The sequence below is a fragment of the Lynx canadensis genome, chromosome B4 (genome assembly GCF_007474595.2).
Source record: "Lynx canadensis isolate LIC74 chromosome B4, mLynCan4.pri.v2, whole genome shotgun sequence".
Classification (NCBI taxonomy): Eukaryota; Metazoa; Chordata; class Mammalia; order Carnivora; family Felidae; genus Lynx; species Lynx canadensis.
This window is the reverse complement of record NC_044309.1, coordinates 81,327,913-81,400,001: the sequence shown is the minus strand read 5'-3', so window position 1 is coordinate 81,400,001 and position 72,089 is coordinate 81,327,913. Positions and strand designations below refer to the sequence as shown.

The following is a 72,089-nucleotide window of genomic DNA, read 5'->3' as shown; positions in this document are numbered from 1 at the left end:
ATACTGTGGGTAAAGTGCTATCAAACAGCATCACATGCCACAGAGAATTGTTTGTGAAAAGAATTAACTGATGTGGCAAACTTCATTTCTTATTGTAAGGAATTGCAATAGTCACCCCAACCATCAGCAACCACCACCCCATCAGTTAACAGTTATCAATATCAAGGTGAGGCCCTCCAGCAGCAAAAAGATTATGACTCGCTGAAAGCTTAGATGATGGTTAGCTTTTCTTAAAAGCAATAATGTAATTTTATTAAATTCTTTATGAAAATATTTTATGTAAATATAGTTGATATACAATATTATGTCAGTTTCATGTGTACAACATAGTGATTCAATTATTTGAAATTCTTTGTTTGGGTCAATAAGTATTACATATTTGGTCCTCTCTCTGATCTGATTACTTACATAGCAGCTAGCTCAAATATTTCCTATCTTCAATCACTGCATACTTTGTCATTTTCCAACATTGTTGAATTAAAAGGTTTTTGCTGTAGAGGTCCCAATTAGATGGTTACATGAAGTTTCACTTTGTTACTTTAAAAAGTTTCTTTCTTCATAATTAGGAAAAGCAGGTATCAGTTCCCACTTTGTATCTAGTCCTGTAGCTTAGTTTAAAGAATATAGAAAAGCAAAATGAGGGAAAGAACAGGTCACAGTTTGTCTAAAAGTTAACCTTGGCACTTCAATACCAGGTTAGGGGACGTAGGCACAACACGGCATTTCCGGTGGTGGTATAGAAAGGGATTGTGTCTGCAGCCTAGTCATATTGCCTCAGTTCCTGTCACTACAATTCCAAATAAATAACTCCTTCCAAGTCACCTCATTCAGCCGGCATGTACTGAGGATGGTATCTTTTCTTCAAGAAATACCACCATTTTCTCCCAGCTGTTAATATTTCACACTATTAAGAACACTTTCATGATATTGACATTGATATTATGATATAGAGATTAAAAATTGAATTTACATGAAAATGTGAGTTAGAGGGCAGGGTCACCCAATGATAAAACATCAGCAAATAAGTCTTTCAATGGAGATAAAATTTACATGTTTTAGGCATAGTTTTTGTTTAAAATGAGGGTGAGATTGTGGTAGAGGATGCTTAGGAGGGTTGCCCCAAATTCTATGATGTGTAGACAATGTTCATTGTCTTAATACACAAAAATAGGTTGTCAGTGACTGTCATATATTTGTCACTCATGTTGAAAGGCACACTTCATAAATGGTTGTTGAAACCTTTCATAAAATTCACCTTCTGTGAATAGACTCACACATAGAGCTCACCAGTGTTTCACCACCCACAGAAGATGAACATTTTTTCAGCAGAAAGCCTGCCTCCTCATGAGCCCAGGAAATATTTCTCTACCCTCATAACCACAAAACTTATAATAGTTTAGATGGGTAGGTAAAGATCTCTGTTTTGGAAAAATTGATATTCTGATATTTCTAGCAGAGATAAATTTTTCTAAATTGACAAAATTGACCTAATTTTCAGTTAAGTGAAAGAAACAAACATGTCCTTGGTAGTTCTGTCCTAAACATTACTAATAAATCTTTTATGTAAGACCGGGAATCTAGAGGGGGAAGAAACAGAACTGGGGAAAATGTCCTGAGAGACACATATACAAATAACGTTAACATCAGAGGTAGGCCATGTCTATACTAATAAGTAACAGATTGCAAGGCAAAAGTCAACTTTCTTTTATTTTATTTCAATATCATGTTAAATATTTTTAAGATGATAAGGATAGTTTTTCTGATTTATTAATCCTGCAAAATGTGCAATGCTTAGTGTAACATATTCAGATAATAAAAAAGAAAAATCTTCTAATAAAAGAAAAGGCAAAGTGATAACTATGTTGATAGTTTTAAGAAATACCTCTCAGATTTTTATGATTCTTTTGTTTTTATATCTCATGGGCCTATTTCTATTTTTATAATTAATTGATGAATTATTTTTTTGTATACATGTTTGTTTTTTTCCTGATATGTTAGGAATAATTGGCAATAAAATAAAGTGCTTAACTTGATAATTTTTTTTCTTTTAAGAATTTTTTTTTATTTTATATATGAAATTTATTGTCAAATTGGTTTCCATACAACACCCAGTGCTCATCCCAAAAGGTGCCCTCTTCAATACCCATCACCCACCCTCTCCTCCCTCCCACCCCCCATCAACCCTCAGTTTGTTCTCAGTTTTTAACAGTCTCTTATGCTTTGGCTCTCTCCCACTCTAATCTCTTTTTTTTTTTTTTCCTTCCCCTCCCCCATGGGTTCCTGTTAAGTTTCTCAGGATCCACATAAGAGTGAAACCATATGGTATCTGTCTTTCTCTGTATGGCTTATTTCACTTAGCATCACACTCTCCAGTTCCATCCACGTTGCTACAAAAGGCCATATTTCATTTTTTCTCATTGCCACGCAGTATTCCATTGTGTATATAAACCACAATTTCTTTATCCATTCATCAGTTGATGGACATTTAGGCTCTTTCCATAATTTGGCTATTGTTGAGAGTGCTGCTATGAACATTGGAGTACAAGTGCCCCTATGCATCAGTACTCCTGTATCCCTTGGATAAATTCCTAGCAGTGCTATTGCTGGGTCATAGGGTAGGTCTATTTTTAATTTTCTGAGGAACCTCCATACTGCTTTCCAGAGCGGCTTAACCTGATAATTTGATACATATGTATGTTGTAGATGGTTACCAAAATCAAGTTAATTAACACATCCATCACCTTATATAGTTAATCTTTGCGGTGAGAATGCTTAAGATCTACTCTCAGCCAATTTTAAGTGTATAATACAGTATTATTAAATATTATCTATACTATACATTAGATCCTCACAACTTATTTATCCTTTTTAAAATAATTGTTTTGAATTCTGTTTAACAGAATTCGTAGATTTTCATTTCTTTGGTCTCAGTTACTGGAAAATTACTGCGCTCCCTTGATGGTATCCTGTTTCGTTGCCTTTTCATGTTTCTACTGGCTTTGCACTGATGTCTACAAATCTGAGGGAGCAGCTGCCACTTGGAACCTTTTAAACTGGCTTTGGTGGGAAAAGACTTGCTCCTCCAAATGGCCATGAGGGTGCCAGCTAGGTGTGTGCAGTGTTTCCACATCCAGGGAGGGTGCAGCAGTGCCTCAGAGGGCTGGACACAGAGCAGTGACAATCTAGTCATAGCTGCATCTGAGGCCCCAGGGTGTGGGGTGCAGAGCAGTGACAATCTGACCTTGGTGGTGTTGGTTCAAACTGTGACCTAGGACTCCGGGGGCAGAGTATGTGGTAGCAGAAAGGAAGACATGACCTGGTGAAGTCCTTTAAAAGGGATTAATTAAAGACAGACTTTCAGAGAAACATACTTTTGAAGACTAAGATGAAAAAGAGATCAATTATAGGATGTCCCTAAAGAATTAAGAGTGAAATATCAGTTGTAATGTGTGAGAAAGCTACTTTAACTCCACATGCACATCTTAAAATACTCATTCAGATTTATTCAACTTATCCAAGCTTGTAAGCGTTTCAAATGTAGTGAGGGTTGTGACTTAGAATGGTAAATTTTTGTACAGGGGGCTAAATTTACTCCTTCAGTTAAGCTTATGGTCTCTGCAAGTGATTGAAGGACCAACATCTACTTGCACAATCCCTTGTAGGGTATCTTGAATATATTTCTTCTGATACAGTTACATTACTTCTACCAATGTACATAAAAAGTCAAGAAAAAGAAAATATTACCTAGACATATTATATTCCATAATGCCCTCAATGCAATGGACTCCTTGAAAATGGGAGACGGCAATTTAAACACCAGTCATTCAAAAAAAGTGCTTGACAAACATTAAAAGGCTGGAATTTTATTTAAATGATTGCCCCCTCACAGTAGGTATGAGAGGAAGTAACACAGGCACTTTGCTGGAAAGGTTTATAGGACCAGAAGATGTGAAAGAGGGGTGGGTAGTATTAAAACTTCACAACTTTGTGTATATTATTTTTAATACTGTTTCCCTCATATGGTTGTTTTGGGCTATATTTGAGTTTATGAGTGTCTGAGGAGGAAGATGCCAATAGTCAAGATAGAATCTATACCATTAAATTTAAGAGTACATACTTCTAATGGTACTTTAAGGTGGGTCATCATTTCACTCATTTAACCAGAATAGACCTAAGCTGTGAATATGGCCCCCTTGCTAAGTACCAGGGATATTTCTGTGATACTTCACCTGTCAAATCTAGTGACAACTGAGTGGAAGTGGGGGCAGAGGAAAAGATTTATCAGGCTTGCTGTGACTGTCTGTGCTTTGGATGGAGACTTATAGCTGAGATGGAGAATCAACCTCATTCATTACCAATGCAAAGCTTACAAAAGTCATTTAAACATGGGCATCTGACTGATAGGTGGGGAAAAGGCATGAATGGTGAATCACATATTGTATGTTTTACAGGCCAGGTCTAGAAATGGTGCTCATCACTTCCACAGCCATTCTGTTAACTATAACTTGGGTACTTAGACACACCTAACAGTGTAGAACTATGGCAGAAAAATGTGGTCTGCTGTGTTGCTAGGGATAACAACCAGCATGTTTGGCAAACATCAATTTACATCAGATAGTAAGAGTAAATATCTTCAGAGTTTAGTTTTTTTTTTTAATTTTTTAATGTTTATTAATTTTTGAGGGAGAGACAGGCAGAGTGTGATCAGGGGAGGGGCAGAGAGAGAGGGAGACACATGATCTGAAGCAGGCTCCAGGCTCTGAGCTGTCAGCACAGAGCCCGAAATGGGGCTTGAACTCACAAGCCGAGAGATCATGACCTGAGCTGAAGTCAGACGCTTAACTGACTGAGCCACCCAGGTGCCCCCAGAGTTTAGTTTTAGTGGAGAGTGAAAAATGGAATAGGGTTCACAGTTAGCAAGCTTAAAAGGAAAGTGAGAGTGTCAGTATGACTGGAGAATAAGTGATACAGAAACAAATAGTATATATATAAAGCTTCAGGTTTTGTGTGTATTCACCTTCCCTTTTGGATTCATGGACTCATTTCTCCTTTACATCTTTGAGAGGAATGCAATTTTTTTAATTGAGTCATGAAAAGCTTGCTTCACTTGCTTGTTTCTCAGTGTGTAAATAAAGGGATTCAGCATTGGTGAGATAGAAGTAATAAGGAGTGAAATCCCTTTATTAATAGCCACCTCATCCTTGGCTGAAGGTTTGACATAAATGAAGATGCAGCTACCATAAGTAATGGAAATAACAATCATGTGGGAAGAACAAGTGGAAAAGGCCTTTTTTCTTTGCTGGGCAGAGGAAAACTTTAGAATGCTCCTGATGATATGTATGTAGGAAAGAACTACACACATGAGGGTGATGATGAATGTCAACACAGCACATACTATAACCATCTGCTCTATCAACCATGTATCTGAGCAAGAGATCTTCAGGAGAGGAGATGGATCACAGCAAAAATGATCAATGATGTTTGAATCACAGAATTCCAGGTCCAAACCTAGACTGAGTGGTGGGAGAATGATGATCAGTGCTGCTACCCAACAGAAGAGGATGAAGTTCTTGCAGACTTTGCTGTTCATAATGGTCATGTAATGCAGTGGTTTGCAGATGGCCACATAGCGATCATAGGACATGGTGGCCAGGAGAAAAAACTCTGTTACTGCAAAGAGGTCTGTAAACAACAGTTGGCTGACACAAGCATTATAGGTAATGGACTTGTCACCAGATGATATACTATATAAGAACCTGGGGATACAAGCAGTTGTGAATGAAATTTCTAAGAAGGAGAAATTTTGGAGGAAAAGATACATTGGTGTTTTAAGGTGAGAATCAATCAGAGTGAGGGTGATGATGGTTAGGTTTCCAGATGCACTCAATATGTAGGAAAGAAATAGAAAGATAAAAAGCAAAATTTTCAGTCGAGTGTCATCTGTCAGTCCCAGCAAGATGAAAGTCGTAAGCGTGGTTTGGTTTCTCATCTTTGATTATTTCTTGTCTCTTGCCCAATCTGCTTGAAACAATAAAGAGGACTATATGAAGAGCTCCAAAGTCCTGGCCAACTTCTAACCTCAAGAGAAGTACATCTAAGAGTGGTTCCTATATACTGGCTAATGGAGAAGTGAGCACATAACACATGGTGATGTTTGAGTGCCTCTTTGTGTCACACAACTATTCATATTTAAATCACATATTTCCTACTGCTGCTTCTAATAAATATACAACTTAGCTAGACCTGGTGTCAGTTGAACATATCATCTTATAAACATCATTAAAAAAAATTTCTCTCTTTATAAGTTGCTTTTGGATCAACAATTCTGCCCTCCCCATATTTTCCATCTGCAGACATGCTTCTAGCAGAGAAGACTTGAAAACTAACAATGATCATTGGTCAAATAATCCCAGTACTAAAATTTACATATGTATTAGTTATTAAACTGGCAATGAATATTTATCACATAGTTTATCCTGTGTCAGCTTATTTAGTTCATCTTGGAAGTGTGTTTTTGTTGGATATATTTTCTTAAAGATTCATTTAAGTGTGTTAACAGTCCAATTTTTTTGAGGTTTTCCCCATAGAAATTTTACTTTAAATGTACATATTTAATATTTTTAATATTTACCTTTGGCTGTATTTTCTTTCTACTTTTAGAATATATTATCTACTTAATATATATTGTAGGATATCCTTGTTCTCCAAAGAATTTCTCCTCCAGTTACAAGCTGAAGTCTGGATTTGTATCATCTCATTCATTACTTCAAGGTTTCTTCAACAGTGATGGCCCTAAGCACTCAAGCTGCTACAGTTTCATATTCTCTAGATCTTGAGAGCTTTTATTCCTCTTTCCCCATCAATGGTTTCTCATTTAGAGCAGATTCTTGATATTAAAATTTCAAACTGAATTTCCATTGTTTCTTTCTAAACACATTTGACAGTGACAAATCACTCCTTGCATGTATTGAACAGTAATGTGTTTGATTCAAAATTATTACAGAGAAGTAAGGGAACATTAGGAATATGTTTATGGAGCTGAAGAGCCATAGCCCCAATTTTTTTGTTTTTGCCTACCTTGTTTCAGCTAGAAATAACTTATGGTAAATCACATGTACCAATATCACATGTACAAAGAAGTTTTAGCTTTTTAATTATACTTCCACGTTGTCATTTAAATTTCACCTATGTGATATCTCCTCTGTCTTATCAACCATTTATACATCAACTCATCTGATTTTTGCACCATTTAAACTACTCTAGTCAAGGTCAACACTAGCTTCCCTCTTGTTTCACTCATTAAACAATTTAGCCTTCATTTAGCTCAAACTCTTTGCTGCATATGAGACTATAAACTGCTACCTTATGAAAGTCATTACAGCTTAATTCCTGCCAACTCATATTTCCTTGAATTTCTTCCTACTACTTTGTCTATTCTTTTTCATTCTCTCTCGTGGCTTCCTTTCCTTCTCCAATCCGTTTGGTTATTGATCCATCTGAAATCTCTTTTCTAGAAAATCCTTTCTCTCACTCTGTCTCTTATGAATAAGTTGAATCTTATAAAAAAGTGACTTCAAATAGACTGATGATTCCCAACTTTGTATCTGCAGGGAAAATATATCTTAGGTGTTCTGACTTCAACATTCAGTTTATTCTTGGACATCTAGATCAGATTTGGAGGGTTTGAATTTAGACTTTTTCTTTTTCCTTTTTGAGTATCCTTGAGTGATTTGCTTAACGTCTTTATCTTGTGCTTTTTTTTTTCATGTGCAAAATTCAGGTAAAAATAATATTTACATTTTAGGGTTATACTGATAAATTTAGATACTATAGATAAAATATCTATAACTGCATTTGGAATATGGCAAACAGTCATTACTATTAACTATATTAGCATTCTTATTTTGTTATTTTATTGTGTCTTATTGAGAGTCCTGTGGATGTGCACATTTCAAGATTTTAAATGTGCCTCTCACTATTGCATTTCCTTCCCTGTCAATCCTAAGTCTCATCCAAGGACAATCTTTATTGTTCCTTTTTTCTTTACTCCCATTTTCAGTTTATCACTAGGTCTTGCCATTTTGGCTATCTTCGGAATTTGTTTCTTTTATTCTTTCACTCACAATACTAATTTTACTCTGGGTGTTTTTATCTCATTGAAACATTGCAAAAGCATATTAATATATACTTAACATATCTTTGCATTCAAAATTTAAAATCAGTATAATCAGAATCATTTTTTTAAAAATCCCAAATATGATTAATTCTCCCTTATGTGTTGTAGAAAAATGTTTCTGAAAGATTATTAACTGACATTAACCCTATACTAGATATTTCCTTAAAACTTTTGATCTGTCTCTCAATTATATGAAAGTTAATTTATTTTGGCTTTAGGTAAGAATTATGAAGAGTAGAAGAAGGAACATATTTAGGGATTTTGAGTTTCAAATGCATCAAGCATTTAGATTAATGGAATCTTTTCATGCAATAAAGATTTTATTCCATGCGTAATGAGTAAGGACAAGGCTTCTCATACTTAGAGAATTTAGGAAATTTGTTTAGCAGGGGATAAAAGAGGGGATAGGTTAGAGAATTTGATGGTTCTGAATGAGATCTCTATGTTTGGGGCTCTCTGCTATCTTCCACTGATATGAAGCCAGAATAACAGAAGGAAAGAAAATGAGATAGACTTCTGCAGGGTTTTTTCCTTGAAGAGTTCTCAGGAAGAAAATAATAGGAAATAATTAGTTGCTCCTTGAACACAGGCTATAAGGGCATTAGAAAGTCACATAGTATTCCCAGTCTCAAGATGGTGTAGAATTAGAAGAAGGGTGTTCCTATGCTTAATAGTGGCAGGAAGCTAAAAAAGAACGTTCAGTCCTTCATAAATTTTCCTGTATTGCAATTTGCTGTAGAGATATAAAAGTGTCTTAAGGCTTATACAGAGAACCACTGAACCATAAGAGTTCTATGGGAAGAGGGACAAGAGATCCCACAGCAGAAAAGCACAGAATAGGTATTTGAGGATATGAAGAGATGATGGATATTTTGATAATGTCAACTCTGATGGATACTGACATTTCTTTACCTCTTAATACACTCAAAGTGCACAGATGTACCAGAATTAGGATGAAGCTGGGTTGAGGGCGACAGCACAGATATATGTTAATGATTCACTAGAATGAGGTGGTGGAGTTAGGTAGGGAGGGAAGACACTGATATTAAGTTGAATTAAAAAAATGAATTTTTATTTTTTTCAGAGTTTGCAAGTAGAATTTTTGCTATCTCAAATAATTAAAATTACTCAAGCCATAATTTTAATCCTATCACTCCCTTTTACCTTCATCATAAAATTTAAGCTTCTCAGTGAGCATATGGAGATCTTTCTAATATTTCCAGTATTAATACAATTTATCTAATTTCTTCTATTCTTCTAGTGTACTTTTACTGGATGCTATCTTACTCCCCATAGTATGTATATACCTCTATGATATACAATGGAATATTACTTGGGCATAAAAATGAAATCTTGACATTTGCAGCAACATGGATGTACCTACAGGGTATAATGTTAAGTGAAATAAGTCAGTCACAGGAAATCAAATTACCATATGATTTCACTCATATGTGGAATTTAAGAAACAATAAGTGAATAAACAAAGAAAAAAGAAACAAAAAAAGTCTTAAATACAGAGACCAAACTGGTGATTGCCAGAGGGAAGGTGGGTGAGGCCTGGGTGAAGTAGGTAAAAGGGATTAAGAGTAGAGTTACCTTGATGGGCACTGAGAAATGTATAGAATTGTGGAATCATTATATTGTAAAACTGAAGCCAACATAGCACTGCTAATTATACTTTAATGAAAAAAAAAAGGATAGTATATCATAGTGATAAAGAGTAACAGTCTATAGAGTCAGGCTGTTGGTTTCACATTTCCTGATTCAATTTGCTTCACTTATTTACTAGCAGTTCCCATAAAAGGCCATGCTTAAAATTATCTGTGGAAATTTCCATATGCTGATCCTTTTCTCTTTAGTGATCTCTATACTTGCAGTCTCTAACCTTCCTATCCCTCTTTCAATTTTTGGTTTAGGTATAAATTTCACTAGGAATCTATCTATAACCCTTTAAGTAGAAGTAGCTTTTCCTTGTAGTCTATGACTATTCTTATGATAAGTCTTATGACTAACTTGTCAAATAGGGTAGACAAATTTTATTTTGGACATTATTGTGTCTCCAGCAGCAAACTTATCTCCAGGGGCATAGTAAGTGTTCTTTAAAAGTTTGTAGAAATAAAGAATGACTGTCATATTTGCCTTAAACAACAAAAACAAGGTATTTTCTTTAAACTGAGCAGGTTTTAAAATGATTTTATAGGGGCGCCTGGGTGGCGCAGTCGGTTAAGCGTCCGACTTCAGCCAGGTCACGATCTCGCGGTCCGTGAGTTCGAGCCCCGCATCAGGCTCTGGGCTGATGGCTCAGAGCCTGGAGCCTGTTTCCGATTCTGTGTCTCCCTCTCTCTCTGCCCCTCCCCCGTTCATGCTCTGTCTCTCTCTGTCCCAAAAATAAATAAACGTTGAAAAAAAATTTTTTTAAAAAAATGATTTTATATATAAGATCATTAACCTATAAGCTGATTGGGGTAAAAATTAACTGATTTTTTTGAGACTGCCTTTAACATTATGCAGGTGTGACTGATTCTATTGTCTTCCTGTGGGCTAATGTCTAGTAAGAGGAAGTTTGCTTCCTGTGCTTTATACACTGTCTTTGAAATAAGAGTATGCTGTTCCCCCTTCTCCTTTCCTTTATAGCTTTAGTTTCCTCCATAATACCTACTTTCATGGAATTATTGTGCGTACTGATTGAGATAATTCATGCAGAGTGCCTGGCAGATAATAAGTTAAAGCTACTACCTCTTTTCTCTCCTTCATTTTCTTCCTCCTCCTCTTTTTTTTGTTCCATAACTTCCTCTAATACTTATGCGAATGTGTGAGGGCACTAATCAATGGCATTACAACTATTGTGTTTTCTTTTCTGAATTCTTTATAAAGCTTGTGAATTTTGGTGCCTCTGATAACCTGTTCAATGTTCTGTAAAGAAATACTAAGAGCAGAGTTCAGAGAGGCTGCAATTTTGGACATGAGGTAACAGGTATTTCACATTTCTTTCTCAACTATCATTAGGTAATTAATTAAATGAGCAGTTATTTTGTAAATAGAGTCTATATCTTTTGTTTTCCCTCTATTCCAAGGACGAAAAGGATTTCCTAGGTAAAAATTTGTTGATGAATGTTTTTACTTATTCTAGCAATCTGTACCCAATGAGAAACCTAGAGGTGTGCTTTTCTAAGGTCTGGTGAATTGAAGCATGGTATTTCTATTAAGACAGTAACAAATAACAGCATCAGACTCCTACAGTTAGGAAATTACCTTGAATTATATGCATCTCTACAGAAAAGAAGCACTAATCATGCTCAGGGGGAGAAATAACTGATAATCAAGTACCCTTTTAGACAGAATCATATAGGAATTGACCCTTTTGAACCAAACTGAGAACATTCTTAAAGCTCTCAGTGCTTCACTGTGGCATGCTAACTCAGAGCATTGTCCCAGATTCCCAAACTCTCCTTTCATTCTAATCACCAATTAATTTTCTGTGATCTTGGAATGTTAAGTGAGTGTTCTGGTAAACCACTTTAATTTAGGTGTATTTTCAATTTAGTGTAGTTCAAAGAATATTTGTATTTATAAATTTTTTTTTTCTTTCAATGTTTGTTTATTTTTGAGAGACAGAGCATGAGTGGGGGAGGAGCAGAGAGAGAGGGAGACAGAGAATCCGAAACAGGCTCCAGGCTCTGAGCTGCCAGCACAGAGCCCAATGCGGGGCTCAAACCCATGAACTGTGAGATCATGATCTGAGCAAAGTTGGATGCTTAACCTACTGAGCCACCCAGGCACCCTGGAATATTTATATTTATAACTAGCTCATTGATCACTATAGACAACATTGCTAATAATTTGGCACTGTGATGAAGGCACCATTACAACTTGGTATAATATATATTTGGGGGCGCCTGGGTGGCGCAGTCGGTTAAGCGTCCGACTTCAGCCAGGTCACGATCTCGTGGTCCGTGAGTTCGAGCCCCGCGTCAGGCTCTGGGCTGATGGCTCGGAGCCTGGAGCCTGTTTCTGATTCTGTGTCTCCCTCTCTCTCTGCCCCTCCCCCGTTCATGCTCTGTCTCTCTCTGTCCCAAAAATAAAAATAAACGTTGAAAAAAAAATATTTAAAAAAAAATATATATTTGTTGGTAAGTGTGATGTTGTGGGTCAGGTCACTTCTGTTCCTACTGTTTTTATGAGTACTCATGAATTAATTAAAAACATGTACTGAGAACCTATGGTATGATTGATACTGTTATAAGCACTAAGGCCAAAATGAGTGAAAAAGTACTGACTCATCTCTACTGATGTGTGTATTAAATATTTCCAGTGAGTTCAATCCCTTAAAATTTAATTTTTCTAAAATAAAATAATATTACAAATAACTACTTATAACATTATAAATATTTGTTTTTTTTCAGAGATATCCAAATTAATTTATTTCCATCTCATATTTCAATAGACAAGTCTGATATTTTTGCAGAGACCAAGGAGCTAGAATGTTAACTGAAGAAAAACTGAAATTCCCAAATAAGAATATACTTACTCTTGTGGAAGGTAATTATGACTTTAGATGACTCTATGATCCTGATGGTTCCAAAGATGAAACTGAAAGCATAAGTGGAGTCGAATGTGTGCACAAAGGCCCCTCTCATGGAGACATACACATTCACAGACAGTGTTCTACTGCAGGTAGTGTTCTCTGAGTTGGCCAGAAACTCTTGTTAAAAATTCTATTCCACTTTAGTGACACCTGGGTGACTCAGTCGGTTGAGCATCCTACTTTGGCTCAGGTCATGATCTCAAGGTTGGTGAGTTCAAGCCCCACATGGGGCTTGCTATTGTCAGCAGAGCCCACTTCAGATTCTCTGTCCACTTCTTTTTGCCTGTCCCCCACGTATTCTCTCTTAAAAATAAATAAAAACATTAAAGAAAAAGACCAAAAGAAAATATTCTATTCCATGTTAAACCTAGGAAAAAATTTCTTATATAGCAAACCTGAAAAAAAAGTCATTTATTTTATTTATTTATTTATTTTTTTTAAATTTTTTTTTTCAATGTTTATTTATTTTTGGGACAGAAAGAGACAGAGCATGAACGGGGGAGGGGCAGAGAGAGAGGGAGACACAGAATCGGAAGCAGGCCCCAGGCTCTGAGCCATCAGCCCAGAGCCTGACGCGGGGCTCGAACTCACGGACCGCGAGATCGTGACCTGGCTGAAGTCGGACGCTTAACCGACTGTGCCACCCAGGCGCCCCTAAAAGTCATTTATTTTATTTTTTTATTTATTTTATTTTTTTATTTATTTTTTTTATGAAATTTATTGACAAATTGGTTTCCATACAACACCCAGTGCTCATCCCAAAAGGTGCCCTCCTCAATACCCATCACCCACCCTCCCCTCCCTCCCACCCCCCATCAACCCTCAGTTTGTTCTCAGTTTTTAACAGTCTCTTATGCTTTGGCTCTCTCCCACTCTAACCTCTTTTTTTTTTTTTTTTCCTTCCCCTCCCCCATGGGTTCCTGTTAAGTTTCTCAGGATCCACATAAGAGTGAAACCATATGGTATCTGTCTTTCTCTGTATGGCTTATTTCACTTAGCATTACACTCTCCAGTTCCATCCACGTTGCTACAAAGGGCCATATTTCATTTTTTCTCATTGCCACATAGTACTCCATTGTGTATATATACCACAATTTCTTTATCCATTCATCAGTTGATGGACATTTAGGCTCTTTCCATAATTTGGCTATTGTTGAGAGTGCTGCTATGAACATTGGGGTACAAGTGCCCCTATGCATCAGCACTCCAGTATCCCTTGGGTAAATTCCTAGCAGTGCTATTGCTGGGTCATAGGGTAGGTCTATTTTTAATTTTCTAAGGAACCTCCACACTGCTTTCCAGAGCGGCTGCACCAATTTGCATTCCCACCAACAGTGCAAGAGGGTTCCCGTTTCTCCACATCCTCTCCAGCATCTATAGTCTCCTGATTTGTTCATTTTGGCCACTCTGACTGGCGTGAGGTGATACCTGAGTGTGGTTTTGATTTGTATTTCCCTGATAAGGAGCGACGCTGAACATCTTTTCATGTGCCTGTTGGCCATCTGGATGTCTTCTTTAGAGAAGTGTCTATTCATGTTTTCTGCCCATTTCTTCACTGGGTTATTTGTTTTTCGGGTGTGGAGTTTGGTGAGCTCTTTATAGATTTTAGATACTAGCCCTTTGTCCGATATGTCATTTGCAAATATCTTTTCCCATTCCGTTGGTTGCCTTTTAGTTTTGTTGGTTGTTTCCTTTGCTGTGCAGAAGCTTTTTATCTTCATAAGGTCCCAGTAATTCACTTTTGCTTTTAATTCCCTTGCCTTTGGGGATGTGTCGAATAAGAGATTGCTACGGCTGAGGTCAGAGAGATCTTTTCCTGCTTTCTCCTCTAAGGTTTTGATGGTTTCCTGTCTCACATTTAGGTCCTTTATCCATTTTGAGTTTATTTTTGTAAATGGTGTGAGAAAGTGGTCTAGTTTCAACCTTCTGCATGTTGCTGTCCAGTTCTCCCAGCACCATTTGTTAAAGAGGCTGTCTTTTTTCCATTGGATGTTCTTTCCTGCTTTGTCAAAGATGAGTTGGCCATACGTTTGTGGGTCTAGTTCTGGGGTTTCTATTCTATTCCATTGGTCTGTGTGTCTGTTTTTGTGCCAATACCATGCTGTCTTGATGATGACAGCTTTGTAGTAGAGGCTAAAGTCTGGGATTGTGATGCCTCCTGCTTTGGTCTTCTTCTTCAAAATTCCTTTGGCTATTCGGGGCCTTTTGTGGTTCCATATGAATTTTAGGATTGCTTGTTCTAATTTCGAGAAGAATGCTGGTGCAATTTTGATTGGGATTGCATTGAATGTGTAGATAGCTTTGGGTAGTATTGACATTTTGACAATATTTATTTTTCCAATCCATGAGCAGGGAATGTCTTTCCATTTCTTTAAGTCTTCTTCAATTACCTTCATAAGCTTTCTATAGTTTTCAGCATACAGATCCTTTACATCTTTGGTTAGATTTATTCCTAGGTATTTTATGCTTCTTGGTGCAATTGTGAATGGGATCATTTTCTTTATTTGTCTTTCTGTTGCTTCATTGTTAGTGTATAAGAATGCAACTGATTTCTGGACATTGATTTTGTATCCTGCAACTTTGCTGAATTCATGTATCAGTTCTAGCAGACTTTTGGTGGAGTCTATCGGATTTTCCATGTATAATATCATGTCATCTGCAAAAAGCGAAAGCTTGACTTCATCTTTGCCAATTTTGATGCCTTTGATTTCCTTTTGTTGTCTGATTGCTGATGCTAGAACTTCCAGCACTATGTTAAACAACAGCGGTGAGAGTGGGCATCCCTGTCGTGTTCCTGATCTCAGGGAAAAAGCTCTCAGTTTTTCCCCGTTGAGGATGATGTTAGCTGTGGGCTTTTCATAAATGGCTTTTATGATCTTTAAGTATGTTCCTTCTATCCCGACTTTCTCAAGGGTTTTTATTAAGAAAGGGTGCTGGATTTTGTCAAAGGCCTTTTCTGCATCGATTGACAGGATCATATGGTTCTTCTCTTTTTTGTTGTTAATGTGATGTATCACGTTGATTGATTTGCGAATGTTGAACCAGCCCTGCATCCCAGGAATGAATCCCACTTGATCATGGTGAATAATTCTTTTTATATGCTGTTGAATTCGATTTGCTAGTATCTTATTGAGAATTTTTGCATCCATATTCATCAGGGATATTGGCCTGTAGTTCTCTTTTTTTACTGGGTCTCTGTCTGGTTTAGGAATCAAAGTAATACTGGCTTCATAGAATGAGTCTGGAAGTTTTCCTTCCCTTTCTATTTCTTGGAATAGCTTGAGAAGGATAGGTATTATCTCTGCTTTAAATGTCTGGTAGAACTCCCCTGGGAAGCCATCTGGTCCTGGACTCTTATTTGTTGGGAGATTTTTGATAACCGATTCAATTTCTTCGCTGGTTATGGGTCTGTTCAAGCTTTCTCTTTCCTCCTGATTGAGTTTTGGAAGAGTGTGGGTGTTCAGGAATGTGTCCATTTCTTCCAGGTTGTCCAATTTGTTGGCATATAATTTTTCATAGTATTCCCTGATAATTGTTTGTATCTCTGAGGGATTGGTTGTAATCATTCCATTTTCATTCATGATTTTATCTATTTGGGTCATCTCCCTTTTCTTTTTGAGAAGCCTGGCTAGAGGTTTGTCAATTTTGTTTATTTTTTCAAAAAACCAACTCTTGGTTTCGTTGATCTGCTCTACAGTTTTTTTAGATTCTATATTGTTTATTTCTGCTCTGATCTTTATTATTTCTCTTCTTCTGCTGGGTTTAGGCTGCCTTTGCTGTTCTGCTTCTATTTCCTTTAGGTGTGCTGTTAGATTTTGTATTTGGGATTTTTCTTGTTTCTTGAGATAGGCCTGGATTGCAATGTATTTTCCTCTCAGGACTGCCTTCGCTGCGTCCCAAAGCGTTTGGATTGTTGTATTTTCATTTTTGTTTGTTTCCATATATTTTTTGATTTCTTCTCTAATTGCCTGGTTGACCCACTCATTCGTTAGTAGGGTGTTCTTTAACCTCCACGCTTTTGGAGGTTTTCCAGACTTTTTCCTGTGGTTGATTTCAAGCTTCATAGCATTGTGGTCTGAAAGTATGCATGGTATCATTTCAATTCTTGTAAACTTATGAAGGGCTGTTTTGTGACCCAGTATATGATCTATCTTGGAGAATGTTCCATGTGCACTCGAGAAGAAAGTATATTCTGTTGCTTTGGGATGCAGAGTTCTAAATATATCTGTCAAGTCCATCTGATCCAATGTCTCATTCAGGGCCCTTGTTTCTTTATTGACCGTGTGTCTAGATGATCTATCCATTTCTGTAAGTGGGGTGTTAAAGTCCCCTGCAATTACCACATTCTTATCAATAAGGTTGCTTCTGTTTATGAGTAATTGTTTTATATATTTGGGGGCTCCGGTATTCGGCGCATAGACATTTATAATTGTTAGCTCTTCCTGATGGATAGACCCTGTAACTATTATATAATGTCCTTCTTCATCTCTTGTTACAGCCTTTAATTTAAAGTCTAGTTTGTCTGATATAAGTATGGCTACTCCAGCTTTCTTTTGGCTTCCAGTAGCATGATAAATAGTTCTCCATCCCCTCACTCTGAATCTAAAGGTGTCCTCAGGTCTAAAATGAGTCTCTTGTAGACAGCAAATAGATGGGTCTTGTTTTTTTATCCATTCTGATACCCTATGTCTTTTGGTTGGCGCATTTAATCCGTTTACATTCAGTGTTATTATAGAAAGATACGGGTTTAGAGTCATTGTGATGTCTGTATGTTTTATGCTTGTAGTGATGTCTCTGGTACTTTGTCTCACAGGGTCCCCCTTAGGATCTCTTGTAGGGCTGGTTTAGTGGTGACAAATTCCTTCAGTTTTTGTTTGTTTGGGAAGACCTTTATCTCTCCTTCTATTCTAAATGACAGACTTGCTGGATAAAGGATTCTCGGCTGCATATTTTTTCTGTCTAGCACCCTGAAAATCTCGTGCCAATTCTTTCTGGCCTGCCAAGTTTCAAAAGAGAGATCAGTCACGAGTCTTATAGGTCTCCCTTTATATGTGAGGGCACGTTTACCCCTTGCTGCTTTCAGAATTTTCTCTTTATCCTTGTATTTTGCCAGTTTCACTATGATATGTCGTGCAGAAGATCGATTCAAGTTACGTCTGAAGGGAGTTCTCTGTGCCTCTTGGATTTCAATGCCTTTTTCCTTCCCCAGTTCAGGGAAGTTCTCAGCTATAATTTCTTCAAGTACCCCTTCAGCACCTTTCCCTCTCTCTTCCTCCTCTGGGATACCAATTATGCGTATATTATTGCTTTTTAGTGTATCACTTAGTTCTCTAATTTTCCCCTCATACTCCTGGATTTTTTTATCTCTCTTTTTCTCAGCTTCCTCTTTTTCCATAACTTTATCTTCTAGTTCACCTATTCTCTCCTCTGCCTCTTTCATCCGAGCTGTGGTGGTTTGCATTTTGTTTTGCATTTCCTTTAAAGCGTTTTTCAGCTCCTCGTGACTGTTCCTTAGTCCCTTGATCTCTGTAGCAAGAGATTCTCTGCTGTCCTGTATACTGTTTTCCAGCCCAGCGATTAATTTTATGACTATTATTCTAAATTCACTTTCTGTTATATTATTTAAATCCTTTTTGATCAGCTCATTAGCTGTTGTTATTTCCTGGAGATTCTTCTGAGGGGAATTCTTCCGCTTGGTCATTTTGGATAGTCCCTGGTGTGGTGAGGACCTGCAGGGCACTTCCCCTGTGCTGTGGTGTATAACTGGAGTTGGTGGGCGGGGCCGCAGTCAGTCCTGATGTCTGCCCCCAGCCCACCGCTGGGGCCACAGTCAGACTGGTGTGTGCCTTCTCTTCCCCTCTCCTAGGGGTGGGATTCACTGTGGGGTGGCGTGGCCCGTCTGGGCTACTTGCACACTGCCAGGCTTGTGATGCTGGGGATCTGGCGTATTAGCTGGGGTGGGAAGGCAAGGTGCACGGCGGGAGGGGGGGCAGGCTTAGCTCGCTTCTCCTTAGGTGATCCACTTCAGGAGGGGCCCTGTGGCAGCCGGAGGGAGTCAGATCCGCTGCCGGAGGTTTGGCTCCGCAGAAGCACAGAGTTGGGTGTTTGCGCGGAGCGAGCAATTTCCCTGGCCGGAACCGGTTCCCTTTGGGATTTTGGCTGGGGGATGGGCGGGGGAGATGGCGCTGGCGAGCGCCTTTGTTCCCCGCCAAACTGAGCTCTGTTGTCCGGGGGCTCCGCAGCTCACCCTCCCTTTGTCCTCCAGCCTTCCCGCTTTCCGAGCAGAGCTGTTAACTTATGACCTCCCAGACGCTAAGTCGCGCTTGCTGTCAGAACACAGTCCGTCAGGCCCCTCCGCTTTTGCAGGCCGGACTCGAGGGCTCTGCTTGGCTGGCGAGCCGCCCCTCCGCCCCGGCTCCCTCCCGCCAGTCCGTGGAGCGCGCACCGCCTCGCCGCCCTTCCTACCCTCTTCCGTGGGCCTCTCGTCTGCACTTGGGTCCGGTGACTCCGTTCTGCTAATCCTCCTGCGGTTTTCTGGGTTATTTAGGCAGGTGTAGGTGGAATCTAAGTGATCAGCAGGACGCGCGGTGAGCCCAGCGTCCTCCTACGCCGCCATCTTCCTGCGCCTCCTCCAAAAGTCATTTATTTTAAATGATGAGAAATCTAAGGTGATTTTTAGAAGATTTTGATGGATGATTTCTGATTTCTCTGGGCAAAAATAGACTTTTACACAGTGAAGTAACATAGATGTTTTATTATCTCAGACTCATATGGATGTGCGGGAGCTCTCTATGTGGGTAAATAAAGGGTCCTAGGTAACCAAGGTTCAAATATGACTAATGATTATAATATATGCTGAATTTTGGCAAAACACCTAATAGAGGCAGCAGTGGGAATCATGTCCTTGGAGACAATAAGGTGAAACAATTTTATTAGGTACATTCTGAGTGCAAAACAATACTTTTCTGATGAAACGGTATTTCTGGCTACTCTTCAACTCATAGATAACAAAATGTTAACAAAAGACAACAAAATCTTTAGGTCTGTACTTTAAGTGGAAAAATGTATAAATATACTTGAAAGTAGTATATATATAATCAATTTCTGAATTTATCGTAAATGCTTTTGCATGGTAAAAATATAGATTTGCATCACAATATACTCTTTATGGACAAACCTTTATTTGAAAAAGCTTCCCATATTTAACTATTATAAAGTTATATGTTAAAAATCTTATTTAAAAAAATAAAAATCTTATTGAATATAAATATCATCTATTTCTTTAATTACCAGCATTATTATCAGAAGAGGAATTTCTGAGGCAAAGGCCACTTATATTTTAGAATTTTGAGAGGCACCTGGGTGGCTCAGTTGGTTAAGTGTCCAGCTTTGGCTCAGGTCATGATCTCACGGTTTGTGGGTTTGAGCCTTGCATCGAGCTCTGTGCTGATAGCTCAGAGCCTGGAGCCTGCTTCAGATTCTGTGTCTCCCTCTCTCTCTGCCCCGCCCTGACTCACTCGCTGTCTCTCAAAAATGAATAAACATGAAACAAAATTAGAATTTTGAAGTGTATTGTCACACTTTGCTTCCAATGTGTAATGCCACATAATATTCACAAAAGTGTATGGGTCCCTTGCCACTGTTGGGATCGTAAGGGAATCCCATCCTTATTTTGGTTGATTTCTGAGTCAATTAGAGAAAGTAGGCAATTAAATGGTTATTAAAGTATCGGTTTTGTTACAGATAGAGATGTTAAAAATATGACTTTGGACATTCCAATAAGAAATCACTGTTTAGTCATATCTATCAGGTATTGCTAGATCCAAGTCTGTCCCATCAACCAGAGTGGGTAACTTATTGAATGACTTCAAGCAGTCTGAAATCTAGTTGTAGAAAAGACAACTTAAAAGAGGAAAGGGAATAGGATAGATCTAGCATATCCAGATCCTTGTTCAAGATCTACTTGTCAGATAAGTCTTGTCAACAACAGGCAAGGATAGGTACGAGATAGGCCAAGAGAATTGCACACATGAATTATTGAAAAAAATCTTCAAACTTTAGAAATAAAGCAGGCAAATGCCTGTCTTTTCAATGTCATTTTATAGACTCATCTAAAAATTATTTAATTATTCAGGAAAATATACTTTGTTATTTACTCTTTTTTAAAGTCCACATACCTTGAAATGACACATTGACTATAGATTTCTGTTCAGTGGAAAAGATATTCCAAAGATTGCAGTTTTATGGCACTATAGGATATTAATCTGTTCAGTATCTAGTAGATACTGAACAGTAGTCTTGATTATAGTGTTTATTCCTTTAAAAAAATTTTTAATGTTTATTTATTTTGAGGGAGAGAGAGAGTACAAGCAGGGGAGGGGCAGAGAGGGAGACACAGAATCTGAAGCAGGCTCCAGGTTCTGAGCTGTCAGCACAGAGCCTGATGTGGGGTGACAACTCACAAACTGTGAGATCATGACCTGAGCTGAAGTCGGACGCTTAACTGACTGAGCCACCCAGGCGCTCTTTAAATTCTCCTTTTAAACAAAATTACTATCTTACTGGTTTAACTAGTTGAATAAAATATTTTGCAAGTGTTTGTTGAATAATTGTATGAATCATGTATTTTTTAAGTTTTTGAGATTTATTCTTAATGCATCTCCACATGAAGATAATTATGAAGAGTAGGGAGTATATATTTCTTCCTAATATTCACCATATTCACTATATTTCTAAAATTTTCTCTTAACCAATTGACTTAACATTAAGCCTCTGGTTAACAAAGCATATGCTTATACCCCTTAAGAGAGAAATGAGCTCTCTTTAAGGCAGAACAGTCCACCTTCCCAGTTATACTTTCCCATTGCCAGTTCCTTTGAATATCTTTCTGGGCCTATCTCGAACATTTTGGAATTGACTTCAAGTCAAAGTACCAAATAAATGTATTAGTAAGGCCACTCTAAACCTATAATTGAAAACTTACCTTCTAACATTTTCCCTGTATCAAGTATTTAGATATGTTATCTTTTTTCTTTTTAATTAATTAAATGTAAGACAGGAAATCATCAAATCATTTTAGTCAATTAATTAATTTAGATTCAAGTTAGTTAACATATAGTGTAGTATTGGTTTCCGGAGTAGAATTTAGTGATTCATCACTTACATATAACACGCAGTGCTCATCACAAGTGCCCTCTTTAATGCCCATTACCCATTTAGCCCATATCCCCACCTACCTTCCTTCCAGCAACTTTCAGTTTGTTCTCTATAATTAAGAGGCTCTTATGGTTTGCCTTTCTCTCTATGTTTTTGTCTTATTTTCGCATCTGTGTTCATCAAGGATATTGGCCTGTAGTTCTCTTTTTGTGTGGACTCTATTTGGTTTTAGGATCAGGGTAATGCTGGCCTCATAGAATGCATTTTAGGAAGTTTTCCTTCTATTTCTATTTTTGGAAGAGTTTGAGAAGAATAGTCATTAATTCTTCTTTAAATGTTTGGTAGAATTTGCCTGTGAAGACATGCGGCCCTGGACTTTTATTGGTTGGGAGTTTTTTGATTACTGATTCAATTTCTTTGTTGGTTACCAGTGTGCTCAAGTTTTCTGTTTCTTCTTGTTTCAGTTTTGGTAGTTTATATGTTTTGAAGAATTTGTACATTTCTTCCAGGTTTTCCAATTTGTTGACATGTGATTTTTACATTATATTCTGTTATAATTGTTTGCATTTCTGTGGTGTTGGTTGTTATTTCTCCTCTCTCACATGTGGCTTTATTTGGATCCTTTCTCTTTTCTTTTTGATGAATCTGGCTAGAGGTTTATCAATTTTATTAATTTTTTCAAAGAACCAGCTCCTGGTTGCATTGATCTGTTCTGTTGGTGTGTGTGTGTGTGTGTGTGTGTGTGTGTGTGTGTTTTGTTTTTGAGATCATTTATTTCTGCTCTAATTTTTATTATTTCCTTTCTTCTGCTGGATTTCAACTTTGTTGTTGTTCTTCTAGCTCCTTTAGGTATAAAGTTAGGTTGTTAATTGAGATTTTCTTCCTTCCTGAGGTAGGCATGTATTGCTATAGGCTTCCCTCTTAGGACCGTGTTTGGTGTTCCCAAAACTGTTGTGGACTGTTGTGTTTTTTTGTTTCCTTGTATTTTTAAGTTATTTCTTTGTTTTCCTGGTTGACCAATTCATTGTTTAGTAGCAGTTCTTTACCCTCCAGTGTATTTGTGGTTTTTCCAAATCTTTTCTTGTGGTTAACTTCCAGATTCATAGCATTATGGTCAGAAAAGTTATGTGGTATGATTTCAATATATTTGTATTTGTTGAGGCCTGTTTTGTGACCTAATGTGTGAATTCTTCTGGAGAATGTTCCATGTGCACTTAAAAGAAAGTATTTTGCTGTTTTAGAATAGAATGGAATGGAATTTTAGAATGGAATGGAATGTTTTAGAATTTAGAATGGAATGTTCTGAATGTAATACACACATCAGTAGAAATGGGTCAGTACCTGTTTATTCTTTTTGATCTTAGTACTCATAGCAATATCGATCATATCATAGGTTCTCAATACATATGTTTTGAATTAATTCATGAGTAGTCATAGAAACCGGAACAAACAGAAGTGACCTGCCCCACACATTACGCTTACCAACAAATATATATTTATACCAAGTTGTAACTGTGCCTTCATTAGAGTGCCAAATTTTTAGCATTTTATAAGTCCATCTGGTCCAGTGTGTCATTCAAAGCCATTGTTTCCTTGTTGATTTCCTGCTTAGATGAAATGTCCACTGATGTAAGTGGAATATTAAAGTCCTTTACTATTACTGTGTTTTATCAATTACTTCCTTTTTGTTTGTTTATATATTTGAGTGCTCCATGTTGGGTGCATAAATATTTACTATTGTTACGTCTTCTTGTTGGATTGTCTCCTGTATGATTATATAATGCCCTTCTTTGTCTCTTTTTACAGTCTTTGTTTTAAAGTCCAGTTTGTCTGGGGGTGCCTGGGTGGTTCAGTCAGTTAAGCAACCAACTTCGGCTGAGGTCATGATCTCATGGTTCGTGGGTTTGTGCCCTGCGTCGGGCTCTGTGCTGACAGCTCAGAGCCTAGAGCCTGCTTCAGATTCTGTGTCTCCCTCTCTCTCTGCCCCTCCCCTGCTTGTGCTCTGTTTCTCTCTCTCTCAAAAAAATAAATAAATAAAAATGTTAAAAAAAATTAAAGTCTAGTCTGTCTGATATAAGTATTCCTATTTGGACTTTCTTTTGACCTACGTTTGCATGATAAGTGTTTCCCTGCTCCCTCTCTTTCAATTTGCAGGTATCTTTAGGTCTAAAATGAGTCTTGTAGGAAGTACCTAGATGGGGCTTCCTGCATTTTGACATGCTATGTCTTTTTATTACATGTCTTTTATTACATTCAAAGTAATTATTGATAATACATTTGTTGGCATTTTATTACTTGTTTTGCCATTGTTTCTGGAGGTTTTCTGTAATCTTTTCTAGTCTTTGTCACCTTTAGTCTCTCCTTTCTGTTAAGCCAAGGCCTAATTCAGAGTAAGGTCCTAACTGTCTTCAATTCTCTGATGGCTGAAAGAGGTGAGGAAGCTTCAAAGAAAAAGTTTGACCCTAGCAGAGGTTAGTTCATGAAGTTTAGGAAAGGAAGCCATCTCTATAACATAAAAGTGCAGGGTGAAGCAACAACTACTGATGTGGAAGTTTCAGCAAGTTATCGAGACAGTCTAGCTAAGATAATTAATGAAGGTGGCTACACTAAACATCAGATTTTCAATGTAGATGAAACAGCCTCATATTGAAAGAAGATGCTGTCTAGGATTTTCAAAACTAGAAAGGAAAAGCCAATGTCTGGGTTCAAAGCTTTAAAGGACAGGTTGACTCTTTTATTAGTGGCTAATGAAGGTGGTAACTTGAAGTCAAAGGCAATGATCACTGACCATTCTGAAAATCCTAAGGCCCTTAAGAATTATGCTAAATGTACTCTGCGTGTACTCTATAAATGGTACAATAAAGCCTGGATGAGAGCACATGGATTTGCAATATGTTTTACTGAATATTTTGAACATATTGTTGAAACCTAGTGCTCAGAAAAAAAAGGTTTCTTTTAAAATATTATTGCTCATTGACAGTGTATCTGGTCACCCAAGAACTCTAATGGACATTTCCAGTGAGATTAATACTGTTTTCATGCCTGCTAACACAATATCCATTTTGCAGTCCATGGATCAGGGAGTAATTTTAACTTTCAAGTCTTTAAGAAATACATCTCATGAAGCTTGGGCTGCCATAGAGAATGATTCTTCTGATGGATCTTGCCAAATTGAAAACCTTCTGGAAAGGATTCACCATTCTAGATGCCATTAAGAACATTTGTGCTTCATGGTAAAAGGTCAAGATATCAACATGAACAGAAGTTTTAATAGATGTTGATTGTCTTGAGGGGTATGAGCCTTCAGTAGAGGAAATAACTGCGGATGTTGTGGAAATAACAAGAGAACTATAATTAGAAGTGGAACCTGAAGATGTTACACAGTTGCTGCAATCTGATGATAAAACTTACCTAGACATAGAGTTGCTTCTTATGGATGAGCAAAGAAAGTGTTTGTTTGTTTGTCTACTTGAGAGAGAGAGAGAGAGAGAGAGAGCGAGCGAGAGCACAAGCAGGGGAGGGGCAGAGAGAGTGAGAGGGAGAGAGAGAGAATCCCAAGCAGGTTCCACACTGACAGCACAGAGCCAGATGTGGGGTTCAAACTCACGAACTGTGAGATCGTGACCTGAGCCAAAACCAAGAGCTGGAGGCTTAACCAACTGAGCCACCCAGATACCCCAAAAGTGGTTTTTGAGATGGAAGCTACTCCTAAGGATGATGCTGTAAGGATAGTTGAAATGAGAACAAAGGATTTAGAATATTACATAAACTTAGGTGATAAAGCAATGGTGGATTTTGAGGGTATCGACTCCCGATTTTGAAAGAAGTTATGGGTGAAAAGTGCTATCAAATAACATCACATGCTATAGAGAAATTATGAAAGGAAAAAAGTCAATTGATGTGGCAAACTTTATTGTTGTTCTGCTTTAAGAAATTGCAACAGTCACCCCAACCTTCAACAACCACCACCCTGATCAGTCAGCTTTCATCAACACTGAGGTAAGACCCTCTATCAGCAAAAAGATTATGACTCTCTGGGAGCAGTGATGATCGTTAGCATTTTTTAGCAATAAAGTATTTTTAAATTAAGGCATATACAGTGTTTTTTAGTCCTAATGCTATTGCACACTTAATAGACCAGAGAATAATGTAAACATAACTCTTATGTACACTGGGAAACCAAAAATTCATCTGACTCACTTTATTATGGTACTTGCTTTATACAGTGGTCTGGAACTGAATCCACAATATCTCCAAGGTATCCCTGTATATTACCTTTACCAGAGACCTTTAAAATTTCAACTTGGAGGATTCCCTGTAGTATTTTTTTGTAGGGAAGATCAAGTGGTAATGATTTTTCTTATGTTATGCTCATTTGGAAAGTCTTAATTTCTCTTTGATTTTTCAAAGGACACTTTTGCTGAATATAGTATCATTGTTGCCAGTTTTTTCTTTCACAATTTTGAATATATAGTCCCACTCCCTTCTGGCCTGCAAAGTTTCTGCTGAGAAATGCCTCGATAATCTGATAGGAGCTCCCTTGTGTCTGACAGTATTTTGCTCTTGCTGCTCTCTAGATTCTCTCTTTATCTTTAACTTTTGACAGTTTGTTTATAATGTCTGTCAGGGTGGGTCTCTTTGAGTATCTTATGTAGACTTCTTCAAGCTTCTAAAATTTGTGTGCCCATTTCTTTTTTTCAGATTTGGAAAGTTTTCAGCCATTATTTCTTCAAATTTGCTCTCTGCCCTTTCATCTCTCTTCTCCTTCCGGGACTCTCATAACGTATGTATTTGTCCACCTGATGGTGTCTCATAAATCCTTTGGGCTCTCTTCACTTTTCTTCATTCTATTTTCGTTTTTGCTCCCTGACTCAAAAATTTTTTATTGCAGCATATTGACACACAATGTTACATTAATTTCAAGTGTACAACATAGTCATTCAACAAGTCTATATATTGTGCTATGCTCACCACAAGTGTAGCTACCATCTGTCACCATATAATGCTATTATAATGCCATTCACTATATTCCCTAAACTGTGCCTTTTATCCCTGTGATTTATTCATTCTGTAGCTTGAAGTCTGTATCTCCAAGTTCACTGATTCATTCTTCTGCTTGAATAAGATTACTATTTAACCTCCCTAGATAATTTTTTAAAATTCAGTTGTTATATTATTCAGGTCCGAAATTTCTGTTTGGCTCTTTTTATAGTTTCTGTCTTTTTGTTGATATTTTCACTGTTGTTCATGAATCCTTTCCTGATTTCATTTAGTTGTCCGTATTCTTATTCAGCATCTCAGCACTGTTATTTTGAATTGTTGGGTATTTCAGCATGTTTCCTTAGGGTCACTTGTTGGAGATTTAGTTTGGTCTTTGAGCCATCATTCCCTGTTTTTTATTTACTTACTTACTTGTTTATTTAGTATTGTGCTCTTAAAATTTGGACGTTTGATGTTTATTTATTTTTGACAGAGAGAGGGGGAGAGGGAGAGAAGCAGAGAGAGATGGAGACAGAATCAGAAGCAGGGTCCAGGCTCTGAGCTGTCAGCACAGAACCTGATGCAGGGCTTGAACCCATGAACCGTGAGATCATGACCTAGGCCGAAGTTGGACAGTTAATTGACTGAGCTGCCCAACTGCCCCAAACTTGGGCATTTGAAAAAGAATGGAGTTTGGAGTTTGAATGAAAGATGCTAACATTTTTGTATATGTATAAAATGTCTATGGAAGGACATATAAAAGGACACATAGTGAATGGCTCTATGGCAGACTGAATAGCAGGGGAAAATGGTGAGGAAGAGACTTATGTCATACTGTTTATAATTTTATTTAAAATTTTATTTTATTAACACTTGCATGTAGTCCATGTGAAAAAAGAGGGATGAAATAAAATGTATACCATAAAAAGAATGAAATTATCTCCAGCAATACAGATCAATATCAACAATTTTAAGTAACTTAATTCAGATATAATTCATATAATACATGACTACTAGAGGAAATAGGAAATGAAGATCAGAGTAGTGCGTGACTGATCAAGGAAAATTTACTGAAAGAGATCATTTCTAGCTTGTTCTTGGAAGACATTTTGCTAGTCATAATTATCAACTTAAAAATAATGATGCCTAGGAGTGCCTGAGTGGCTCAGTTGGTTGGGTGTCTGACTGTGGCTCAGGTCATGGTCTTGTGGTTCATGAGTTCAAGCCCTGTGCTGGGCTCTGTGCTGACAGCTCAGAGCCTGGAGTCTGCTTCAGATTCTCTTGTCTCCCTCCCACTCGTGCTATATCTCTCTCTCAAAAAAATAAATAAATTTAAAAAATGATGCCTCAAATGTACATGTATTTCATTCACATTCATATTACCTGTTGGTGGGAACCAGAGGAAATATACAATGATAAACAAGTAAAAGACTAATACACTGAAAATGATAAGACATTTGATGAAGGACATTAAAGAAAGTACAAATAAATGGAAAGATATCTTATGTTCATGGACTGGAAGTCTTAATAATGTTAAAATTTCCATACTATGAATGGACAGTGATCTGTAGTGATCTACAGAGTCACTGGAATCCCTATCAAAATCTCAATGGTACTTTTCTAAACATGAAAAGAGAAGAAAATTGTCATTAAAAAAATCTATGGAATGGGAGAAAATACTTGCAAACCTAGTATCTGATAAAGGGTTAATCTCCAAAATATGTAGGGGACTCTTACAACTCAGTTGCCAAAAACTCATTATATTACTTTAATGAGGAAAGGCACATATTTATTGTCTTTCATACAATAAAAGGGAAGGTAATGATATGAGGGTAGATTTCATAATGAACGTTAAAAATTTTTTTGAAAGAAGCCTACACTGACAAATTTTGGATGCAGCCAAGTTGACTATTAAGAGGAAGTATTTCTGAGTGTCTTCATTCTTACTTTGATAGGGATTTCATTCTTTTGATTGAATTCTTGAAACCTTGCTTCACTTGCTTGTTTCTCAGGATATAAATAAAAGGGACCACAGAATTAATGAGTACTGATACTCCTTTATTAATGGTCACTCCTTCTTTTGCTGAAAACAATCTAGATGAAGATATAGCCACCACTGGTGATAGAAATTGCAATTATGTAGGAAGAGCAGATGGAAAAGTTTTTTTTGTTTTTTCTGTTGAGGAGAAGGAAACCTGAAGATAGTCTGGATGATGTAAATATAAAGCTGCACCACAGAAATGAGGGCCATGATTAATGTTAGTGAAGCACAGCTAATGATAATTTTCTCTATGTACTGTGTATCTTAACATGAAGTTTTTAGGAGAGAGGATGCATCAGAGCCAAAATGATCAATGACAGTGGAGTCACAAAATTCTACCTGAAAGCCCACACAACATCGAGTAAACACAACAATAAATCAGTCAGCCAACAGCCAAGGATAAGGATAGTACAGACCCTTTGGCTCATGATGGTCACATAATACATTAACCACAAAATGATATGTGACATGGCAACTGGGAGAAAAAATTATATTGCTCCAAAAATTATGACAAATATATTTGAGTAGCACAAGCATTGTAAGTAGTGGTATTATCACCAGTGGATATGCTATAAAGGAATCTGGGAACATAAACACTTGTGAGTGAGACTTCTAAGAATGAGAAATTTCTGAGATAAAATACATGGGAATTTTAAAATGAGAATCAATAAATGCAAGCATGATGATAGTCCAATTCCCTATTATTCTCAACATGTTTGTGATAAGTAGAAAAATAAAAAGAACCTTCATCTCTGAATTATCAGTCAATCCCAAAAGGATGAATTGGTTTCAGCATGCTGTATAGTTTCTCATTACTAACTTCTGACTTCTCTCCAATCTGCAAGGACAATTTGAGAAATTGAATTTGATGAGAGAGGGGTCTCTCAATATCACATGGTAATGAATAATGGGTGAAACATAAAGGCATGCCAGATGATACGTGAGTTGTTTTTTTTTTTTTTTTTTACTTCTTTCACTTAATCATGTACATTGTCAATATAATTTTGGCCCTTTGTTGCAATTAGCAAAAAGAGATTTGCTTAATAACCCTTGCTATTGAATTACATATGAAGCACAGCATTCTTCCACTTCTTTCGTTGTTTTTTCTTTCTAGGAAGAGTGAGCTAGATTAAATGAACACTCTAAGGCAACCTTTTCGCTTTTTCTTCACCTTTCATTATTTTACTTCATCTGATTGACTTACCTGATTGGTACACTTGGGCAAAAACAGAAGAATATTTCTGGCTCAGGTCCCCACTTCACCTAATGGAATGGGTATCCTTCAGTCTCTTTTTAACTTCTCCAGGACAGTTTTCATACTTGTGGACACTGCCCTAACCCAGTGTGGTCTTCGTAGTACTGTAATTACTATTAGAATTTAAACTTGATGGCAAATAGAAGTGTTGTTCGTCAATCCTCAAATTTATTCACATTTGAAATGCAGATACTGAGATGGTAGTGATGTTTTCATAATTTGGATCATCACCTTATCTAGAATTTGCCTTCTCTCACCATTATTTGAGTTGGACGCATTTTTTCTGTTTTTCTGTTTTCTTACTTAAAGTGATCCAGAAGAGATTCTTCCAGTTAAAAGTCATCTCTTGGCTTTGGACCCTTTCTCTTGGATCTTGAAACTTTTCTACAAGTATTGATACTTCACAACATATCCTAGGAATCTTTGCACATGTAGATTATTTTGATTCTCATCCAGGAAGAAATGTTGGATCCAGGCTAAAAGTATCATCACAGAAATTGCATACTTTCAGATAGCTTGCCTCAAATTGAAATTTAATGTTACTTTAGTTTTAGTGTCACTGAGGCAAAAATCATAAGCACATTATTTTTTTTTATTCTCTCTTAAGCTCCATCCAGTCTACCCGTCACAGTCTCCACTTCAATGCCACCATCTCAATCTCTCATTCACTGCCCGATTCACAACAATAAGGTTCACTGTAATAGCAGAGATTTATGACTATATTTTCTCTTTTTCATGTCTGTACTTTGATTACCTAAACTTTAAGCATCTCTAAGATTGCTAATTTCGGTGTCCTATTTTCCTCTCTCATAAAGATGAGCATAATTGATCACACCAGTGCATGATAAAAATTCCATCATGTTGCCGATAATCACTTTTCTGTTTCTTGGTTATTCCATTTTCCTATCCTTCTCCAGCCATACTACCTATAGCATCTGTTCTCCAGGTTTTTACAACCAATATGCCTATGCTCTTAAAAATATAATCATATTTTATATCCATTACATTTTAAGAAATTTAATAAGATTCGGTGAAGGAAGATAATAGTATTATTAATTACATGCTATTATTAAGAAATGAGTGGATTGATAGTTATGAATCAAAGACAGTCTTTACATTTTGAATAATTTGACTTGGGGGTCTGTTGTGTACAACTCTTTGGCTTTTAAGTATGGTTGTCTGTACCCATCCATTCATCTTTTTTTTTTCTATTCTGAGTGAGTAATACTGCCACTTCATCTTTCATGATTACTCAGCAAACCCCTTTAGTGGTTTCTGGTGAAAACTTGCCTCCAAAGGCAGTAAGATTAATTTGGATAGTGAGATAATTTAAGCTTGCATAATTTTGAATTAGGCCAAGTAAGCCCCTTGTATTTTCAGTCAACCCCTTTCTGTAACTTTTTTTCACTTTGCTTGTTTGGCCTGAGACAGGGAACTTCACTGGGGATTATGCTTTTTAATCTTCCTTTACCATATTTATTTGGGGGTTTCATTTTTTCATACTAACCCAGATGCAGAATAAAAATAAACAACAAGCTTACTAAATTATATGTCCTGCTTTATTTTTGCTAATGCCATTTTTGACTGCTTAGTGTTTCTTTAGAGAAGAAAGGAAGCCAGATGTTGGGGACTCTAACATACACAAAGTGGGATAATAACTGATACACAGCTTTCCTCAGCTATTGCTAACTCATTTGTATTAGTAGCTATTCAGATGTTTCCAATGTTCAATCAGTGGTCCCGGGACTGTAGATTTTTCTTTATGAAGACAATAACTCATCCTATAGCCCTGGGATTTATTGGCTTGATCACAAAAGGGGGTGTATTGGACTTGACTAATGGAAAAGACTGCATGTTAGGATAATTATACCCTAGAATTTATTGCTGAGCCACTCAAGGAATGATAAAAAGGCTAATTTGTGTTGTAGGATAGGATTATCTCTCTATTCCATCCATCAACTATTTGGCAATCTCCTGAATCTGCTCAACATCCAAGGATTCACAATAATTATTAGGAGGAAATACAGGCAAATATGATGCTCAGAGTGATGAGTAATTTGTTGTTTATCACTCCAATTTTGCATTTTTTTGGTAAAAGATAAGATTTTTGACCTTTTATTTTTATCAGCTGTTGTGATATATACTGAAGGACTGAAGAATTTTCATTCACTCCAGCAAGATTTTATTCTAAAGTGTTCTTCCCCATTCCTCTGCTCAATCCAAATCTACCAACCAATAGCTACTAAACCATGGCTCCAGGCTTGCAACCCCTTCATTCTATCCCATGATTAACACAGATCAGTTTACTCGTACTTTGTGAGAATTTGAGTGGCAAAAACTTTTCAGTAAATAAGTGAACTTTGAGCCGTTTCAAAAATCTTCCCTGTAAATCTTTAACCTTCTTTCTCATCTCATAACGGTTGTCTTGAGTTGTCCTTATGTTAAAACCTTTAAATAGAAGTGTAGGCTAATAGGTTTTGATTTTTTCTTTCTTCATATTGTTTGGCGGTAAGGAGGTGGGAAGAAAGCTAATGCTGGTAATCTTATATTTACTAATAGGCAAAGCCAGCTTTGCTCATAATGTAACTTACTTACAGGTCAAGTGCCATTCAGAAATAGCTTAAAAGTACTGTGAATTCACCTCATGAAATTTCCAAATTTCTACACAAAAATTAAAGGACAAGCACAAAATATGCCCCCAAATGAACGCTACTCCAACCTAGCAACATTTAATCATTTTTTTCTTCCTGAAAATTTTCAAAGTAGTTATTTAAACTTAAAGTGTAATACTTAGTTTTCTGACAGTAATTCATAGCTTCTGTTGAAAGTTTCACCCAAAATGACCTTGGGACCTGAGTGCAAGTAAAAGTTACAATGAAAGATTTTTAGTAGAGGTGTATACATACAGTGACTATGTGTTTTCAGAAAACTACATTCGCAAAAGCCCTAAGAATGCAGAGATCTTAAAAATGTTTTATTCAGGTACTGTCACTGGAAATTGTTTCCCATTGCAAAGTTAGGAAATAACTTTTTACATTTAGTAGGTTACAAGGAAGTAAAACTGACACAGAGGGAAAGGAATACCAAAAATGGATTATGGAAGATTTGATGGCCTGATCTTTTCTGAACATGGAGATAGGATATCTGTAATTTTTTTTTTTTTAAAGTTTTTTTTTTTTTCAACGTTTATTTATTTTTGGGACAGAGAGAGACAGAGCATGAACGGGGGAGGGGCAGAGAGAGAGGGAGACACAGAATCGGAAACAGGCTCCAGGCTCTGAGCCATCAGCCCAGAGCCCGACGCGGGGCTCGAACTCACGGACCGCGAGATCGTGACCTGGCTGAAGTCGGACGCTTAACCGACTGCGCCACCCAGGCGCCCAGGATATCTGTAATTTTTAAACTATCAGTGACTTCTATTATATTTGTTCAATATGCTATGGGTGCATAAGAATCAAGTGAAAAATAAACAAGAGTGCCCTTTGTGATTACTATATTAGAGCTGGTAATGAATCTTCTAATGAACTTGGACACACACAAAAATACATGTAGTAGTGGGACCATTTCCTAAGAGACATAGTAGCATACCATAGCATTTAATATATAAAGAACCACAACAATAATATTAAAACAAAGTAAATGCCTGACTTCTAAGGCAATCGGATGTAAGAATTTGTTATAAATAGTGCTTCTATGATCATTCAAGTATATATTATGTTTTCCTCCTTGATTTTGGTATGGTGGATTTTTTCTTTTTTTTAATTAAAAGTTTACTTTGATATAATTATAGATTCGCATGCACTTATAATAGATAACACAGAATAAATCATGCATGTTCTTTCCGGTTTCTTGCAATGGTCACATCTTATGAGACACATCAGGACATTGGCAATCACACAATCTATAAAAAAGTTTCATTATCACAGTGTCCCTCATTTTGCTCTTTTGTATTCATTGAAACCTCCATTTTCCTTACTCATTCCATCACTGGCATGCACTAATTTGTTCTCCATTTCTGTAATTTTGGTGTTATATAAGCAAGTTAATAGAATACATGACTGTTGGGATTGGCTTTTTCACTTGGCAGAATTCCCTGGAGATTAATCCAAGCTGTTGTATCAGTAACTTGTTTCTTTATACTACTATGTATGATGTCCTTCTGGAGAGAACAAACAGTCCTGGTGGCCTTCCTTCCTGGGAATGAAACTGCTTTCAGTTCCTTACTGCTCCATCCGTTTCCTTCAGGACATTCTTATGGCGCCTCTGGCTTCTTCTCCAACACTGTGGCTTGATTTTCAATTGCACATATAGAACTTGGGGAGTTGTGAATAAGGATTTTTTTTTTTTCAGGGGAAGTTGAGGTGAGGTTGAAGATTTATAGGAATTGGTGGGCTGAACAAAATTTTCTATTAAATGGCAAATAAGTGAATTCCCCATTTGTTATAAAACATTGATGTAGTTCTAACTTGAGTTGTTAGTGTGAGATATAGGTGGACAGAATGCACAGGCTTCTTCACATTTTCATCCTTTCAAGTACAGTCACTGACAAAGAGGGAAATTGTAGAGGGACGGACGAATTCAATTTTCCTGGCTGGCCAACAAGTTTAAAAGTTACCTTCTAGAGACATCTGGGTAGATGAAGGCAATGTAGCTGCATAGCAACCTGCCTCTCATTATTTCTTCCCAAATGATACAAAAAATAGAAAAGTAAATTCTACACCAGAGGTGGGCAAACTTTTTCTGTAAAAGGCTAGATAGTAAATATTTTTGGTTTTTGGGGCCATGAGGTCTCTGTTAAGCTACTCAAATATGCCATTAAGAGCAGCCATACATAACATGCAGATGAGTGGGGGTGGACATGTTTCAATAAAGGTTTATTTACTAGACCCAGTGGTGGATAGATTTTACCCTCAGCTCTTATTTTTCTCACTCTTGCTCTACTGTGGCCCTTACTGCTGAGGTACTCCTAAGTGGCTTTCCTGGTGTTCAGCTAGAAGTCTGTGGTTTGAAGAGATATTAACAAGGTCTCTTCACTTTCTCTGGGCCCAGACTCCAAGCCCACAGACTACTCAGCCTGTAGTATCTTTGTTGAACTCTCAGCCTTATTACTCATGTGCAAACACGGACTGCACTTGTTCCTCAGCCAAGGCATAAATGGGGAACTTCGGCCCAGATTCCAGCTCAGTGTAGTCTTGACCTGAGGGTAGTAACCACTTCAGCTGATTTGATCTTTGCCAACTCAATTCAGAGAGACTATCATGTTGAGGTTAGTCTCTGTGTCACACTGTAGACTAAGCTAGTGTTAATTGTGGATACGTTTATTGAATTCTCTCTTTCTAAAAAGATACAGTTTTGAGTTTCTTGTCAAATTTCTTCATAAAATTGATTCAGTTTCATGATGATTTAAAGCAGAGAACATGGGCTCAAATTAGTTACTCTGACAGAGCTGGAAGCAAAAGTCTTCTTTTTAATCTTGTTTTATTTTGTGTGTGTGTGCATGTGGGTATGAGTGCTTGCATGTTGTCAAGCAGTTGTGGTCTAAACTTTTCTCCTCTTTCTTGATGAAAATCTAAATATTCTAGCTTGCTTATGTCTTTAGTATATCATATTTGTTTCCAGATTCCTAGTATTTATTTTCTTACTTTGGTTGCAATATGTTTTAATTTTACTTGATAGGCCCATTTTGAGTTCTTTTATTTTAGAGTTTATCTTAATACCTTAAAACATAGATGAAACATTTTTTTTATATTTCAAATGTTTCCTTTGGCATATTTACATATGCAAATTGAAGGAGTTTAGAAAAGCTATTGATCCAAAGATTTCTCAGGACTCATAGACACTATATTTCACATTTCATATAATCAATCTCTTTTTGAATAATATTAGAAAAGCTTAGAAATGGAAGAAGATTTTATTTCTCGGAAACAAAATCTCATGTTCCTTCAATTGAAGAAGTAAGTCAACCTGACTGAACTAGTTAGGACTTCCAGAAAAAAATGCTAAGGAACAAATCATTGTTTTCATTAATTTTTCAAATTCAATGTGCTCTTACTTGTAAGGTAAATGCAATTTTTTTTATTGTGTCATTGAAAGCTTGTTTCACTTGCTTGTTCCTCAAAGTATAAATGAACGGGTTCAACAAAGGAGCAACAGATGTAGTAAGCACGGATACCCCTTTATTGATGCCCACCTGTTCTTTGGCTGAAGGCTTGATATAGATGAAAATACAGCTGCCATATGTGATGGAAATAACAATCATGTGAGATGAACAAGTGGAGAAAGCTTTTTTCCTTTGGGAAGCAGAAGGGAATCTTAGAATTGTCCTGATGATATATATGTAGGAAAGAATGACACCAATCAGTGTAATAATGAATATCAATACTGCACAGATTATAACTGTCTGTTCTATAAGCCACGTATCTGAGCACGAAATCTTAAAAAGAGGAAATGGGTCGCAGCCAAAATGGTCAATGGCATTGGAGTCACAGAATTCCAGCTGGAGGCCCATACTGAGTGGTGTGACGATGATCATCAACCCAGAGATCCAGCAACAGAAGACAAAGATGGTACATAATTTGTTGTTCATGATGGTCATGTAATGAAGGGGTTTGCAGATGGCCACATAGCGGTCATAGGACATGGCTGCCAGGAGAAAAAATTCTGTGGCCCCCAAAACCCCAATAAAAAATACTTGACTAACACAAGCATTATAAGTAATCGTTTTATCTCCAGTTGATAAGCTGTACAAGAATCTGGGAATACATACCGTTGTGAATAAGATTTCTAAAATGGAGAAATTTCGAAGAAAAACATACATAGGTGTTTTAAGATGAAAATCCATGAATGTAAGAATGATAATGGTCAGATTTCCAGTCATGCTCAGCACATAGGTGAGAAATAAGAAGATAAAAAGGAGAACTTGCAGCTGTGGGTCCTCCGTAAGTCCCAACAGGATGAATGTTGTTATTGCTGTGTGATTTCTCATTGCTACCTTTGATGTTTTAAGCAATCTACGTGTAAAACTGAAACGTCAAAGAGGAAGTGTCTAAACAGAAAACAAGACAGAAATCAATGAAACAGAAAACAAAAAGCAAGAGTGAAGGTTAAAGGAATCAAGAGTTGATTTTTAGAAAGGATAAATAACATTCATACAACTGTCGTGAAAAAAAGGAAAAGATAAGATTTATCAGGAATGAGAGCAATGATAACATTACATGTTATAAAGCTGTTAAGATAAGAATGAAATATTTTGAAAACATCTGCAGAGTAGATTTGATAACTCAAATGAATGAATTCTTTGAAAGGTACAATTTACCAAAGCTAATTCAAGATGAAATATCTAACCTAGATAGCCCTGTATCTATTGAAGTAAACAAACGTATAGTTAAATCATCTGACAAAGAGAACTCCAGGCTCAGGTGGCTTAATTGTAGATTTCTACTGAAAATTTAAGACAAAAACACCAGTTCTGTATAATTCCTTTCATAAAATTGATTGTTGAAAGCAAAAATTATAACATTATCTAATGGAGTTTCTGATGTATGTAAACATAATATAAATGATAATCACAATAAAAAGGGAAGAGTACAGGGTCCTATATAGTAATATATTTTCTAAATTCTACCTCCATTGGTAAGATATTGATTCAAGTTTGTGAAATGTTTACTGTTTATAAGTCACAAACTTTTAAGAAATGATACAGTCAAAAACATATAAGCTAAAATGACTACACTAAAGTGGTTAATTTTAGTCCATAAAATAGGAAACAAAAGAAAGAACAACAATGGGGACAAACAAAAATCAAGTAACAAAATGATAAACAGAAGTCGAAACATAAATGATTACATTATACAAAATAATCAAAACATACCACACTCATTAAAAGGTAGAGATTATAAGATTTGTTTTTTAAATTGATAAGAACAGATACTACACTTGATCTTAGCCAAAAGGCCAAGAAGCAATAAGATGTGTTTAAAAATCACCTACCTAGATGCTATATTTAAACACCTCACTTCAAATATTACTTCTGTAAAGAATAGAACAATGAGTACCATGTGAACCATAATCAAGAGAATGTTGGAGTAGCTATGTTAGTATCACCACCAAAGAAAATTAACAAGCATATAGAGGAAATTACATATTATCTGATAAATAAGCCAATTCACTAAGAACACCAAGAGATTCTAATTATTTATGTATTTAACAGAGCATCAAAATATAAAAAGAATAAACTGGCATAAATGAAAGAAGAAACAGATAAATTGGCAATTATAGTTGGAGATTGTCTTACTAATTGATGGAACTAGTTGGTTTAAAGTCAATAAAGGCGTAGAAAAACTATACAATTTATTTATTTTGAGAGGTGGGGAGAGGAATAGAGAGAGAGAGAGGGAGAGGGAATCCCAAGCAGGGTCTGCACTGTCAGTGCAGAGCCTGACGTGGGACTCAATCTCAGGAACTGCAAGATTATGACCTGAGTCAAAATCAAGACTGAGATGCTTAACCAAGTGAGCCCCCCAGGTACTCCTCCATCTCCTTTTATTAGGCAAGTATTACTATGATAGCAAAACCAAACAAAGACATTACATAAAAAGGAAAACTACTGAATGATATCGTCTACACATAAGATAGACATTTTCCACAAAAGAATAGTAAATCAAGCTCATTATACTCAATAACTTTATAAGAATAACACATCATGAGAAGGTGACATTTATCGCAGGAATTCAATGTTGGTTCAATATGTATGTATGTATGTTTTATTTATTTTCAAGACAGAGACAGTGCATGAGCAGGGGAGGGGCAGAGAGAGGGAGGCACAGAATCTGAAGCAGGCTCCAGGCTCTGAGCTGTCAGCTGTCAGCATAGCATAGCATAGACAGCATAGCATAGCATAGACAGCCCCCTGACATGGGGCTCGACCCCGCAAATGGTGAGACCATGACCTGAACTGAAGTCGGACACTCAGCCAACTGAGCCACCCAGGCACCCTTTTATTTATTTATTTTTTAAGTTTTTGTTTAAATCCTAGTTAGTTAACATAAGTGTAATATTAGTTTCAGGAGTAGAATTTAGTGATTCATTACTTACATATAACAACTTGTGCTCATCACAAGTTCCCTCCTTAATATCCATCACCCATCTAGCCCATCCCCTGCCATGGTTCAATATATTTTAAATCAATCAATGTATTCTCCATAATAACAGAAAAAGGGAGAATGAATAATTTCTTCTGAATAGTTTCAGGAAAAAATCTTTGACAAAATTCTACACTTATTTAGGTTAAAAATTTCTTGGAGCAGCTGGGTGGAGCAGTTGGTTAAGTATCCAACTCTTGGATCTCAGCTCAGGTCATGATCTCATAATTCATGAGCCCAAGCCTCACTTGAGATTCTCTCTCTCCTTCTCTCTGACAATCCCCCACTTGGGATCTCTCAATCAAAAATAAAGAAACTTAAAAAAAATTAAAAAATTTCTCAGTAAAGTAGAAGCAGAGAAAACTATCTCAATGTGAAAAGGACACCTACTTATAAAAAAACAAAACAAAACTTCTGCTAATATCAAATATAAGGAGAAAAGCCTAAAAGCTTTCCTCTAAAATCATGAACTATGCAAAGATGACTACTTCATAGTTCATATTCAACAATGTGCTGGAGTTCCTAGCCAAAAAATAAGGTGAGAAAAAATGGTGACATTGTGATTAGAAATAAAGGAGTTAAATCATGTTCCCTTGATAACATGATTGGGTAGATACAGAATCCTAAGTAATCTACAAAATATCCTTTAATGAATAAGTGAGTTTAGCAAAAGCAAAAGATAGAGTGTCAATATAAGCATGTATATATCTGTATTTATGTATACAAACAATAAGCATTTGACCTTGACATTTTTTATTTGTTTTTTGAACTCGAAAATATTTAAAGATGTCATTTATAGCATCATTTAAACGTGAAATACTTGGGCATAATATGAAAAAATTATAATATAGCAATACAATGGAAATTTTAAAACACTGACATTGAGATATGAATAAACATAGAACTCATTGGAATAGAACAATGTATATTGAAATAGAGTATTGTAAGGCAAACTGAGGAGAAAAATAATGTCTTCTCACAAATGGTGCTACTACAATGAGATATACATATGGATAAAAATGAACACAATGAAAAATAAACTTGAAATAGATTATAGACTTAATAAAAAATGATTTTTCAAAAGATACTGTTAAAAAATGAAAAGAAATGCCCTGTACTAAGAGAAGAAATTTATAAAACATACATCTGACAAAGGTCATGTATTTAGTGTGTGTATATATAATATATATATAGAAAACATATATGCAAAAATATTATGGGTATATTTTATATATATGAAATGTATATTATTTTAATATATGTATGCATAATATGATAGATACAAAATAACATCTATATGCACATAATCATATACACATACTTAACTAATAAAAAATGGTCATATTTGAACATAGGAATGGTCATACTTCACATAGGAAGATTCACAAATATCAAATGTGCACATGAAAAGATGCTCAACATCATTAGTCATTAAGGAAATAAAAACTTAAAATGATAAGACATTACTAAACATTGGTTAGAATAGTAAAAATTAAACGTACTAACAATAGCAAGTGTGGTAAAAATGAGGTAATTGAAATTTTTGTATATTTCTGGTGGAAATATAAAATAGTAAAACTACTTTTTTAGTTTTATAGTTTATTATAAAATTTAAAATGTATCTATTATATAATACGGTAAACCCATCCCTAAGAATTTACCTAAGAGGAAAAAAAATATGTTCTTAGAAAGACTTAATAATTGCAACTTTATTCATAATAACCAAAAGAGGAATGTAATACAAGTAAACATCGAGAAGTGGAAAAATGGTATATTTTTACATGGAATGCTACATAGCAATAAAAACAATAAAGAATTCATGTATGTGATAATGTGGATAAATCTTAAAGTAGTATGCCAAGGGAAAATATATACACATTAAAGAGAAAATACTTTAAGATCTCATTTAATCAGAAAAGTCAAACCAAATCTATTATGAAGGATTAACTGGGAAAGAGCACAAACATTTACAAGTGATAGAAATTTGTGTATCTTGATTGCATTAGTAGTTATAAGGAGGTATATACACGTTTGTCAAAACTCAATGGAATGCTACACTTAAGTGCATTTTATTGTATATATGTAAGTTATACTTGAATAAAAGTGATTTAAATAAGACCAGTCACACAGTGGGGGAAGATATTTGTAATAATCATTAAGGACTGTAATAAGAATTTGTAAAATTTATTACAAACCAATAGGAAAACAAAACCCAATCTAATAACAATTAGACTAATTTCTTGACTAAAAAGCATATCTAAAGGCCAGTGAACATGTGAAATGTGAACTTTCTAGTACTTAGGGAAAAGGAAATTAAATTCACAGCTACTGCCCAACCATGAGAATAAGTGACATTAAACAGATGGACCATACCAAGTATCTTGAAGATTAGAGTGTACATTCATATAAACACTATGAGAACTTTTTGAATATATTTATTATGCTGATGTCCAGATAACTGTGAAACAGGAAATTATGATCCTAGGTATTTACCCAGTCAAAATGTATACATATGTATGCAAAAATATATGCATGTTTAAGAAAGGTTTAGCCTCATTCTCAATAATCCAAAAACTTGAAATATAAAAATGTCCATTAATGATATGAATCAGTTTTTAAATTGTGATATATTCATAAAATGGACGAGTATAGTAATGAAGATAAAACTAATATTGCTACATGCAATAGCATGAAAAGTTCTCACAAACATAATTTTGAATGAAGATACGAGACACAAAAGAATACGTAGAGTATGATCATTTACGTGAATTTCACAAATAAGCAAAACTTATCTCTGGAGTTAGAAATCAGGATAGTGTCTCTATTCAGGGAGGATTGTGAGGGTATGGACTAGGTCTAGGCTTAGGTTATAAGGCTTAAATGATGCCATTCGTGTGCTATATACAGAACTGCCCTTATGATTTGTTCACTTTTCTGTAATGTTAAACTATTGCAAAATTTAACAATTAAAAAAAAGACAAACCCTGAGATTTCACCATTTTATCTGACACTTTAGTGTTCTATAATAGTTCCTTATTTCTATACTTCTTAGTAATGCACCAAACCCTTTTACATACGTTCAGCTTATTAAAATATGAGGCAATGCTTGTCACAAGTTGTATTCATTAGCATAGCTCAGGTTAACATCCAGCCAATCACTGAATTTCAAAGACCATGCCATTTAAGTGAATTAATATATCTGTGTGTGTGTGTGTGTGTGTGTGTGTGTGTGTGTATGTGTATGTACACATCTTTATTCAGTCTCCTCTCCTCTACCCCCCCCTATCTTTCATTCATTACTCAGGCTGCCAAAACCTGGCATCTTTATCCACTAATGTACTATCACCACTCTTGCTCAATTCATTATTATTACTCTGCTTTTAGAAGGCCTCCTTCCATCCTATTGCTCACACCTGGATAAGGCTGTTTAGACTCTACATCCTTAATATGTTATTAAAAAAAAAAGTTCATCTCTTCCATTCCTACTTTAGATCACTTTGATCTCATATTCGATATGAAGCATTCATACTCTAATTGGACTTCCTGTCTCCTGTTTTGATCATTTTAATTCTCACCGCACCTAGAGTAAGTTCTGAGACACCATCTGAATTCCTATAGACTAGGCTGGCTACATCTCCACCGTATTCCTATATCCATCATCCCTACATCAGAGCTGTATTGAATGACTTATTTACTGTTTGTCATCCTATTAGACTGTGACACTCTTGACAGAGCCCATCTTATTCTCAGTAGTAGACTCAGATCTTATCACATTTCCTGGAATATAATAGTTTCTCTGTATATTAATTAAACACATAGATATCTACAAAGACCAGGATATATCCTCTACTTATATTTTAAGGTTCTACTTGACAGAAGTCCTTTAATTCCTGTGGTTCATATAGAAGATACTACACTAATGTTGAAAGATGTTCCTTCCATATAAGAATTTGTATCATGCTCCCCTAACCTTTCAGTGCCCCACTTTTTGAGTATTAGAATATAGTCTCTCAGGCTGGGGGTTTCATCGACTCTGCCTGGTCAGAGTTCCATGGGACATTTCATTTAAATTCTAATGTAGACCATGTGAAAAAAAATAGACATCATAAAAAAATAAGGATAAGGTAATGAGGTCTTTAAAAAGTTCTAGATATGAGCTAATGATTGTTTTCTATAATATTCTATTTACCTGAACTTGTTGCTAGGAAGTCCCTTAATTGTATGGGGTTACTCTTTGATTTTACTGACTATATATAGGCCAAACTACTTAGACTGTAGTTCAGTTAGAATGGACTTAGCATTTCTGTTGTGTGGTGTGGTGTGAGATAGCTAGTTTCAACCAAAGCCTGTTTCTGGGTTCCTTCTTTGACAAAACGGTCTTGGATGGACCTATGTAACCAAAAGTAGCATTCAGAATCTCTAGACACTATCAGAGAGGATGAATGCCGAATTATGCTTATGGGCAAAAAACTTTGTCTAAATGCTGTTATTCTGTTCTCTTCTGCAGAGGCACACCTGAAACACATGTAGTAGCTCAAATAAGCAGCACAGAATTGTTACCCAGAGCCCACCTTCCTTTCTTCTTCCAGTCATGCTTCCTTCATTCCCTATTGTAGCCTCCAGTAAAAGTCCCTGCTGATCCTGGATATCATCCTAGGATGCAGAATAACACTTTGCCTTCTATTTACCTGCTTCAGAAACATGCCTCAGAAACATTCTGACAAATTAATTAAATTTAGATGTAACTTATTAATTTTTAACATGCCTAGACATCAAAACTGTTTAAAAAAACAAGATTTTTTAGTTGAAGAGATGTATTTGTACAATTGAGATTGCATGTGTGTGTGTGTGTGTGTGTGTGTGTGTGTGTGTGTGAGTGTGTGTATGTGCATGTGTTGGCAGTTAGGACAATAGATACTGCATTATATGCTTATCAAATCTGACCATTTTATTGCTCACATATTTAACCAATTCATAAAGCAGGCTTAGAAATCTCTTCATTTGCTTCCATGATTAATATTCTCGAGAAAGAAATAACATTCAAGAAATGAAATTAATTTCTCATACCCTTATGAACTATCCAAATTTTTAATACACACATGCATTTATAAAAATGAATGTTTGTATATAAATGTGTATATATGGAAATATATATATACACACACACATGCACACACACACACTTAGGAAAATGACAGGAAATATTTTAATTACTTTTTCAAATTTCATAATAGAAAAAATTATTTGAGAAATATGAACATACTTACAGTTTAGTCTCTCATTCAGGCCCCAGTTTTCTTTCCACACAGATCCTCAGTGGAACTCACAATTAAATAAGAATTATCAGTAGTGACATGGATATAATGTAGTCATGCTTTCTCACTTTCACTCAAAGGTAGCAGTAGAAACGCATACACAACCTATATCAATTTTTATATCCTTAGGTCTAACATTTACCACAAATTACAGTATCTGCCTAAATTAGAAAAGGAGCTATTTCTGCATAATCTGATTAGGTATGTAGAAGGAAAGACTAGTAAACAGGCAAGGAAAACCAGAAATTCTTTGATTTTTGAAAAGTCGATGATGTGATCAATTTTAGTGTGGGGTGGTTTCCTTAAAGTTTCACCAAGAAATGATTGAAGATGCTTTACATAGGCAACCTGTTATGTAGGTAAGATCACCTAAGTTAAAAAAAAAAACAACAAAAAACAAGTGCCCTTGGTGAGCCTACTTTGAAGTCACTAATGAATGGACAATGTAATTGGTATAGAAAAGTAAAAGAAAACAAAAGCTGACTGATTCACCTAGGAATAGGGACATGTCCTTGGAGAGTGGAAGATGCATTAATAACACAGGGTCAGGGTGTATTATCAGTGTATTAAGTCTTTGCCAAAATGATGATCTGAATAATATTATGTTCTTTTGTTCACTTTAATTCACATTTTGTTGACTGCTCATGATATATAGCAATTTTCAAATGTTTATTGGCAATTTATGCTTTATTTATGAGTATACTACTACTATTCTTTCAATGTTATTTTAACAGAAGTGATACCTTATTCTTTTCTAAGATATTTTTATATATTCAGGATATTAAGTTTAGGCATGTCTTAATGTGTTACAAATCCTATTTAATGGTTTGTTATTTAACATTTAATATAATTTAGGGTGTTGCTGGTATAAAGAAAATTGGGTTAATATGTAGTAAAACATATATCTTTTGTTTTATTATTTTTGAATCTGTTGCCATTACTTGAGAGGCTGTACTGATTCTGATCTTATATATTTACTTATATTTTCTTCCAGTAGCTTTATGACCTATTTACATTAGCTTCTATAATGTGTCTGGATTATATGAGGATATAAAATTTTCCCCCAAATGATTAAACAGTTTTTTTAATGCCATTTTAGGGGTTGAGAAAGATACAATCTGGCAGAAAAACCTGTGGTAATATTTTACACATAAAATGCTAATTTTTATCAGCATGTTAATAATGTGTATGTGTATTTTGTATTTTTTAATATTTATTTATTTTTGAGAGAGAGGGAGAGAAAAGGAGTGGGAGAGGGGAAGAGAGAGAGGGGGACACAGAATCTAAGCTGTCAGCACAGAGCCCAATGTGGGGCTCGAACCCATGGATCATGAGATCATGACCTGAGCTGAAGTTGGACATTTAACCAACCGGGCCACCCAGGTGCCCCAGTATGTTAATAATATATTAACTAAGGTTGAAGAATTTGAAAAAACAGTATATCACGAATTGATGTTCAACACTCTTTTCTCATATGCTAGAAATTTAATGTCAGCATCTTTGCTTACTAAAATAGTTAGTAAAATGTAAAAATTTAAAAAAAGGTGGTTTTAACCAGAAAAGTGGCAATGTAAATAGTGAGATGTAGTTAAATTCCACCAAATAGATGGAACATGAGACTGAATAAGAGAACTTTGGGAATAAGTGTAGAAAGAAGAGAGAAAAGATCAAAAGATTGAATGAACCTTGGGCCAATCCAACATGCAGAAGTCAGAAAAAGAAGGACGGATCCATAGAGAATTTGTCCTTCAAGAAGTCTCCTGTGTCATTTGTAATGTACCACTTGGTTTTGAACATAATCTGTCAGAATGCTTTCTAGGATCTTTTAAAGAACAAAGCCAGGGTAAAAAACACATGAAGAAATCATTAGTTGACATTGCTGCCTGTAATTCTAATCCAACACTGCTGAATTATTTTCCCGTTCATATTTGATTCTTCTACCCCCTTTATTCTACAGTAAGATTCCTACTTGTCAACATCAACATATTTATTAATTTGCCCAGTGCTAAAATTTTTACAAGATGAAATCAGAATTTCTCCCTCAGTACCACCAATGATAACAAAGATTCATTCGTTAATTCTTTTACTCTTTAGAACATATCCCATGGACAGTCACGGATCAGAGCATGATATTTTAAAGAGTTACACACTAAATTATTTTTGTTTCTTTGCATTTTACCCCTGTGGTTTGTTCAATGTAAATTACTGTTAACTTCATTTGTTTCTGTTTTGTTCAATTATAATTTTTCCCATAATATGGTCCCTTAAACTTTAAAATATAGTTGAAAAATTAAAATTTTATATAAAAGGTATACTCAAAAGAACTTCATGAGTTCATTTCTTGAAAAAGTTTTTTGGATTTATGGTATAAGAATGTCAATTTTTCAATCATGTATCTATTCATTCAAAAAAAGGTTCAGTACTCATATCCTAGGTATGGAATCAGGCATTAGATTATTGATTATTTTCCAAATTCTCATCTATTATCTAGCTATATATCTATCATCTATTATCTATCTATTTTCATCTATCCATCTATCCATCTAACCATCCATCCATTTATCTGTCTATCATCATCATCTATCATTATTATCTGCCTGTCATCTAACTATCCATTAACCTAATTGGAAATATTGCATAATGGTTAAAAAAACTACACTTGGAATTAAAGCTCTAATTGCACTCCTGTCTCTATAATTTCTAAACTTTGTAATGAGTGTGAGCAAGTAAAACGATTTCCCTAATTCTCAGTTTTTTCAACAACCAAAAAGATTCATTATTATGTATACTTTGCCTCTTATCATGATTACATTGAAAACATATATACAATTAGCATAGTACTTCTGCATAGTAGAAATTCAATAAATGATAGGTGCTACAATGATTAGTAACTCTACAAAAAGTTTGAACTTAAAAAAAAAACAAGTTTGAACTTAGGTGTACATTGTCAAGTCACTGAAGAAAATATTCATTCTCAAATTACAATGTGCAAAACCCTATTTCTTTTCTTAATATTGAACACAACTGCTTGTTAAAAAAAGATAAGTAGGAGTAGTATTTGAGTTAGGTACCCATATGCTGCTCTTCTAGTGATAGATTTACATGTTCGAAAAGAAAAGACTCAAAAAGCAATTAATTTAGCACATATTATTGCTATTTTGGCACATATTATTATGTATGATCCAAAATAATCTGCTAGTTTACAGCCTGATTGTCTTGATGATTGTCTACATGATTGTTTTAGTGTGACAACTCAAACAGTTGTCTGTCATCATGCTTGAAACAATAAAGACAAAGGCCATCTGGTGTTTTGTAGGCTCTTCTCAGTATTTTTTCATCTTTCTTATTTCTCCTTAGAGACACTCTCCCCTTAGATTTCCTGTAGAAATGTGTTCATTCCTTTTAGATCATTTGAAACTAATAAGTATTTCCCAAGTTTCAAGCTAATCATCTCAGCTATTGTAATGTTCATGAATGATTGCCAAGTGGAATTAGTGGACACACATCTTATAATCTGCATGATATTTATTTATTTATTATTATTTTTTTGTTACTATTTATTTATTTATTTATTTTTTCAATATATGAAATTTATTGTCAAATTGGTTTCCATACAACACCCAGTGCTCATCCCAAAAGGTGCCCTCCTCAATACCCATCACCCACCCTCCCCTTCCTCCCACCCCCCATCAACCCTCAGTTTGTTCTCAGTTTTTAACATTCTCTTATGCTTTGGCTCTCTCCCACTCTAACCTCTTTTTTTTTTTTTTCCTTCCCCTCCCCCATGGGTTTCTGTTAAGTTTCTCAGGATCCACATAAGAGTAAAAACATATGGTATCTGTCTTTCTCTGTATGGCTCATTTCACTTAGCATCACACTCTCCAGTTCCATCCATGTTACTACAAAGAGCCATATTTCATTCTTTCTCATTGCCACGTAGTACTCCATTGTGTATATAAACCACAATTTCTTTATCCATTCATCAGTTGATGGACATTTTGGCTCTTTCCACAATTTGGCTATTGTTGAGAGTGCTGCTATAAACATTGGGGTACAAGTGCCCCTATGCATCAGCACTCCAGTATCCCTTGGGTAAATTCCTAGCAGTGCTATTGCTGGGTCATAGGGTAGGTCTATTTTTAATTTTTTGAGGAACCTCCACACTGTTTTCCAGAGCGGCTGCACCAATTTGCATTCCCACCAACAGTGCAAGAGGGTTCCAGTTTCTCCACATCCTCTCCAGCATCTATAGTCTCGTGATTTGTTCATTTTGGCGACTCTGACTGGCGTGAGGTGATACCTGAGTGTGGTTTTGATTTGTATTTCCCTGATAAGGAGCGACGTTGAGCATCTTTTCATGTGCCTGTTGGCCATCCGGATGTCCTCTTTAGAGAACTGTCTATTCATGTTTTCTGCCCATTTCTTCACTGGGTTATTTGTTTTTCAGGTGTGGAGTTTGGTGAGCTCTTTATAGATTTTGGATACTAGCCCTTTGTCCGATATGTCATTTGCAAATATCTTTTCCCATTCCGTTGGTTGCCTTTTAGTTTTGTTGGTTGTTTCCTTTGCTGTGCAGAAGCTTTTTATCTTCATAAGGTCCCAGTAATTCACTTTTGCTTTTAATTCCCTTGCCTTTGGGGATGTGTCAAGTAAGAGATTGCTATGGCTGAGGTCAGAGAGGTCTTTTCCTGCTTTCTCCTCTAGGGTTTTGATGGTTTCCTGTCTCACATTCAGGTCCTTTATCCATTGTGAGTTTATTTTTGTGAATGGTGTGAGAAAGTGGCCTAGTTTCAATCTTCTGCATGTTGCTGTCCAGTTCTCCCAGCACCATTTGTTAAAGAGACTGTCTTTTTTCCACTGGATGTTCTTTCCTGCTTTGTCAAAGATGAGTTGGCCAGTACTTTTGTGGGTCTAGTTCTGGGGTTTCTATTCTATTCCATTGGTCTATGTGTCTGTTTTTGTGCCAATACCATGCTGTCTTGATGATGACAGCTTTGTAGTAGAGGCTAAAGTCTGGGATTGTGATGCCTCCTGCTTTGGTCTTCTTCAAAATTACTTTGGCTATTCGGGGCCTTTTGTGGTTCCATATGAATTTTAGGATTGCTTGTTCTATTTTTGAGAAGAATGCTGGTGCAATTTTGATTGGGATTGCATTGAATGTGTAGATATCTTTGGGTAGTATTGACATTTTGACAATATTTATTCTTCCAATCCATGAGCAGGGAATGTCTTTCCATTTCTTTATATCTTCTTCAATTACCTTCATAAGCTTTCTATAGTTTTCAGCATACAGATCTTTTACATCTTTGGTTAGATTTATTCCTAGGTATTTTATGCTTCTTGGTGCAATTGTGAATAGGATCAGTTTTTTATTTGTCTTTCTGTTGCTTCATTGTTAGCGTATAAGAATGCAACTGATTTCTGTACATTGATTTTGTATCCTGCAACTTTGCTAAATTCATGTATCAGTTCTAGCAGACTTTTGGTGGAGTCTATCGGATTTTCCATGTATAATATCATGTCATCTGCAAAAAGTGAAAGCTTGACTTCATCTTTGCCAGTTTTGATGCCTTTGATTTCCTTTTGTTGTCTGATTGCTGATGCTAGCCCTTCCAACACTATGTTAAACAACAGCGGTGAGAGTGGACATCCCTGTCGTGTTCCTGATCTCAGGGAAAAAGCTCTCAGTTTTTCCCCGTTGAGGATGATGTTAGCTGTGGGCTTTTCATAAATGGCTTTTATGATGTTTAAGTATGTTCCTTCTATCCCGACTTTCTTTTTTTTTTAAAATTTTTTTTTTTTTTCAACGTTTATTTATTTTTGGGACAGAGAGAGACAGAGCATGAACAGGGGAGGGGCAGAGAGAGAGGGAGACCCAGAATCGGAAACAGGCTCCAGGCTCTGAGCCATCCGCCCAGAGCCTGACGCGGGGCTCGAACTCACGGACCGCGAGATCGTGACCTGGCTGAAGTCGGCCGCTTAACCGACTGCGCCACCCAGGCGCCCCATATCCCGACTTTCTTGAGAGTTTTTATTAAGAAATGATGCTGAATTTTGTCAAATGTTTTTTCTGCATCGATTGACAGGATCATATGGTTCTTATCTTTTCTTTTATTAATGTGATGTATCATGTTGATTGATTTGCGAATGTTGAACGAGCCCTGCATCCCAGGAATGAATCCCACTTGATCATGGTGAATAATTCTTTTTATATGCTGTTGAATTCGATTTGGTAATATCTTATTGAGAATTTTTACATCCATATTCATCAGGGATATTGGCCTGTAGTTCTCTTTTTTTTTTACTGGGTCTCTGGTTTGGGAATCAAAGTAATACTGGCTTCATAGAATGAGTCTGGAAGTTTTCCTTCCCTTTCTATTTTTTGGAATAGCTTGAGAAGGATAGGTATTATCTCTGCTTTAAAGGTCTGGTAGAACTCCCCTGGGAAGCCATGTGGTCCTGGACTCTTATTTGTTGGGAGATTTTTGATAACCGATTCAATTTCTTCGCTGGTTATGGGTCTGTTCAAGCTTTCTATTTCCTCCTGATTGAGTTTTGGAAGAGTGTGGGTGTTTAGGAATTTGTACATTTCTTCCAGGTTGTCCAATTTGATGGCATATAATTTTTCATAGTATTCCCTGATAATTGTTTGTATCTCTGAGGGATTGGTTGTAATAATTCCATTTTCATTCATGATTTTATCTATTTGGGTCATCTCCCTTTTCTTTTTGAGAAGCCTGGCTAGAGGTTTATCAATTTTTTTTTTTTTTTTCCAAAAAACCAGCTCTTGGTTTTGTTGATCTGCTCTACAGTTTTTTCCAATTCTATATTGTTTATTTCTGCTCTGATCTTTATTATTTCTCTTCTTCTGCTGGGTTTAGGCTGCCTTTGCTGTTCTGCTTCTATTTCCTTTAGGTGTGCTGTTAGATTTTGTATTTGGGATTTTTCTTGTTTCTTGAGATAGGCCTGGATTGCAATGTATTTTCCTCTCAGGACTGCCTTCGCTCCATCCCAAAGCGTTTGGATTGTTGTAGTTTCATTTTCATTTGTTTCCATATATTTTTTAATTTCTTCTCTAATTGCCTGGTTGACCCACTTGTTCTTTAGTAGAGTGTTTTTTAACCTCCATGCTTTTGGAGGTTTTCCAGGCTTTTTCCTGTGGTTGATTTCAAGCTTCATAGCATTGTGGTCTGAAAGTATGCATGGTATCATTTCAATTCTTGTATACTTATGAAGGGCTGTTTTGTGACCCAGTATATGATCTATCTTGGAGAATGTTCCATGTGCACTCGAGGAGAAAGTATATTCTGTTGCTTTGGGATGCAGAGTTCTAAATATATCTGTCAAGTCCATCTGATCCAATGTATCATTCAGGGCCCTTGTTTCTTTATTGACCGTGTGTCTAGATGATCTATCCATTTTGGTAAGTGGCGTATTAAAGTCCCCTGCAATTACCACATTCTTATCAATAAGGTTGCTTATATTTATGAGTAGTTGTTTTATATATTTGGGGACTCCCGTATTCGGCGCATAGACATTTATAACTGTTAGCTCTTCCTGATGGATAGACCCTGTAATTATTATATAATGCCCTTCTTCATCTCTTGTTACAGCCTTAGTTTAAAGTCTAGTTTGTCTGATATAAGGATGGCTACTCCAGCTTTCTTTTGGCTTCCAGTAGCATGATAAATAGTTCTCCATCCCCTCACTCTCAATCTAAAGATGTCCTCAGGTCTAAAATGAGTCTCTTGTAGACAGCAAATAGATGGGTCTTATTTTTTTATCCATTCTCATACCCTATGTCTTTTGGTTGGCGCATTTAATCCATTTACATTCAGTGTTATTATAGAAAGATACGGGTTTAGAGTCATTGTGATGTCTGTATGTTTTATGCTTGTAGCGATGTCTCTAGTACTTTGTCTCACAGGATTCCGCTTAGGATCTCTTGTAGGGCTGGTTTAGTGGTGACGAATTCCTTCAGGTTTTGTTTGTTTGGGAAGACCTTTATCTCTCCTTGTATTCTAAATGACAGACTTGCTGGATAAAGGATTCTCGGCTGCATATTTTTTCTGTTCATCACATTGAAGATCTCCTGCCATGCCTTTCTGGCCTGCCGAGTTTCAAAAGAGAGATCAGTCAGGAGTCTTATAGGTCTCCTTTATATGTTAGGGCATGTTTATCCCTTGCTGCTTTCAGAATTTTCTCTTTATCTTTGTATTTTGCCCGTTTCACTGTGATATGTCGTGCAGAAGATCGATTCAAGTTACGTCTGAAGGGAGTTCTCTGTGCCTCTTGGATTTCAATGCCTTTTTCCTTCCCCAGTTCAGGGAAGTTCTCAGCTATTATTTCTTCAAGTACTCCTTCAGCACCTTTCCCTCTCTCTTCCTCCTCTGGGATACCAATTATGCGTATATTATTTCTTTTTAGTGTATCACTTAGTTCTCTAATTTTCCCCTCATACTCCTGGATTTTTTTATCTCTCTTTTTCTCAGCTTCCTTTTTTTCCATAATTTTATCTTCTAGTTCACCTATTCTCTCCTCTGCCTCTTTAATCTGAGCCGTGGTCGTTTCCATTTTATTTTGCATGTCGTTTAAAGCGTTTTTCAGCTCCTCCCAACTGTTCCTTAGTCCCTTGATCTCTGTAGCAAGAGATTCTCTGCTGTCCTCTATACTGTTTTCAAGCCCAGCGATTAATTCTGCTTTCCAAGCAGAGCTGTTAACTTATGACCTCCCAGATGCTAAGTCCCGCTTGCTGTCGGAACACACTCCATCTGGCCCCTCCGCTTTTCAAGCCAGACTAGGGGGCTCTGCTTGGCCGGCAGGCCACCCCGGCTCCCTCCCGCCAGTCCGTGGAGCACGCACTGCCTCGCCGCCCTTCCTACCCTCTTCCGTGGGCCTCTCGTCTGCGCTTGGCTCCGGAGACTCCATTCTGCTAATCCTCCGGCGGTTTTCTGGGTTATTTAGGCAGGTGTAGGTGGAATCTAAGTGATCAGCAGGGCGCGCGGTGAGCCCAGCGTCCTCCTATGCCGCCATCTTCCTCCAATCTCTTTGCATGATATTTAAAAAGAGGAGTTTACAAAAATGTTTATTACCCAGGGCATAGTACCATATGTTTAGATGTACTGACAGTGCAGAAAAATCACATTCTTAAAATATTCGCACTATATCTCTCTGCTTTGAATCAATATGAGGATATTTTATATTAATTTTTCTGCCTACAAAATTAAATATCGCTTCCCAGTGAGTATGTTTGCCTTTCATTATGGTCGATCCCATAGTAGTTTCCAGAAAAAAAAGACCAACATGTACTGCTTATGGTAAGTAAAATAATGGTGCTTCTTTCAAAAATAGAAGAATAATTACAAATACTATGTAAGTTACATACAAATAAGAAGCAGTGATTTAAAAGTGATATTTTGTTATTACTCCTTGTATAAAGCATTATTTATTCCTCATTTTCTAAACCCATAAATACAAGAGCTTGACATTTGATTTATGCACTTGCACCTGCATTTCTAATACTCTAGTGGTATAAACCAGACACTGTACTACAATATTGTAGAGGGATTGAAGAGTATCCTAGTGTTCTCTAGAGAAAGAGTGCCTGAACAACTCTGTAAGTCAGTCAAATGTAACAGAGTTGGAGGATATTTTTCTTCGAGAATTGGCTTCACATATGTTAATATGCTTTTTTTAAATAGGAAAAATAGCTCTTTTGGAGGTGCTAATTCTGATGAACACTTTGAGCAATGAAAACTTATCATTGATAATTAGTGGGGTTTGTGAATTTTTATATGAGGTAATTGGCAAAATCATGTAAAAGGAAAAATATTATGTATTCAATAATAAAAAGAATGACTTCAGAACAGGTAAAGATATTGATTGGCAGAATTAAGAAGGATGTGGTTTGAATATTTTTATTTAAAATAAAGAATACATATGATATAGTTTTTTTTTTCCTCTCTTCCAGTGCTTATGTTCTAAGTTTATTTGGGAATAGCTTACTTATTTAGCAATTATTTAGCAAGTTGATAACAAAAATTTCCTCGGGTTAAGAGGAATGTAAAATGCATCACTAGATTTATTTTAATTGAAAATATGGCTCTACAATAAGTAACCAATTAGTGTTTTGAATTCACAGTACTTTTTATTTTGCTTTTATAAAATAATAAATTAGAGAAGTTTGAAAAAAACATGTTTTTTGTATGGTTTTTATGGTAGGATGTGTTACTAAGAGTGACTGAATTCTTGATGAAAAATATAAATGCCCTATAATTTAACAACTTACTGAAATTCCTTTATTTTTAATTACTATTATTTTTGTATATATTTACAGAAATCATACTTTCATGTATCCTATATAGACATTTATAAAAATGGGGTCAATTTGTATAAACTTTTTTGCAATTTTGCATCTAAAATTACATTTAGAATATTTGTAAAGGGACTATATTCATCAATGTCCTCACTTCAAAATGAAATTATCCGCATGAATAAAATTATTTAAAGAATTGATTATTTTAAAATATTTAGATCGCTTTCTACTTTTCACTAAAACTACACCATGACATATGGCTTATATGTAAGATGGAAATTGAATTGCCTTTTGAGAGAGGTAAATATCCCTTTATATATTCTCAATATTTTTTTGCTTTTTAGAAATTTGTGTTTTTTTCACATTGCTGAACTTGTAATAGTTTCAATTTATTATTTTGGATATTCTTTAAATATTCATTTTTTAAAAGTTTTTTTAAAAAATAAATGTTTATCGGGGCGCCTGGGTGGCTCAGTCGGTTGGGCGGCCGACTTCAGCTCAGGTCACGATCTCGCGGTCTGTGAGTTCGAGCCCCGCGTCGGGCTCTGTGCTGACCGCTCAGAGCCTGGAACCTGTTTCGGATTCTGTGTCTCCCTCTCTCTCTGACCCTCCCCTGTTCATGCTCTGTCTCTCTCTGTCTCAAAAATAAATAAACATTAAAAAAAAATTAAAAAAAAAAAAATAAATGTTTATCGGGGCGCCTGGGTGGCGCAGTCGGTTAAGCGTCCGACTTCAGCCAGGTCACGATCTCGCAGTCCGTGAGTTCAAGCCCCGCGTCAGGCTCTGGGCTGATGGCTCGGAGCCTGGAGCCTGTTTCCGATTCTGTGTCTCCCTCTCTCTCTGCCCCTCCCCCGTTCATGCTCTGTCTCTCTCTGTCCCAAAAATAAATAAACATTGAAAAAAAAAATAAATGTTTATTTATTTTTGAGAATGAGAGAGCAGGGGTGGGGCAGAGAGAGAGAGGGAGACAAAGAATCTGAAGCAGGCTCCAGGTTCCAAGCTGTCAGCACAGAGCCCCATGTGGGGCTCGAACCTATGAATCCTGAGATCATGACCTGAGCCAAAGTCTCATGCTTAACCGACTGAGCGACCAGGCACCCCTTACGTACTTTTTCTTTTGTCATTTTCTATGTCTTTATCAGTAGTTCATAGAAAACTTGAAAGAGGTGATAATGGGGCTCTAAACAAATACAACTTTTAATATGAAATCTAAAATTTCAGAATTTAACTGTAGGTCTTAATTCATTATACTGGCATATTTTATATCTACAGAGTCAATAATTAAAAATGAATGAATTAATTTTGAATCTGGAACCAAGATTGTATCTAATGTATTTAAAGAAATGGATGAATTTGGAATTAGTTACAACTGAGTTGGAAGTTTATAAGTAAGGGTGAAAAAGTATTATGGATTTTGCAGGTCAATTTTCAAAACCGAGTTGACTTCTATAGTGCTTTTTAAAAATAGTTTCTGTTGCATGGTTCTAGATTGTATCTTCAGCCTCTTAGAGTTTTACCTCATAAGTGGGTATATTTGTGAATATGGAACCTTTCATATATCATTGTCTACGTATAAAGCTAGATAGTATAAAGCTACGTATAAAACTCAGATAGTTTCTTATTATTGTACCTTTTTATTTCTAGAATTTGTTTGACATCACAAAAGAGAAATGAAGCACCATACAAAACAGATAAAGTTTATCCTTCTGGGACTGACAGATTATTCTCAGTTAAAGATTATAATTTTTTTATTTCTACTTCTAAATTACATGTTGAGTATGATAGGAAACTTAACCATCATTGCCCTCAAGCTACTGGATTCTCATCTCAAGACCCCAATGTATTTCTTCCTACATAATTTCTCTTTCCTGGAAATTTCATTCACAAGTGCTTGTATCTCCAGATTCCTAATCACCATTGTAACCAGAGAAAAGACCATTTCCTGTAATGATTATATATCTCAGTTATTTTTCTACATATTATTGGGGAGTATAGAATTTTTCCTTCTGGCAGCTATGTCCCATGACTGCTATGTTGCCATCTGTAAACCTTTGCATTATACATCTATCATGAACAGCAGAATTTGTCATCAGCTTGTACTCAGTTCTTGGGTAACTGAATTCCTGGTCATTTTCCCTCCACTGATCTTAATTCTTAACATGGATTTCTGTGCCTCAAACATCATTGATCATTTCATTTGTGACATTTCTCCTGTCCTGCAACTTTCTTGCTCAGACACACATTTCCTAGACCTGATTGCTTTTTTCTTAGCTGTGATGATCCTCACTGTCACATTGTTCTTAGTAATCCTTTCTTACTCTTATATCATCAAGAAAATTCTAAAATTCCCTTCAATTAAGCAAAAGAAAAAAGCCCTTTCTACCTGCTCTTCTCACATGATTATTGTATCCATCAGTTATGGTAGTTGTATATTCATGTACATAAAGCCATCTGCAAATGAGTTACTTCAAGCAAAGGAGTAGCTGTGCTCAATACTTCAGTTGCCCCTTTGTTGAATCCATTCATTTATACTCTGAGAAACCAGTAAGTTGAACAAACCTTCAGAGACATATTTAGAAAGATACTCTCTGCTTCAGACAAGTAATACTGTTTTTGAAATAATTAATATGAAAACATCAAAAAAAAAACAGTGAACAAAAACTGTTTAGACACTTCTAGTTTAAGAAATGATCTTTTGGCACAAAAACAGACGCTCAGATCAATGGAACAGAATAGAGAATAGAGAACCTTTCTTCCCCCTACCCCCACCCCCATGTTCATTTGTTTCTTAAATTCTACATATGAGTGAAATCATATGGTATTTGTCTTTCTCTGACAGACTTATTTTGCTTAGTATAATACTCTCTAGGTCCATCCACATTGTTGCAAATGGCAAGTTTTCATTCTTTTTTATGGCTGAGTAATATTCCATTCTACATATATACCACAACTTCCTTATCCATTCATCAGCTGTTGGACATTTGGGCTGTCTACGTAATTTGGCTATGTTGATAATGCTGCTATAAACAAACATCAGGGTGCATAGATCCTCTTGAATTAGTATTTTTGTATCCTTAAGAAACCATTATTCTAGAATTATGGAGAAGCTTAAAAAAGAGTATATGTTATTGAGATTTTATAGATCTTTTCTATAATCTGACTTCTCCCTGCTAGTATACATTAAAAGTAATTATAACTCAAGCAGAACAGTTTAGTATCTAAACCATGTAGTTTTGAATACTGGCTCAGCTACCTGAAAACTGATTCTTTAAGATATGTGTATGAGACAGTTTCACTGTTGGCTTTGCAACAGAAGTATTCCTCAGGGGCTAACTTGATATAATTATACTTGACTCTGTAAGATAGAGAATTATTGATCAGTGCCCTTCACAATTATGTTAACACCTATGAGCTAGTCATAAATAAAGTAACGATGATGTCTATGTAATTTAAATTCTCTTTAATTAATAAGGAATTAACAGGCATGTCTGAATAAGAGGGAGATGTTGTAGCTGCTTAATTGTAGTATGGAGATCATGCACCTTAGTTTTCTCCAATCTGTGGGATTCCTAAGTCTTTCCTTGTTTTTCATGACCTTAATGTATTTAAAGAGTACTGATCAGGTATTTGGTAGAAAGCCTGCCAATTTGGTTTGTCTAATGTTTTCTCATGTTTATATTGAGGCTGTACATTTTTGTGGAGAATGCCATGGAGGTGGTATCCCCTTTTTAGGGTATTGTATCATGGAGTATATGATATCTACATCTTATTACTGATGTTAAATTTGTTAACTTGGTTAATGAGTGTCTTCCAGTTCTTTCTATCATAAAGTTCTCCTTTGAAATTATTAAGTATTTTGGTGGAGAAACTTTGATATGTGTTGCTGTGGTTGTAAATTGTGGCAGAGGGACAACATTCTATAATTTTATGATTAAATCTCAGTCTTTTAGTGGGCCTGTGTTCTTTGGCCTTTGTAAGTGTTTCTCATAAAAATTTTTTCCCTTGGAGTACAGGCCTTTGTGTGAAGAATATTCTGGGATTATTTCAGAATAGTTACTCTTCCCTATCCTTGCCTGAGTCAGGGGGAGATCCTTGGTTTTTCAGCTTGAGAAACTGGTGGGATTAGTTGGAGGCAAAACCTAAACAAATGTGGGGACCCCCTTTCACAATGATCTTCAGTATCTTCTAATTCTCATGGTGGTAAACACTCCATCTCCAGCAATTTGCCAAAATGACGATAAGTGGAACCATTACCTACATATAGTTCCAGTGATTTATATTCCATGAAAGTAGATCTCAACTGTGACTCTGGACTTTCCAGTCTCTTCAGATTTCAGGGTGTTGTGTCTGTGCAATTTCACTTCTACAATGGGTAAAGTTCAAGTAAGTTATTGACTTTGATAAAGCAGAAGTGATGACTTTCAAACGCTAAGTGATGGAACTGAAGCCGGAAGTCCATAGGGTTTTCTATAAAGGTGCTTATGTTGCCTGCATAAATAAAGTCAGTTTTGCTTCTTCCTATTTAATATGAATACTTTCTTCCTTCTTTTATTTTACTTTGTTACATAAATTAGAATCTACAGTACAATATTTAGATGTAGCAAGAGTGACCATCTTCATCTTACTCATTTTCTTAGGATGAGATCATTCAGACTTTCACAATGAAGTAGTATGTTAGCTATAGTATTTCTTTCCTTTTTCTTTTGTTTTTGTTTTTTACTATATTTTGGTATATTTTACTATATTTTGGTCCTTTGGTATCGTAGACTCTGGGTCTAGAGTTCTTTCTTGTCTAGCAAGAAAGTGGGACACAGGATTAAAATCAGGGAGATGGCTAATGTCCAAGAGAAGACAAGAGCCCAGGTTAAGGGTCTTTGCTCTGTTTTTATTATCAGAAGGCTTACAAAACATGGTGATGCATATGCACAAAGAGACAATGAAACTGTAAACATTAACTCATGGATGTGAAGAAAAGGGGGTTTTGAAGAAATGTGGGGTTAGGGATTTGGGTTAATATAAAACAAAATCTTGGCGCCAGGTAGATGGTTGTTAAGGGCAGACATGAGGCTCTGCCTCGGTTTACCTAAAATGGCCTAGGGGACAGGGAGGGGGACAAAACAGAAGAGACTCATAAATATGGAGAACAAACTGAGGGTTACTGGAGGGGTTGTGGGAGGGTGATGGGCTAAATGGGTAAGGGGCACTAAGGAATCTAATCCTGATATCATTGTTGCACTATATGCTAACTAATTTGGTTGTAAATTAAAAAAATAAAATAAACAAGGTAAATTAAAAAAACAAAAAACAAAAAACAAAACATGCTACCTCAGGGTCAACAAGGCACCTTTCTTTTGCTAATAAGTGCCCCTCCAGGCAACTTTACCCTGCTGTGGTCTATAGCCCTGTTTACCTGTTTACCTAATTTGGTCCTTCCTTCCTGTGAAAGCAGCTATAATTGGGGGGGTGTTTCTGCCTTGAATACCTAATCTCGTTTACCTCATATATCTTCTATTTTGGGGCCTTTGCCCCGCCCTCTCTATAGTTATTTACCTAATCTTGTTTTCCCAAACTTGGGTGTGAGCATTCTATGGTTTTGTAATTCTTTATGCCTTGTTAACTCCATCAGTGCAGGCTCAGGGAATTCCTAAGCTTGTTCCCCACAGTTTGGTATTTGTCATTCATTAGATCTACTTGCTGAGAGGTTTTTTTTTTGTTTGTTTTTTTTTTTTTTTTTACATTGTAATATTAGTTTAAGGTGTACAATGTAATGATTCAACACTTATATACAACACCCAGTACTCATCACAAGAAATACACTCTAAGAGTTTTTATTAGATATGCATACTGACCATTTCAATTGTTCTTCTGCAACTATTGAGAAAAATTCCACTTGACCAAAATTAAACTTTTTATATATTGCTAGGCTTATATGCCATTTATTTTTAAATATTTACAACTTACTCATGTGTGAGATTAGTTATCTATAATGTCTATTTTCTGATTTTTCTCTTAGGATAAGGATAATTTTATTTTCATAGGATGAGTTGGAAAGTATTCCCTACTCTAATATATCCTGAGGGAGCAGTGTGTAATTATTAGTATTGCTTCCTTAAATATTTTGTGGAAATTACTGGTGAATAAGGAATTTTCTTTATGGAATATTTCTTTTCTTTCTTAATGTTTATTTATTTTTGAGAGAGAGAGCATGAGCAGGGGAGGAGCAGACAGAGAGGGAGACACAGAATTTGAAGCAGGCTCCAGGCTCTGAGCTGTCAGCACAGAGCCTGACACAGGGCTTGAACTGCAAGATCATGACCTGAGCTGAAGTCAGTCACTTAACCTACTAAGCCACTCAGATGCCCCATCTTTGTGGAATATTTCTTAATTATAAGTTCAATTTCTACAACAGATATAGACCTATCATATCTTTTTTCCCCCCCTTGACTGACATTTTATTGTTCTTGTCTTTCAAGGGATTTTCCATTTCTTTTATATTTTTTAATTAGTTGACCTAAATCTGTTCAAAAATCTCCATGTTATTGTTCACTAAGAATGTCTGATACTGGTCTTCTCTGATACTGATCTTCTCTGATACTGGTAATTTGTATCTTTTCTGTGTTTTTCATCTTCAGTCTCCCTATAAATTTATCAATTTTGATGATATTTTTTGGAAATCATATTTAGTTTTATTGATATTTTCTTATTTTTTTGTTTTCTATTTCACTGATTTTCACATTGATCTTTATTATTCCCTTTCATCTGCCTACTCCGAATTTTCTCTACTATTTTGATAGTTGATTGAAATGGATACTGGGGTTATTGATCTGAGAATTTTGTTCTTTTTTTTCTTTAATGTTTATTTTTGAGAGAGAGAGAGAGGGAGAGAGAGAGAGAGAGCACAAGCAGGGGAGGAGCAGAGAGAGAGGGAGACACAGAATCTGAAACAGGCTCCAGCTCTGAGCTGTCAGCACAGCGCCTGACATGGGGCTCGAACTCACAAACCGTGAGATCATGACCTGAGCCAAAGCCGGATGTTCAACCAACTGAGCCACCCAGGCGCCTCATGTTCTTTTCTAATTTTAGAGTCTTAAGTTTCTTTTTAAGTTATGCTTTAGCTGCATCCCACAAATTTTGTTATTATTTTGTTTACACGGCATTTTATTTTTTCTTTGATTTCCTTCAACCCATGGGTCATATATGTGTTATTCAGTTTCCAAATAATAGTGGGTTTTCCAGATATCTTACCATAATTGATTTCTAAGTTAATTACATAGTGTTCAGTAAACATACTATGCATGACTTGAATCTTGTAAACTTATTATGACTTTTTTGTCACTCAGATTATGATCTATTATGGTAATGTTTTGTGTAATACTGTAAAGAATATTCTGTTGATGTTGGATGGAACATTCTGAATATGTCAATTTGGTCAATTTCATTGATAAGGTTGTTCAAGATTTCCATAACCTTCAACCTTTTCTATCAATTACTGAGTGTGTAGAAACTTCTGACTGTAATTGTGCATTTGAGTGCTACAGTGTTAAATCAGCTGCATTTGTCAAACTATGGCTGATTTGCAAACTTAGATTATTATGGAGATGAGTTTGGTAAAAATTTCTGAAATCATTCTGTGAAAATCAATTGGTTACATAGAATTTCCAATGAAGTTCATTGTATGTTTCATGATTATTTGTAAATTATATTAGTAAAATTTATAATATGTCTGTGTATTTTTATTCTGATAATTTGTTTTAAATACAAACACACTAGTTCTCTCTCTGCCTGTACGCATTGAATGATCTGGACTTTATTGAGCACCACACTGATTAAGTCATATCTGCATCAATAGATGCAAATTAAGTATTTAGATTTACATAGAATCCAACTCCAAAGCAACAACTGAAAAATGAAAAGTTTTGTAAAGCAAAGAGGGAAACAAGAACATAATTCTGGAATAGCTGGATAATTCACATTTCTGATGCCTAAGAAGAGAGTCCACTGTACTTTCCAATTCTAATTAAAGTTACTGTCAAATTGAGTAAAACAGTTTTTACCAGCAGATGTAGTAAATGTTTTTGTTGAGACACAATTGTAAATATTATACAGATGTTTTAGACATTCATGCTTTCAGGTAGAATTTAGTTTTCAACTGTTTTTGATTATGTGTAACTCTGTTTCTATAAACACTTATTAGAAGAACTCATTCTTTTTACGGTGAGAAAAGGGAACTCAAGCATTGAAAATTCAAATAAACAGTGAGGAAAAGTGTTCTGATGGTAAGTTAAATGATTTCATGTGTTCATGCATTGCTTGAGGAAGAAGAGAGGAAGGAAGCAGATAGACAAATATTAATTTAAGTTTTCTTAAAATATAGAGCAATAATTAAAAATTTCTTATAGGAAAGATTTCTTGTAAGGTTTGGATGGTGCAAGCATGCTTAAATCCATATCCTTCAATGTCTGCAAAAATTCTGAAAGAGAGATATATTTTTATATTTTTTATTTTAAAATTATTTTTAAATTATTACTTTTTAATGTCTAGTTTTGAGAGAGAGAGAGAGAGAGCGCACAAGCAGGGGAGGGGCAGAGAGACAGGGAGACACAGCATCTAAAGCAGGCTTCAGGCTCTGAGCTGTCATCACAGAGCCTGATGCAGGGCTCGAACCCACAAATTGTGAGATCATGACCTGAACTGAAGTCAGATGCCACCCAGGTGCCCCTATATTTTTCATTTTTAAAAGAATGAAAGCATATGAACACTGGAAAACATTTTGGGGTACCATCATTGTACCAGAAATTTTGAGAACTACCTGAGAGAAAGAAAGCATATGGTTTAATTTCCAAAAAAACAAAACAAAAGAGAGGACATTGGATCATAGGAAACCAAAGGCATACCTGACTCTTTCTAAGAGAGCCTCAGATAAGCTCCAGACTCAGCATTAGCAAATTAAAAGAACATAATGGGCTGTGTAACAATCATCAGGGTAGTTCATTCAAGATGCTTTGTGGTGAAAATATTGAGATCTTACAGAAATGGCAATGCCATACTTCTAGTAACTTTCAAATTTAGTCCAAAAAGGATATTATCAATGCTTATGCACTGGGAGAAATAACTTTTTAGAATTGCTTAGGGGTGCCTGGGTGGCTCGGTCTGTTAAACATCCGACTGCTGACTTTGGCTCGGGTCATGATCTCAAGGTTGGTCCAGCCCCATGTCAGGCTCTGTGCTGACAGCAGGAAGCCTATTTGGGATTCTGTCTCCCTCTCTCTCTGACCCACCCCCACTCACGCTCATGTGTGTGCATTATCTCTCTCTCTCTCTCTCTCTCTCAAAGGAAAAAAAAAAGAATTGCTTAGAATTTTATTTAGCATCTGTTTGGTGTGCAAAGGGAAAGTTCCTCAATGATTAAAACTAAATATTGGCATTGTTAAATGTTATTCGCATTCATGTGACATCAAATCACTCATCCTCAGAAAATTTTCAGGGCATGTAAATGTAAAAAGATAGTCGAACCACGTAAGGTCAAAATAGGATAAATGGAGAACAAAAGCTGAAGGAAAGGAAGTTGAATATTGTAGTGGGTGGAGAAATGTAACAGTGTTAATATTGTGTTAGTCATAAGATTCCATTTAAAGTTCAAGTCATGAATTTCTTAATGATTAAGATTTATTTGAGAAGCATTTGTTGACTAAGTTCTTGAAGGACTGCTTTACCTGTTGGTTCCTTAGGGAGTAAATAAAAGGATTTAGCATTGGGGCAACAGAAGTATTGAGCACTGCTATACCCTTGGTCAAAGCCACTCCTTCTTTTGCTGAAGTTTTGATGTACATGAAAATGCAACTTCCATAAGAAATAGAAACTACAATCATGTGTGAGGAACAAGTGGAAAAGGCCTTTTTCCTTTGCTCAGGCGAGGGGATTCTCAGAATTGTTTTAAGGATGAATACATAGGAAAGAATCACTAATATTAAGGTCACCATGAGTGTGAATACTGCTAGGAAGAATCCCAGGAGCTCTAGGAATGCTGTGTCCATGCAGGAGATCAACAGCATAGGAGAAGAGTCACAGGTGAAATGGTCAATGATGTTGGAGTCACAGAAATCCAGTTGAAGTCCCATCATGACAGGTGGAAAGATAATGAGAAATCCAGCCAGCCAAGAGCTAATTACAAGCTGGTTGCAAATTCTGCTGTTCATTATTGTTGTGTAATGCAATGGCTTACAGATAGCTATATACCGATCATAAGACATAGCAGTCAGAAGAAAAAATTCTGTCGAGCCAAGGAGTATAAAGAAAAACACCTGGACCATGCAAGAATTATAGGAAATAGTCATATCCCCTGTTATAATGCTGGCCAGAAATCTAGGAATGCAAACTGTTGTGAATGCGATTTCTAGAAAAGAGAAATTCCTAAGGAAGAAATACATCGGAGTTTTAAGGTGAGGATCTATCAGAGTGAGGGTGATAATTGTCAGGTTTCCAGTTATACTCAGTATATATGTGAAAAATAGAAATAGTAAAATCAAAACATTTAGCTTTGGGTCATTTGTTAATCCAAGAAGAATGAACTCTTTTACAGATGTTTGATTTTTCATTTCTCATTGCTGACTTCTCCCAGGTCTATAAATGCAAACAAGAAACAATGATTTGTGTGAGTCTAGTATTATTTTTTATCACTTCTGTGTGATAGTTAAGAAATATATAAGATATGTAACAGACCAATAAATTAGCCACCAAATTGTACTGAATTCTGAAAATCTGTATGAGCCAGGACAAATAAACTTATACCTAGTATCTTCTTTGTAGATCACTAGCCATTTAAAATTGACTGAGTCACTTGACATCTGTATATGAAAATATACTTAAATGTGTTTTGTTTTCTTTTAAAAATCTTATAAGTGTATATGAAAACTATAAAAAATATTTTATTTCTATTAAAATATTTTACCAATGACTACATGTTCTAATAATTTTTCTCAAAATAAAACAATTGAAGTTTCCTTTTTTAAATACTTTCTACAAGTTTTTCAAGATGTTTCATGTCAGTCCTGCCTATACAGAGAATTACCAACTTAAAAGAATCAGGGCTATAAAATAAAAAAATTATATAATCCTAAGCAAAGTAAGAATTAAACATTTCCCTTTCTGAATTAAATAATAAGCTATTACTTTTTAGAAGACAAACTTGAGTGATTTAAGTTATAAATTGATCAGAAAATGGAAAAAAAATGAGGTAAGAAATGAAAAATATACTTACAGTTATATAATCCCACGTGGTAAAAATGTAACTGCTCAAATACAAATTTTCTGTTGCCTTACTTTATTTTTTTTCTTTTAATTTTTTTTAATGTTTATTTATTTTTGAGACAGAGAGAGACAGAGCATGAACGGGGGAGGGTCAGAGAGAGAGGGAGACACAGAATCTGAAACAGGCTCCAGGCTCTGAGCTGTCAGCACAGAGTCCGACACGGGGCTCGAACTCACAGACCGTGAGATCATGACCTGAGCCAAAGTCGGCCGCTTAACCGACTGAGCCACCCAGGCGCCCCTGTTGCCTTACTTTAATTGAGGGTCAGTGTTGGAGGCTTTACTTTTGGAGCATTTTATAGACTTCACAATTTGTTTCTGCCTTTAATTTTATGACGCAAGAACCTATTTCTGTAGCATGTAGGTGGAATTTGGCAGGATGATCCTGGTTTTGTAGAGTGAGATGGAACGTACTGAAGAATAAATTCAGGAGAAAGTTTATTCCTAAAGTCAGGGAGGCCCTGATAGAAAGTTGACACAGTCCCAGTTGCAGGTAGAAGGTGCAAGTATTCAAGAGGTTCTATAACAGGTGATCCAGAAAAGAGTTGGTGACACACATGGTGGAACTAGCTCTATGGTTAGTCCCATGTAGTCAATCCATGTTAAGTCTGGAAGACCGAGACTCAAATGGTATTGCAAAAAATTTTCATTGGGTAGCAGTGTCTCCGGCACTAACTCATTGTTTAGGAGTAGAACTAGAGAGGTGGAGAAGGAGGAGCCAGCAGCAAAACAGACCCCTGCTCTAAGTTTCTGGCTGGTTACACAGCAGAACTAGAGACTAAACTTTCCTGGAATGTGGGTAAGACTCTCAAAATAAAGAAAAAGTAGTTACAGTGAAATAGGGGTGACAAAGTTGTCCAGTTTGCTCGTTAATTAAGTAAAGCTCTTTGTTCATAAGAAGGAAAGGCTCAAACCATGAGTGAAAATCAAGGTATAACAGCTATAGGAAAGAGGTGAGCTGCATGGGAATAGATAAAAATTTGTGAGACAGAAAATCCTTGAAATGTAAGAAACTATCTTAAATTGCACAATCCAAGTCCACACATTAAAATCCCTTGTTTTCCAAAATTTCCATAAAAACAATATCCTTCCTAACCCTAGATCCTAGGAAGACCTACTAATATAACATTTACCTGACTCACAGTAACTTTTATAAAATAAACATGAGTTCATTTTTGTAAACTTTTTATTACCTTCCTGTGGTTTTCTAACCATTGTTCCTAAAACAAACAGGTATCTTTTTTTCTAAAAATAGTCACAAGGGATCACTTTGGTATGCTGGTGAAATGTAATTTCAAAAATTAATCATCTTTCTTGATGTTCAAAAAAAGTAGTCACAGGGGATTCAAAAAAAGTAGTCATAGGGGATTCTTGTAGGAAACCAATTAAAATGTCTCTGGAGAGAGATGTTCCTGATGAATGTACCCTAAAATTTAGTTGAATAATTTTGATTAGGTATCCTTGGGAAATGATTTAAAAAAAAACAACCACATTCCATTTCAGAGGGGTATATAAGTGCAAAGAATAGCAGTGAGGAAAAAGCAGTCTTAGAATTCTTTAGGATTTCCTATCGTCAATGTTATTTTATTTTGACCTTAGATAAATGTCTGTTGAGGTACTATAATCCAATTACATAATTACATGTAAACTTGTAAAGAAACAGAAAACAGCAAGAATAAAGGGCTACAAGTGTATAAAATGTGCTATTCAAATATTTTGTTAATAAAAGTATATTGAGGGGCGCCTGGGTGGCGCAGTCGGTTAAGCGTCCGACTTCAACCAGGTCACGATCTCGCGGTCCGTGAGTTCGAGCCCCGCGTCGGGCTCTGGGCTGATGGCTCGGAGCCTGGAGCCTGTTTCCGATTCTGTGTCTTCCTCTCTCTCTGCCCCTCCCCTGTTCATGCTCTGTCTCTCTCTGTCCCAAAAATAAAATAAAAAATAAACGTTGAAAAAAAAAATAAAAGTATATTGAGAATAAACAAACTATTGGGACTACACCAAAATAAAGAGCTTTTGCACAGTGAAGGAAACCACCAACAAAATGAAAAGGCAACCTCCTGAATGGTAGAAGGTATTTGCAAATGATAAATCTAATAAGAGGTAATATTCACAATATATACAGAAATTATACAAAGTCAACATCTACAAAAGAACAAGGAATCAATAAAAAATGAGCAGGGGATCTGAGTAGGCATTTTTCCAAAGAAGACATAGAGATGGCCAAAGACACATGAAAAGGTGCTCAACATCATTAATCATCAGGGAAATGTAAATCAAAACCACAATGAGGTATCACCTTACAACTGTCAGAATGGCTAGAATCAAAAAGGCAAGAAATAACAAGTGTTGGTGAGAATGTGTAAGAGAAAGGGAACCGTTATGCACTGTTGGTGGGAATGTAAAATTGTTGCAGCCATTGTGGAAAACAACATGGAAGTCCATCAAAAATTTAAAAATAAAAATACCGTATGATCCAGTAATCTTCAGAAAGATATATGCACCTCTATACTTATTGCAGCATTATTTACATTCACCAAGATGTGGAAGTAACCCAGTGTCCTTTGATAGGTAAATGGATAAAAAAAGATGTGGCATATATATAATGGAATACTGCTCAGCCATATGAAAGAATGAGATCTTGCCATCTGCAACAACATGGATGGACTTACAGGTTATTATGCTAAGTGAAATAAGTCAGAGAAAGACAAATACTGTATTTTACTTATATGTGGAATCTAAAAAAAAAATGAACAAACAACAACAACAAAATAGACTCTTAAATGCAGAGAACAAACTGGTGCTAGAGGGGAGGTGATTGGGGGAATGAGTGAAGTAGGTAAAGGGGATTAAGAGGTACAAACTTCCAGTTATATAAGTCAAATAGGTGAAAAATACAGCATATGGAATATAGTCAATATTATTGTGATAATATTATCCAGTATAGTACTTACTTTGGTGAACAATGGGTAATGTATAGAATTTTTGAATCACTATGTTGTACACCTGAAACTAATATAACATCGAATGTTACTTCTGCTTCAATAAAAAAATAAACTAATTCTTTGTCATGGAGAATAAAAAAATAGCATAATAACTAAACAGAAAGCTATGAAATCCTCATGCTTTAGAAGGCTCAATATTTTTAAGGTGTCAATATTTAGCAAATGTATTGATAGATTCAACAACATTCCAGTCAAGATATCATCAGGGTTTTTTTGGATACATTTTTTATTTAAGACAGTTTTAGAATTATGGAAAAATTGTAAAGATAGAACAGAGAATTACTACATATCCCTGACACAGTTTCTCCTATTATTAACACATTAATATGGTATAGTTATTACAATTAGTGAACTGATAAGTTATTAATACATTATTGGGTTAATACATTATTAGCTAAAGAACTTAATTTATTTAGATTTCCTTGATTTTTACCTAATATATTGTTTCTATTCCTGGATCTCTTTGAGGATAGTACAGTACTATAATCATCCTTAGGCTTCTTTTGGCTGTGACAATCTCTCAGAATTTTGATGATCTTGAGAGTTTTGAGAACTCTGATCAAGTATTTTGATCAACTGGGATTTATATGATGTTACTCTTGGATTAAATTAGGGTCATGTGTTTTGGGAAAGACCATTGAGTTAAATTTACCATTTTCATCACATCCATGTCATGAGTTGGTACAATCAATGTGATTTATCACTGCTGGTGTGAACTTTGATCACCTTAGGTACTGATAGTTAGATACTTCACTGTTAAGGGTGCTATCCCACCTACCTCCACTTTCCACACTGTACTCTGTAGTATGTGCAGTCCACGCTGCATGGTTGGGTATTACACTCTGCCTAGAAGATGGAGTAAATTATTTGGGATTCCTTTACATGGAAAATTTGTGTATTCTTTTTCATTTATTAATTTATTCAATTATTTATATCAGTATGGACTCATGGAAATGTTTTGTACTTTGAATTATATTCATTACTAATTTATGTTGTTGCTAAATTTTTCTAGCTTTGGCCATTGGGGGCCTTTCAAGTTGGCTACTCTTTCATTTGACATCCATCCATCATAGTTGTTTTTAAAAAATCGCTTACTTATTTTCTGGTACTGTAAGATGCTTCAGGATCATCTCGTATATTCCTTACCACAGCCCTGTAATCAAACATTTCTGCAGTACCCAGTTACTTTTATTGGCAAAGAGTATTAGAAACCAAGATCTGGGCTCTAGGTGTGTTGATTGCTACCATAGTGTCATTGTTTCTTGACTAAGAGGAGAGAACCAGGAAATACATGTGATCCTAATAACCTGTGTATAAATACATATGTATAAATATTACTATATGTAACTTTCCTTCCCTTCTTCTCTGTAACCTCCTATTCCAAAAGTGAGAATTCTGACTCTACCACCCACCATCCAATTACTTATTGTTCAAGTTTTATAGTAGGTCTATGATCCATTTTGAGTTAATTTTGTGAAAGGTCTGTGTCTAGATTTATTAAAAAAAATTTTTTTAATGTTTTTATTTATTTTTGAGACATAGAGAGACAGAGCATGAGCAGGAGAGGGGCAGAGAGAGAGGGAGACACAGAATCCGAAGCAGGCTCCAGGCTCTGAGCTGTCAGCACAGAGCCTGACATGGGGCTCAAACTCACGGACTGTGAGATCATGACCTGAGCTGAAGTCGGACACTTAACCGACTGAGCCACCCAGGTGCCCCTAGGTTTATTTTTTTTATATGGATGTCTAATTCTACCAGTACCATTTGTGGAAAAGATTAACCTTTCTCAATTAAATTGCCTTTGTTCCTTTGTCAAAAATCACTGACTGCATGTGTGTTATTTCTGGAATCTCTATTCTGTTTCATTGATCTTTACATATATTCTTTTGTCAATACCATGCTGTCTTCGTTAATTTTGATCTTTATGGATATTCTTTTGACAATACCTTGCTGTCCTCATTAATTTATTTTTATAGTGAGTGTACTGTATTTTACTTTTAATTATTTTTTCTTCAGTGTCCCTCTTTGTGTAGAATAGGGTTTCTGATCTATATAATTTTCCTTTGATGGAAGAACTTTTGAAAAACTTCTTTCAGGTCAGGCCTGCTGATAGTGAATTCATTCAGTTCGTGTTTGTCTGACAAAGTCTTTATTTCTCCTTAACTTTTGAAGTATAATTTAACTGTGTATAGTTAGTGCTTTTTCTCTTTAAACACTTTAAATATTTCTCTCCATTCTCTGCTTGCTTGCATATTTTCTGATTAAAAATGTGTTGTAATTTCACTCTTGTTCTTCTCTAGGTATGCTGTATTTTTCTCTGGATTATTTCAAGATTTTCTTTCTATTTTCTGCATTTGAATATAATATGAGTAGTTGAAAAAAAATTTTTTTTATTTGTCCTGCTTGGTGTTCTATTAATTTTCTTTTATCTGTGTATTTGCTTCTGTCATTAATTTGGAAAGTTCTATTTACAGCCACTATTTCATCAAATATTTCTTTTTTCTCACTTTTCTCTTTCTGGTATTTCAGTTATGCCTATGTCACAAGTTTTGGGATTGTCCCATATTCTCTGTTAATTTTTTTTTTTTCTTTTTTCTCTTTGCATTTTGGTTTGGTAACTTTTCATTGAGCTGTCTTCAGAAACCACTGATTCTTTCCTCTGCCTGGTTCAGTCCACTCATGTGCCTATCAAAGGCATTCTTCATTTCGGTTACAGTGTTTTGGATTCCTGGTATTTCCTTTGATTCTTATAATTTTCATTTCTTCACTTAATTTTGTCATCTGTCATTATATGTTTTCTACTTTTTCTTTTAGAGC

At 35.9% G+C, this 72,089-nt stretch overlaps 4 protein-coding genes and 2 pseudogenes across 4 annotated transcripts; 1 reads left to right on the top strand and 5 right to left on the bottom strand.

Moving 5' to 3' along the window:
- Positions 1-5,050: 5,050 nt before the first annotated feature.
- LOC115518365 (olfactory receptor 6C2-like) lies at positions 5,051-5,989 on the bottom strand. Its single transcript, XM_030321830.1, has one exon. The coding sequence runs from the start codon at positions 5,987-5,989 to the stop codon at positions 5,051-5,053; it is 939 nt and encodes a 312-aa protein (XP_030177690.1).
- A 22,851-nt stretch (positions 5,990-28,840) lies between these two features.
- Positions 28,841-29,751, bottom strand: LOC115517975 (annotated as a pseudogene).
- Positions 29,752-36,230: 6,479 nt separating this feature from the next.
- Positions 36,231-37,178, bottom strand: LOC115518726 (olfactory receptor 6C2-like). The gene has a single exon (XM_030322277.1). The coding sequence runs from the start codon at positions 37,176-37,178 to the stop codon at positions 36,231-36,233; it is 948 nt and encodes a 315-aa protein (XP_030178137.1).
- An 895-nt stretch (positions 37,179-38,073) lies between these two features.
- Positions 38,074-38,158, bottom strand: LOC115519631 (annotated as a pseudogene).
- Positions 38,159-56,633: 18,475 nt separating this feature from the next.
- Positions 56,634-57,568, top strand: LOC115518140 (olfactory receptor 6C70-like). Its single transcript, XM_030321473.2, is given in 2 exon segments — positions 56,634-57,423; positions 57,426-57,568. Coding segments are annotated over 2 exon segments (933 nt in total).
- A 7,054-nt stretch (positions 57,569-64,622) lies between these two features.
- Positions 64,623-65,558, bottom strand: LOC115518139 (olfactory receptor 6C76-like). The gene has a single exon (XM_030321472.1). The coding sequence runs from the start codon at positions 65,556-65,558 to the stop codon at positions 64,623-64,625; it is 936 nt and encodes a 311-aa protein (XP_030177332.1).
- Positions 65,559-72,089: the final 6,531 nt, after the last annotated feature.

Excerpts from the sequence above, each read along its gene's own strand:
- LOC115518365 (XM_030321830.1), bottom strand. The coding sequence starts at position 5,989 with ATGAGAAACCAAACCACGCTTACGACTTTCATCTTGCTGGGACTGACA.
- LOC115518139 (XM_030321472.1), bottom strand. The coding sequence starts at position 65,558 with ATGAAAAATCAAACATCTGTAAAAGAGTTCATTCTTCTTGGATTAACA.
- LOC115518726 (XM_030322277.1), bottom strand. The coding sequence starts at position 37,178 with ATGAGAAATCACACAGCAATAACAACATTCATCCTGTTGGGACTTACG.